Genomic DNA, 72,089 nt, shown 5'->3' on the forward strand with positions numbered 1-72,089 from the left:
ATGGTTATTGTGCAAGTGTTAGTGAAGTGAAGATAATCAACACAAATTCTTGATCTACTTAGACAAAACAACTTTGCAACACTCTATTCTATTTACTCTAGACAACACTTGCTTGCCGACAATGCACGGAAGAGTTTTCTTTGATTGAGCCATGAAAACATATGTTAGGGAGTCAAAGGCATGTAGAAAAACACGATGCTCTTGTACTCATAAGCACACCCACAAATATTTCATCCTCAAGGCTCTTAAGCACTTCATTTCAATCATTGTTTGCTGGAACTTCGGTTGTTACGTGAAGGGATTATGCCAAATAAGTGACCATGCATAGAGTTTTGTTGTGGCTTAATGTTTTGGAACTATGGACCTTTGACATATGTCTCGTTCGAGCTCTTTTTATCAATCCCCTTTATTTACCACATACAACCCATTCAAGAGAAAGCCAACTAATATGCGTTTTTAGTGTTTGCACTACGTATGATAACAAACTCATAGTCGATATCTGAGCTTCCGCTCTTGGTGGATCGTTCACTCGCTAGCAGAGTCCTCAACATAACATCAAGAAAGGTGACGAAGCCACATTTACACACGTACATTTACATAGATTAGCGGGGCCATAGCACGGGCGAGAAGTTGAAGCACCATGTAAGAGATACAACAAAGATTTTTGGCATAATCTCGTTCACCTTTCAACTAAGTTCTGCTAGACAATTTAATCAACAAATGTTATCAGGTCTATTAAAATTAACAACATGGGGCTGAGCATTTCAAACATCATTTCTTCTATAGGTTTTATCAACTCCCAAGTCTTTGAAGACTTTGTCTTGTGCATGGTTATTCTTAGTTAAGATCATTTCATCGAAAAACAGTCCCATGACAAGTCTTGGCTAGCTAAACTAAATAGAACAAAGGCTACAAAATTATTTCAGCTGTTAGAACAAAACTTTTGTCTTAATTATCAAGAGTTTATTCCTGTTTGCATATATCACACATACTACTACTACATCTACTCTAAGTATTTCAAGTGCAAAAGATGAGAGTCATAGGACATAACCTCACAGTTGCGAATTTACACACTTCTCTTCCTTGCTCTTGTATTCCTCATTGTCCGAATGTAGATCAAATCCTCTAAAACCTAAAATGTAAATGAACTCCAAGGGGCAAAAAGAGAGCAAGACAAAAGCAAAGCTTATTCTATTTATTTGGTTTTTGTGTTTTTGAAAACTAACTTGCAAACGAAAAAATTGCAAAGGCAAAAGCAAATAACAAGCAAAGTGTTGGAACAAACCAACACGAGTGTTTTGAAGCTCCTCGAGCTTAAGTACAACCTCATTACAATTTATTCAAATAATACCGCCACATCTTGATGTAGAAGTGGTGATTACCTCCCCCAAGATTAAGTTTTTGCAAGCTAAAACCAGCAGGATCATTGTGGGGGTTGGTCGGGAGCCCATCCTTGGCTCCAGTTGGAGAAGTTCATGTTCATGTAGACGGACGTGCTTCAAAGGGACTTGGCGAGGTTGCTCATATCTTGGACAGGGCCCTGGAGGCTGCAGAGGTCCGCATAGGTGGTGTAGTCTCCTTGTTGTGGCTGCTCTTGGGGTTGCTCCTCTTCCCCAATGGTGGCATGTTCTTCTTCATCTACATGCTTAGGTTATGTGCCTTATTGGTCAAAAGTTGCATCTCCTTCCTACGCAACATAATGCAATTTCCAATTTTCTATGAAAAAATGGTTAGGCATAGGAGTGGGCAACAAGTATGCCACTCCAGGAATTCTGGTGGAATTACAGCCATTACAAACTACTACCATTCCAGCGCTAATAAGAACATGAATATTAACAAGATTGTTACCGACAATGGGGTGAAGGTGATTGTAGTTGAGGCCAAGGGACTTGGCCAACATGGTGATCACTCCTCCACACACGATATCTCCTTGTGCATGATTTGATTGATGCACGAGGTGTAGCAAAAGTATTGCCCTTAGGTTGGGCGAATAACCAACGTCAATGTTTGTTGCCTTCCCGAGAACTAGCATGTTCATAACATTCACCTTAGGAACTTCTCCTCATTCCTACAATGAGTTAGTTATAACATAATAGAAATAATGTATAGCAGGACTTTTAATGGAACTGACTCTTGAGCCTCTGATGCTCATCTGGTTGAAGGTTTGCCTTGGGTGCAGGTCAGTGTAATCATAAATATAGGGGATGTCATCATCACTGTTGGTCAAGCCAAAGTAATTACACCACTCTTGAAAAGTGATGTTGAAATCTTGGTCCAAGAGATGGAAAGTGATCCGCTCCTCCTCATATGCATTGGGCATCAAACCAACATTATGCAAGAGATTAATAAGAAACTCAAGCGTCATGTGTTCATATGTCTCACATCCCTGATAAACAAAATGGTGCAGCCCTGCATTATTGTAAAGCAAATTGAAATAATTGGTAATACCTAGCTTGGCGAGTGTCGACGTGCAAGCCTATTTGGATTCTTTGATCTTCCTTCTACTGAGTTTCCTAAACTTCCTTGTTGCTTCATGGTCGGTGAGGATGATCCCCTGAGTGAAAACTTGTTGTGGCGGTGCAGTGGATGAACTCAAAGCACCGCGTACGCGGTTGGACCTCCTTGTAAACATCTACAAAACAATTTTCCAGTCCAATACTGTTGGGGAACGCAGTATTTCAAAAAAATTCCTACGATCACGCAAGATCTATCTACGAGATGCATAGCAACGAGACGGGAGAGTGTGTCCACATACCCTTGTAGACCGAAAGCGGAAGCGTTTAGTAACGTGGTTGATGTAGTCCAACCGATCCAAGTACCGAACGTACGACACCTCCGTGTTCAGCACGCGTTCAACACGATGACGTTCCTCGAGCTCTTGATCTAGTTGAGGACAAGGGAGAGTTCCATCGGCACGATGGCGTGGCGACGGTGATGATGAAGTTACCGGCGCAGGGCTTCACCTAAGCACTATGACGATATGACCGAGGTGTTGAACTGTGGAGGGGGCATCGCACATGGCTAAGAGATTGTCTGTTGTGCTATTGGGGTGCCGCCTGGCCACGTATATAAAGGAGGGAGGGAGAGAGGAGGCCGGCCAGGAGGGGCGCGCCATGGGGGAGTCCTACTTGGAGTCCTAGTCCAAGTAGGATTCGCCCCCCCCCTTTTACTTTCTTCCACCGGAGGGAAATGAAGGAGGGGAGAAGGAGAAGGAAGGAGGGGGCCGCGCCCCCACCCCTTATCCAATTCGGTTTGGGCAGGGGGAGGTGCGTGCCACCTCGTGGCCCTTCTTCCCTCTCTCCACTAAAGCCCACTAAGGCCCATTAACTTCCCCCGGGGTTCCGGTAACCTCCTAGTACTCCGGAAAAATGCCCGAACTACTCGGAACCATTCCGATGTCAAAATACAACCTTCCAATATATGAATCTTTACCTCTCGACCATTTCGAGACTCCTCGTCATGTCCGTGATCTCATTTGGGACTCTGAACAAACTTCGGTCATCAAATCACATAATTCATAATACAAATCATCATCGAACGTTAAGCATGCGGACCCTACGTGTCGGGGATATACCCTGTGGTATGACCCCGCCGGAAGTATGACCTGGCCAGACTTGGTGACTCACTAGTAACCCGCCATAACTTGGCGACTCATGAAGTAACCCACCCGGATCTCTCCACTCACTGATGACCCGGCTGAGGCAGGCGACTCATTGGTGACACGGCAAGCGGGTCAGAGGAGCGACAAGACCCGGTGGCCCAGAAGGCGGTTCATGGCGAGTCCGGCTCAAGCTATGGTGGGCCGGCTTAAGAGGAAAGCATAAGGAATATTCCCTTACAAAGAATCAAGACTATGACTCCACTTGTAATAGAGTAATCCTAATCCTAATAGGACTAGTCATGTAAACCGCCCCTTCAACATATATAAGGAGGGGCAGGGCACCCCAAGAGGGGAGACAGGTAACCACAAGTTAGGTTTAGACAGACAAATCAATAGCTCTCGAGATAAAGCACCCTTGTAACCGTGATCATGATCAATATCAATGAAGAAGGACGTAGGCTTTTACCTCCACCGTGAGGGGCTGAACCTGGGTAAAACCTCGCGTCTCTCGATCCCGACCAACCCCGTTCAAGCTACCACATAGATGCGTTGGCCTCACGACTAAGTCCTCACACTAGGACATCTGCCATGACGAATCCACGACAGTTGGCACCCACCATGGGGCACGCGCACGGTGGTGTTGAGTTCTTGGAGGGATCTCTCACAGGGATCGAGAAGTTCACAATTTCTAGATGAAGAAGATCTGACAAGGAGAAATCACACTGGATAACCCGACAACCTTGGAAAAAGATGGTGAAATTCATACTTTTGTGATCTAGATTGTGGTCAACTTTGGAGCTGGCAGTATGAGGTTTAAATTCAAGTGAAATTAGGGTTACATCTGTGCATCACCGCACACGACCTTGCGATCTGAATCAGACGCTGCTCCACGCGTCCATGTTTGCTACAAATCCCAAAGTGATATACTAATCACCACAAGGACCATCCAGAAACCGGCAACAGACGGCGCACGTGCGTCACAACAACGGATCGATCAATCAAAGGAATAGGCAGCATCACGGGACCAAGAATATGTCTGTGTATTGGTGATGCTTGTCGTTTTCCTATTGAAACTACCATCAAATTCGAATCAGACAAGGAGCAGCAAGCCCGAGGTGCAGACGTTGACTTGTAGCGCAGAACCGAAAGCAATCCACTCCTGGATTCCAATCCGAGAAGAGGTCAATTTTTACTACTGATGTTGCGCCTCGCCGAGACCGACAGAAGTTCCAATGAGTCTTGAAGTCAACCGTTTCCATCAAGTCACAGAGTTGTTGTTGATAGTACTATTCATGAGTTTGATTGCTACTGGACAACTAGAGGAAAAGCCACTAATGTGCATCAGGACGGATTAATGTACATGCGAGATTTTTTTGAATAAAAAGGTGGAGCATTTTCTACCTTATGCATTCAAAACGGGTAAAATACCCGAATGACCGGAGTAATTTACATGAAGGTGATGTTAACGCCGCACACTGTGTGCAGCAGGCCATCACCAGACCTGAAAAAGGATACAAAGTAGAAGGTTGGAAAAGGAGAGGCAAAATCTCGAAAGGCTAAATTGGAGCAAGGGCATTTGCCCAGGGAGAAATGTTATATCAATCATGCGGTTTAGCGCATAGGCTCCATAGTCTGATTAGCTCGGCAACCTTGCTGTATAGTTGCCTCTCATTCCAAAAGAGCCTCTCATGACCCATGAAACACCTCATCATTCCTGGCGTTCCAAAGGGCGACTACACATACTGTGAATAGAATATGCCACTTAGTGCCGTGTCGAGCCCGCGTTTGCTGTGAACACAAGAGGTCTCCTGCTTCAATAGACGATGCGGCCAGGTCTTGTAGCCCTAGCTTGGACCATAGGGCTTGATCTAGCTTGCAACGTAGAAAGATGTGGTTCATTGTCTCCGCGGCCAGTCATAGATCACACCCGTTATGTGATACAAGTCTGTCCCAATGCTTTTTTAGCATATTGTCTCGAGTGTTGTGCCTGTCCTGAAGGGCAATCCACAGGAAAACATGGTGTTTGTGTGGTATGATCCTGTCCCAAATATACTTGGCTGACGGACAAAGCTTCCCTCTAAAAGTGAACAGCCTGTAGAAGTATGTGGTGGTAACAGATTTGTCTCCCAAAAGAGGCTCTCTGGTGTCTGACGTACCTTCGTGTAGCTGAACATTATTCAGTAACGCAGACATGTCCTGAAGCTCCAGTGTTGCTATGGAAGAAAGGTTTGGGTGTAGTTGAATGTTTCAATGTCCGTCTCTGAATTAGGAAGCCACTGTGCAGAACTTGGACGTGGAGAAGGAGAAAAGAGCCGGGAAGCATGTAATGAGTCGACCACATTCGAGCCAGTGGTCATGCCAGAAAGCAGTGCCCTGTCCATCCCCAACCTTGCGTTTGGTAGCCTCCATAATCATACACAAGGTGGACATGAAACCTCTCCAGATAGTCGTGTCCCGATTTTGTGGAGACCAGGAGATTTCCTTGTGACAGTATGCGTGTGCAAACCAATTGTAGCATGGCACGTCGCGTTGTTGCAAGATCTTTGCCATGAATTTGCAGACGAGGACCCTGCTGTGTGCTACAGTGTCTCTTACCCCCAACCCTCCATGCTCTTTTGGCAACGTGACCATCTCCCAAGCGACAAGGCATTGCCCTCCCTTGGCCTGGTTTTTTCCTTACCATAAGAAGCCCCTCGGGATTAGTTCAACCTTGTCTAGCGATTGTTGTGGCCATAGAAAAAAGCTCATGAAGTAGCTGGGGATTGCTCCCGGGACTGCGTTGACCAAGGTGAGGCAGCCCCCCCAAGACAGAAAAGTTGCAAGCCAGCTAGACAGTCGCTTGTTGATGTCTACTACACAACCTTCTTCTTGTAGACGTTGTTGGGCCTCTAAGTGCATAGGTTTGTAGGACAGTAGCAAATTTCCCTCAAGTGGATGACCTAAGGTTTATCAATCCGTGGGAGGCGTAGGATGAAGATGGTCTCTCTAAAACAACCCTGCAACCAAATAACAAAGAGTCTCTTGTGTCCCCAACACACCCAATACAATGGTAAATTGTATAGGTGCACTAGTTCGGCGAAGAGATGGTGATACAAGTGCAATATGGATGGTAGATAATGGCTTCTGTAATCTGAAAATATAAAAACAGCAAGGTAACTAATGATAAAAGTGAGCACAAACGGTATTGCAATGCTAGGAAACAAGGCCTAGGGTTCATACTTTCACTAGTGCAATTTCTCTCAACAATAATAACATAATTGGATCATATAACTATCCCTCAACATGCAACAAAGAGTCACTCCAAAGTAACTAATAGCGGAGAACAAACGAAGAGATTATGGTAGGGTACGAAACCACCTCAAAGTTATTCTTTCGGATCGATCTATTCAAGATTTCGTACTAGAATAACACCTTAAGACACAAACCAACCAAAACCCTAATGTCACCTACATACTCCAATGTCACCTCAAGTATCCGTGGGTATGATTATATGATATGCATCAAACAATCTCATATTCATCTATTCAACCAACACAAAGAACTTCAAAGAGTGCCCCAAAGTTTCTACCGGAGAGTCAAGACGAAAACGTGTGCCAACCCCTATGCATAAGTTCACGAGGTCACGGAACTCGCAAGTTGATCACCAAAACATACATCAAGTGGATCATGTAATATCCCATTGTCACCATAGATAAGCACATGCAAGACATACATCAAGTGTTCTCAAATCCTTAAAGACTCAATCCGATAAGATAACTTCAAAGGGAAAACTCAATTCATCACAAGAGAGTAGAGGGGGAGAAACATCATAAGATCCAACTATAATAGCAAAGCTCGCGATACATCAAGATCGTACCATCTCAACAACACGAGAGAGAGATCAAACACATAGCTACTAGTACATACCCTCAGCCCCGAGGATGAACTACTCCCTCCTCATCATGGAGAGCATCGGGATGATGAAGATGGCCACCGGAGAGGGATTCCCCCCTCCAACAGGGTGCCGGAACGGGTCTAGATTGGTTTTAGATGGCTACGGAGGCTTCTGGCGGCGGAACTCCCGATCTATTCTGCTCCCCGATGTTTTTAGGGTATATGGACATATATAGGCGAAAGAAGTCAATCAGGGGAGCCACAAGGGTGGGGGCGCGCCCAGGGGGTAGGGCGCGCCTCCCTGCCTCGTGGATTCCTCGAAACTTCCTTGACGTATACTCCAAGTCTCTTGGATTGCTTCCATTCCAAAAATAAGTTCTGTGAAGTTTTAGGTCAATTGGACTCCGTTTGATTTTCCTTTTCTGCGATACTCTAAAACAAGGAAAAAATAGAAACTGGCACTGGGCTCTAGGTTAATAAGTTAGTTCCAAAAATCATATAAAATAGCATATAAATGCATATAAAACATCCAAGGTTGATAATATAATAGCATGGAACAATAAAAAGTTATAGATACGTTGGAGACGTATCAAGCATCCCCAAGCTCAATTCCTACTCGTCCTCGAGTAGGTAAATGATAAAAACAAAATTTTTGATGTGGAATGCTACCTAACATATTTATCCATGTAATCTTATTTATTGTGGCAAGAATATTCAGATCCATAAGATTCAAGACAAAAGTTTAATATTGACATAAAAACAATAATACTTCAAGCATACTAACGAAGTAATCATGTCTTCTCAAAATAACATGGCCAAAGAAAGCTATCCCTACAAAATCTTATAGTCTGGCTATGCTCTATCTTCATCACACAAAATATTTAAATCATGCACAACCCCAATGACAAGCCAAGCAATTGTTTCATACTTTTGATGTCCTTGAACTTTTTCAATCTTCAAGCAATACATGAGCATGAGCCATGGACATAGCACTATAGGTGGAATAGAATGGTGGTTGTGGAGAAGACAAAAAGGAGAAGATAGTCTCACATCAACTAGGCGTGTCAACGGGCTATGGAGATGCGCATCAATATATATCAATGTGAGTGAGTAGGGATTGCCATGCAACAGATGTACTAGAGCTATAAGTGTATGAAAGCTCAAAAAGAAACTAAGTGGGTGTGCATCCAACTCGCTTGCTCACGAAGACCTAGGGCATTTTGAGGATGTCAGGACCCTGATTCTAAATCACACCGATCTAGCATGTAACACATCATATCACTTTGTGGCCTCACGCACGATATTCCCACGGGTGCCACCTTACCTGGCCCGGGACCGTTTGCGCATTTTGGCTCACGTATATGATTGTGTCACTAGTATCCATATGACAGAGAACCCGGGCCGACATGACTAGTCGTGAACCCAAAGTGGCGCTAACTTACGGGGACAGGCATACATGAACGAGCATCGAACGTGTCGGTCATCAGCGTGTGAATCCGGGCTGTAGCAATTGGGCTAACAGGACTCTGGGAACCCGGGATGTAGCAGGCTAGCAGGACTCCCTATGACACCGCGTGACATTTCCCCGAAGGGACAGACACAAGAATGAAGTGGATCACATGCCGACCAGTCTAAGTGTTCCGGGGCAGTAGTAACCAGGCTAGCAAGACTCCGGTAAACTGGGCTGTAGCAGACTACCATGGCTTAGTGGAAGCACTAGACTACATTTCCCCACAAGAGAGGCTACTAAGGATAAGCAACTAGGTTGTCGGATCCCACACATACTAAGCATTTCAATCATACACACAATATGCCCGATATGTGTAAATACAACATGGCATCACAACAAACCTCTACAACTCAAAGTATTTATCAATAGGCTCCGAGGTGCCAAGTATTACAAACATGGGTCTCATGACCCAACATACAGAGCATACAAGCAACAAGCACAAGCGGAAGCTTAACTTGTCTGAGTACAGACAACTATAAAAGAAAAAGGCTGAGAAGCCTGACTATCTACAAGACCCTGCCAAGGGCACAAGATCATAGCTGAGGTAACAAGCTAAACGTCGAAGTCCACGCGGAACTACTAGCGAGACTGAAGTCTCTCTGCAAAAACATAAATTAAGCAAATCTGAGTACAAATGTACCTAGCAAGACTTACATCAGAACTAGCTACATATGCATCGGCATCAACAAAGGGGGGGGGGTGGAGTGTAACTGCAGCAAGCCAGCTTTGACTCGGTGGCTATCCTGAACTACGACTGCAAGTAACTCTTTTGAGGTGGCGCACACAAGTCCACATATTCACTATATCAATACACCACTATGGATCCGCTCCCGTCTTCCTACGAGAACGCCATCCATAGCACTCACGCTTATGTTGCGCATTTTAGAGTATCCACTTTCACTTGTCTATGAACTGTACAGGCAACCCAGAAGTCCTTTACCGCGTACATGGCTATTCAAATAGATGATGTTAACCCTACAGGGGTGTACTTCTTCACACACGCTCTCACCACTTACCACCATGTACACGTCGTGTATCTCGACAACCTTCAAGCGGAAGCCTGGCGAGGGTGTCGGCCACGACCTGACTAACCATGCAAGTCTCTAGTCCAGGTTTATCGCCTATTTCGGGTTCCATCCACAAGGAGATCCGGCCGGGGTGTCGCTCACGGCCCCAAACGATGTGTACAGGGTTCCAAGCCCACCAACCGGGCGACACTTGGTATACTCGGCCACGGTGCCTAGTCTGTCCCAAGCCCACCTGTACCGGGTGCCACTTGGTAGACTACTAACACTACCTACAAACACCAGAAACTAGTTGCAACTCCTGGACAGAGATCAAGTTGATTAATAAGTCGAGAGAGCTTGGAGTGCCCGGAGCCCAATATGTGGTAGTAACTGTTCATGGATCACAAACACAGAACTCAGTTCCCGAGGACGGCTGCAATGAGACAACCCACCATGTACTCCTACACGGCCTCTCACTGCTACCTTTACCAAATCGTGTTCATACACTTAGCTCTCAACAGTAGGACATGTTCACCACATTCCAATTCATCCCCGATGAATCAGACCTGACTCAACTCTAAGCAGTAGCAGGCATGACAAACAAGCATGAGTGAGTAGGCACATCAGGGCTCAAACAACTCCTACTCATGCTAGTGGGTTTCATCTATTTACTGTGGCAATGACAGGTCATGCAGAGGAAAGGGGTTCAACTACCGCAGCATTTAACAGTTGAAACATTATTGTCCTAATGCAGTAAAAGAGAGCAGGAGCGAGAGAGTGGGATTGTATCAGAATGAACAAGGGGGTTTTGCTTGCCTGGCACTTCTAAAGATAGTATAGCTCTTCATCGGTGTCATCAATCACATCGTTGGAACAACGTCTACTGAGAGGGGACAAACACCGGCAACAGAGAAAGAACACAATCAATGCAACAATTATGATGCATGATTATGACATGGCAATATGATGTGATTTGGCCTAATGCAACTAGCAACACAATTAAGTGTAGTTGGTTTGAACCCAAGGTTCAAATTCAAACTCCACATATGGTTATTTAAATGACATTCATTTGATTTGTCCTAAACATTAGCAAAAAGTTGTTATAACATGCATGAAACCAGTACCAATGGATAGATTGGATTTTTCTAATAATTTTTCATATATAAATTATTTCATTTGGAGTTACGGTTGATTTTATATGAATTTTAGAAGGTTTAGCTATTTCCTGAATTATTTTAAACCCAGAAAACCATTATTGCGGCAACATAACGTCATAGGGTCAATTGAGGCTGACCAGGGTCAAACCTGATGGCTGGGACCCACATGCCAGTGACATAGTGCTAACAGTGGGTTATTTTAACTAGCTAATTATTTTGCTCGCTAATTAAACAAGCAGGGGCCACCCGTCAGTGTCACTAAGGGGGGTGATTAGCCTTAACTAATCTCCTGACTGGCGGAGCTACCGATTAGTGGCTCAGGCGACGGCTCGTCGCCGGCGACCACTGGTCACGGAGGAGTCCGCGTTTGAGGCCTCGGGAGCGGCAGCTAAGGGCACCAGGAGGTAGCTCGAGCACGCGCGCATCCAGGGAAGCAGGCGGCTGGGTGCGGGGGCGCCGAAGCTCGCCGGAAATGAGTCCGTGGAGGTGGTGGTTCTCGCCCAGGATGGGAACGATGGCTTCGGCGGCCAAACGAGCACGGGAACTAGGGGAGAGGCATAGGAGCTCACAGAGAGGTCAGCGGAGGTCTCAGCGGGCTCAGGGACGGCTCGAGCGAAGCAAACCGACGACGGCGATCTCGGGCGCCCGAGGAAGGAGACGATGATGGCGACAAGGATGCAGGGCTCCGCGCTCTTGATCTTCGGCGGTGAGACGTGGATCATCACAACATATCTCTGGGGCAGGACTGTGGTGCTTGGTGACGACGACGGCCACGCGAGCAAAGCACGGTGGTGACGGCTGGCTCTCGGGTGGCTGCGGGAACGCGAGGGGAAGGAGGGAGAACAACCAGAGAGAGGGGAGAGGTACAGGGGGGTCACGGGACGTTTCCAGGTGCGGAAAAGGGAGAGGGATGAGCCTCCAGCGCGAAGTTGGAGGTGGAGACCTCCCAGCGCGCGTGTGCGTGACTTCGCCTCTGCCTACTGGCAGAGGTTGAAGAAGACCACAATGCCCCTGGTGGGCTGGGCTGGCCAACTGGGCCGCCAGGTAAGTCGGCTCCTAGGTTAGCTCATGTTTCCCTTTTTTGTTTCTGTTTTTTTGCTATTTTCTATAATTTGTTTTCAATTTAGGTTTCAAACTAAATCAAATTTACTGCTTCTGATAAATATTGTGTGGGCTAGTTGAGCTATTCCAGAGCCCCACACAAATTTACAGAATTATTGGACTTATATTAAGTATATAGCAAATATAAATCCAATACAAATAGTTATTGCATTAACTCCAAATGCCCAAAATAAATATTTATGAGCTCCTAAAAATATTGGCTTGAATTTTACCTCTGGCCAATATTTTCAGAGAGAAACATGAACATTTTTTGGACCTATTTGAAGCAATTTTTATGTTGGTCATTTTCAGAAATAATTTCTGAGGCTTTCACATGTCCCCATTTCAAATTCATTGAAAATTTAACATGATGCACACATGGCATAGCTAGTCTAGGCCATACCAGAACTAGGGATGTGACAACTCACCCCCACTAAACAAGAATCTCGTCCCAAGATTCAAGACATGAGGTAAGAAGACAGAGGGGGCACTAAATCTCGCAAACTTCATGAACCAAGTTGCACCTCATAAGAACATTGATTCGATCATCATTTTTGTCTCGACGTCTTGCTTTGAGAACTCCATCCAACATGACAACGAGAAGAAAGGGAAAACTCTATAAAAATGGATCTTTGTGAAGAACGAGCAACTCGGGATCAACTCATGGAGTGAGACGTAAGAACACCTCTTGAGCTGAGACACAAAACACACATCAGAGGGATGGAAAGGAATAGATGACGAAGGTTCAATTTGGTAGGCAAGAATTCCGTGATTGGAAAGATGGTGCACTAGTTTCAGAGTAGCGAGGAGTTAATTGTCCTTCATACCATAATGGGGCACCTTAGAGGAGGTGATTCGTAGAGTTATTCCCTTAAGTGGCAAAAAGAATTACTTTTGATATAGAGATCATTGAGACTCTTTATACCAGCCTAAGGCAATCACACACGATCGTGTGAAGGAGCTTGAAGAAATGGCATACTCGTACTAGAATCACTACAAAAAAGACACATCCGTGACATTTTGGGCCGAACGAATTTTTTTTGTCATACATATGACACTTCTATGACGATAATTCTGACAAAACCCGGTATCATCATAGATGTGGTGGGCTCCTACTTCTATGACAAAAAATCATGACAGAAAATGGGCTTATCGTCCTGGGCGGGCCGGAGACGCAACTGCATGACATTCTTTGGGCCGTCCATGACGGAAAAAACCATGGTATAAGCGAGGGGGAGGAAAATTTTGGGGAGTTCCCGGTTACGGTGGGAGGTCGGGGGCCGAGCGATGCGCGCTTCTCTCGTACACGTACGCGCGTGTGTGCGAGGCGTTGGCTCTAACTGAACCCGAGCGAGGCGTTGGGCTCTAATTGAACCCGAGCGATTGCACTGCAGGCTACGCGTTACTGAACCCGAGCGATCGATCGATGGCCGTTAAATGAACCCGATCGAGCGATTCCTTCGCTACTGCTGCTAACTGAAGCCGATTGATGCTGCCTCTGGATGAACAGTGAGCGTTGCGGGGGGGGGGGGGTGGATGAACAGTTCCCGGTAGGGGTGGATGAACAGGACTCCGTGGTGTTGCCTCTGGATGAACAGGACCCCGATCGATCGAGTCGATTGGGGCTGGAAGAACAGGACCCCGTGGAGGGCTGGATGAACAGGACCACCCCGTGAAGGGCATGATGAACAGTAGACGGTGGAGGGCAGGATGAACAGTAGCCCGTGGAGGGGTGGTTGAATAGGAGCCCGTGGAGAGGGCTGGTTGAACAATAGCTGGTGGAGTAGCGCGCGGTGGAGGCTGGATGAACAGGAGCCCGAGGATGAACAGTCACAGGTGGAGGCTGGAGGAGGTCGATGGTGGATGAACAGTAGCTCGTGGAGGCTGGAGGGGGTCGACGGTGGAGATGAACAATATCCTGTGGAGTCCCATTTTGCGGTACGCCACACCTCTCCCGATGAAGAGGACCCCCGTTTCGACCGTAGTGCTCCAACACAAGTTCGTTTCGTCCGTTTTGCGGTACGCCACACCCCTCCCGATCAACAGGACCCCGTTTCGATCGTAGGAGGTCCGTTTCCTCCATTTTGTGGTACGCCATACCCCTCCCGATGAACAGGATCCCGTTTCGAACATGGCCGGTCGAACACAAGGCCGTTTCCTCCGTTCTGTGGTATGCCAGACCTCGTTTCCATCGCCTGTTCCGTCCAAGCCCTCCCGATGAACACGACGCATTCCGTTGCCTCCCCATGAACACGACGCATTCCATTGCCTCCCCATGAACACGATGACGACGCTGTTTCTCCATTTTGACCGAGCCATGTACACGAGCCCTAGCCGTACGTATGCGCGAGTAGGCGTTCGAGACCCCGCCCGTATGTACACATACATGGCCGTATTTTCTTTCTTGCACCCTAGCCGTTGTATGTACGTGTACATGCTACGTGCGCGCCTCTACTACGACACGTGCGCGCCTCTACATCGACCAGTATATATGTACGTACACGTTCGCGACTAGAATGACAATGCTACGTACGCTTCGACCAGGTGGGTCCCGACTGTCAGGCACTTCCTTGCGTGCGAAGATGTAGCTGGTGGGTCCCAGCAGTCAAGGGGGCCGTCCGGTGGGTCCCCACTGTCAGGTGGAGGAATAATTATTTTGCACATAATAAGGAGGCGCTTCCTTGCTGCGGCCGTGGACCCAGCTGTCAGCCTCTCCACGTACAGTCCACGTCCAATGGAAGCCGTTCCTTGACCACGTTGACCATGCCACGCCAAGAGCACCAGGGCGGTGGACGACGGCGAGGCCTAGGAAGGGGACGACGCGGATCCCGGGAAGACGCAGCAGTGGATGCCCACGCGTAGAGGAGTACGAGGGTTCACTGGTTCGCTGCGGTGTGAGGCTGCCGTCGCCGCAGAATAACAGGGGGTGTGGGTGAGTAGAGGGATGGCCTGGCCAGCAGTGGAAGTAGTAGGGAGCGGTGAGGCCTCCGCCGCATCGCATCCGGCCACGGGAGACAAGACCACGAGGCAGGACCGACGCTGGTTTGGGCGACTGGAGCAAGAAGACCAGAGGTTGAAGAAGCACTACGGCCGTTGGATGGACATCGTACGGTCACTGGAGCTAGAATCGTGCATATTGACTAAGTTGACAAAGCCCTCCGTCCCCGTCAACTTAGTAGGCCCACAAGTCAGCCTCCCACCAAGGTGGGTCCCAGCTAGCAGGGGGTATTCAAATTTTGAGCGTAATAAGGAGGCACTTCCTTGCGTGCGAAGATTTAGCTGGTGGGTCCGAGCTGTCAGCGGAGGTAACGTTTTTTCGCGAAATACAGAGGCCCTTTCGGTGGGTCCCTAATGGCAGGTGGAGGAACCATTATTTTGCGCGTAATAAGGAGGCATTTCCTTGCGTGCGGCCGTGGACCCAGCTGTCGGCCTCTCCACGTACAGTCCACTTCAGATGTATGTCAGTCGTTGACCATGTTGACCAGGCCGCGCCGAGAGCACCAGGGGGGTGGACGACGGCGAGGCCTAGGAAGGGAACGACACGGAGGCAGGGAAGACTTGGCAGTTGTTTCCCACGCGGAGGGGAGTACGACTGTACGAGGGTTTACTGGTTCGTCTGCCGTCGCCAGAGAATAACAGCAGGTGTGGGTGAGTAGAGGGATGGCTAGGCCAGTGATGGGAGTATGGTGGGGCGGTGAGGCCTGCGCGGCAGCACAGCCGGCCGCGGGGAGGAGGGAGCAGGCAGTCCCGCCGGCGCTTGTTTGAGCAGCTGGAGCAGGAAGAGCAGAGATTGAAGAAGCACGACGGCCGTTCGATGGACATCCAACAGTCACTGCTTGTGCGTCAACCTTTTTTTAGGAAAGCCTCAAATCTGTGGAAAACAGCATACAACCCATCTGCCATTATTTCTAATAATTTATAGCGCATTTGCTAATTCTTAAGGTTTTTTTGGAGCCCATATTCTTTTTGTTAGCATTACAACCCATATTATGGCCACGGTTAAAAAATTAACGAAATTTTGCATATTTCGGTGCGGTCCAAACTGTCTTTAATCCCGAAATTTCGACTCACATTCAAACTGATTGTAAAAACAAATGTATATCAATATAAAATCCAACAAATTCTCCACGTATAAAAATTAATGTAATTTAAAATCTCGAAATGAAAAAAGACATTTTAAACTAATTGCCGGTTTGATGTGTTTTAAAAATGTACAACCCATTTCTCATTACTGATGGGCCATTTTCTCGGCCATCCGAATGAAGCTCTCCTCATCTTGAAAGATTTGCAGCCCAACAGGCCTGATAGAGCGACTTACTTGGCAAATCACAAAAAAACTAGGCTGTGGCCGTGGACCCAGCTGCCAGCCTCTCCATGTACAGTACTCTTCCGATGGAAGTCGGTCGTTGACCACATTGACCACGCCGCGCCGAGAGCACCAAGGCGGTGGGCAACGGCGAGGCCTAGGTAGGGGATGACGCGGAGTCGGGGAAGACGCGGCAGTGGATGCCCACGTGGAGAGCAGTACGAGGGTTCACTGGTTCGGCTGCGGCGTGAGGCTGCCGTCGCCGCAGAATAACAGGGGGTGTGGGTGAGTAAAGGGATAGCATGGGCCAGCGGTGGGAGTAGTAGGGGCGGTGAGGCCTCCGCGGCATCACAGCCGGCCACGAGAGGCAGGAGCACGCGGCACGACTGACGCAGCTTTGGGCGGCTGGAGCAAGAAGACCAGAGGTTGAAGAAGCACTATGGCCGTTGGATGGACATCGTACGGTCACTGGAGCTAGAATCATTCATATTGACTAAGTTGACAAAACCCTCCATCCTCATCAACTTAGTAGGCCCACAAGTCAGCCTCCCACTAGGTTGGGTCCCAGCTAGCAGGGGGAGTATTCATTTTTCTGTGCATAATAAGTAGGCACTTCCGGTGGGTCCGAGCTGACAGCGGAGGGGGGGGGGGACAATTTTTTGCGAAATACGGTGGTCCGTCCAGTGGGTCCCTGCAGTCAGGGGCAAACGTTTTTTTCTCGAAATACGGTGGCCCGTTCGGTGGGTCCCAACAATCAGGGGGGAAACGTTTTTTCCGCGAAATACTGGTGGCCCGTCCGGTGGGTCCCTGCTGTCAGGTGGAGGAATAATTATTTTGCGCGTAATAAGGAGGCACTTCCTTGCGGCTGCCGTGGACCCAGCTGTCAGCCTCTCCACGGACAGTACTCTTCCGATGGAAGTCGGTCGTTGACCACATTGACCACGCCGCGCCGAGAGCACCACGGCGGTGGACGACGGTGAGGCCTAGGAAGGGGACGACACGGAGCCAGGGAAGACGCGGCAGTGGATGCCCACGCGGAGAGGAGTACGAGGGTTCACTGGTTCGGCTGCGGTGTGAGGCTGGAGTCGCCGTAGAATAACAGGGGGAGTGGGTGAGTGGAGGGATGGCCTGGCCAGCGGTGGGAGTAGTATGGGGACGGTGAGGCCTCCACGATAGCACAGCCGGCCACGGGAGGCAGGAGCATGCGGCACGACCGACACTGCTTTGGGCGGCTGGGGCAAGAAGACCAGAGGTTGAAGAAGCACTACGGCCGTTGGATGGACATCGTTGACCACACCACGCCGAGAGCACCAGGGCGGTGGACGACGGTGAGGCCTACAAAGGGAACGACACGGAGCCGGGGAAGACACGACAGTGGCTGCCCACGCGGTGGAGAGTACGAGGGTTGACTGGTTCGGCTGCCATCGCTGGAAAATAACAGGAGGTGTGGGTGAGTAGAGGGATAGACATGCCAGGGATGCGAGTATGATGGGGCCGTGAGGCCTTCCCGGCAGCACTGCCGGCCACGGGAGGCGGGAGCAGGCGGTTCCGATGGCGCTGGTTTGGGCGGCTGGGGCAGGAAGATCAGAGACCGAAGAAGCACGATTGCCGTTAGATTGACATCTAACGGTTTAACGTTGGTAGAGTCGATTGTTGACTAAGTTTCTTTTTTGAGAAACCTTGTGTACGCATGAACTTAGTAGGCTCACAAGTCAGCCTCCAAATCTGTGGCAGACAACATAAAGCCCATTTGCTAATTCTTAAGTAATTTATTACATCCCATTTTCTGCCCAGGACCACGGTCAAAAAGTCCAACCTTATTTTGCATATTTTGGTGGAGTCTGTACTGTTGTAATCCCGAAATGATAAACATTTTTTAAGAACTTATTGATTTGCCAAAAAATCGTTTTGTTTTTGTAAGCAAATAAGACGTGGGACAATTTAGTTGGTTTAAGGGAAAACCAGTGGTACGAAAATCAGCGCTGGGTGGGAAAAAACAACAAAAATAAGGATGTAAATCTGAAAAGGGAATTTTATGTGTTTTCAATATAATGATACGTGTATATGAACTAGTAAAACTATAGGTAGAGATTAGAAAACGGATGTAGGACATGCATTTCAAGAGGAAAATAGAACTGGGTTGTGTGTTTGATTCAGTAAAAAAAACTTCCTGCGGATGTTGTAAAACAAAATATAACTAACGCTGGCGGGCCAGAGGCCAGTAGATACCTGCTGGATATTTGTGCCCCGTTGTCGTCATGGGCTGGGCCTATTATAAACAAAACAACCCTGGGCAATCTACAGCCCAGTTGAAACTTGCTCGACCTGAAAAAACAATATACGTGCTCAATAAACGAGAGAATTCTGCAAGTACAGACTGATAACTGGGATGCAACACGAATATTGTTTTTTTATCGTGATAATAAGTGCATGCGCTTGTTTCAAAAAAATTGGAGAACTGGGAATTCGAACGGCGGGTGCTTATGCTACCCATCAAATAAAAATCAGGTGCCTAAAAATTCGTTTCGAAACAAATGATTCAGCTTTATATCCACGTCGACCCTCGGCATGATGGTTGGAAGCAAATGCAAGTTCATACCAAAAGATCGTTAACAACAATACCAACTTGCGGACGACAAGGTAGTACAACTACCAATACCAAACTAACTTATAATCTTTTTAATCCTGGCCCTAGTGTTCGTCTGGTAGAAAATCTTGCAGAGGACCTGCTCCCGCTCCTTCTCTTGCTCCAGGTCCCCGAGGTGGTACTGGTGCATCATCCAGTTGGTCCTCTGCTGGTCGAAGTTCTTGTTGGTGTGCAGCACCAGAACCTTTTTTGCTGCCCGTCTGCCGGTCGTTGACCATCACCGGCAAGGTATTGCCGGTCTTGTGCCACATCGCATGCATGCCGCACTCCGAATGTATCTTGCGACACGTCCATGCGCCCCTTTTGAACGCCCTGGAATTGCGCTGGAAGAAATGCTTCCTTAGGCCACTCAGTGTGATACCTGCAGTATTATGGAATACAGGTTTTAGTGTACCTAGTTGGCATTTTCATAGCATCTTTGGCATGTTGCAGTCACTTGTTTCACTTTTTATTAACTGTCAAATTGTAATTGCTTCACCAGGTCTGCGTCTAAAAAGAAAAATAGAGCTATAAACAAAGGAATATGTTTGTGCAAGTAGACGGCCGATCGGTGTCTTACCTGGAAGTTTCTCAGGTTGGGTGTAACATATGTCGTGCTCGCTGTCGATGGTTGGTATGAACAAATCGATGAGAGACTGAAATCTCGCGCTGTCAGCACTCACTTTGGCCTCAAGGTGCTCGATCAGCTCCTGACCCGTGGGATCGAACTTGACGCCAGCCGGCAGCACGGGCCAATCCTTCTTCGACTTGCATCGGTAATTCCAGTTATATGGTACTCAATGTATGATCAATCGACTATTTTAAGTGAATGATGAAAGATTTCGACAGATAAGTGGTACTCCAAATCTGAAGTCCAGAATACCCGAACACGCCGCCTGGATTCTTGTGTCACCTCACGGGCAGCGTGTTGTCACGTCAATTCAATGTGTGGACATGATGAATAATTTGACCGACGTATACTAGTACTGCTACTGTACTACTTACTAGTCGTATTTAGTGTCATAATTTATACATAGGTTTAACTAACAAGTACGCACTTGAAGCCTAACTGATATATATATGGCTTCTGCACAGCATCTCCATCATCATTATCAGTACATCCTACTCAGGTGAGTTAGGATGCACTTGATCCCAGGAAGTTATCTATCCTTCAAACCAGAGAGTGCTTCAAACTAACAACAATACATAATATCCAACAAAAGAGGGTCGTGCTACAACAGCAGAATACATGGCTCAGTCTAGATATCAGCACGAATCAAGTTGTGCATATTTGCTGTTGGCATGAACCACATTGCCGCATGTCGGGTTTGCAAAAGCCATCCATCGCATGGAAGCTTGATGCCTTTCACACACTGAAGATTATCTGGAAACAAGCTGTGTCGACGAATCTCTGGATATGGTGATTCATGAAACCCATGGTATGATGTGTAAACACAGCCCCCCCTTGTGAATGGAAGTTGCATAGCACAGTAATAATCGCCGGTGATATGATCGATGATTGGTTGGATGATCGGATAATTGAGCCCGAGGAACAAGGAGTGGTTGCCGAGGCTGTAAACCCGCCTCCAGTTGAATACGCCTGGCCCAACGGAGCTGGGATCTTTCTCGAACACGAAGTAGCCATAGCCATCAATGTCACGAACGCCCCACGCATTGTACTGCATGTGGTTTGATGTAATGGTTTGGTCAATTTGGTACGTGTGAATGAGCATCAACTGACCGCCGTCAGCTGAACGAGCGATAAACCACCACCCATCGGCTGGTATGATTCCAGGTCCTGGAATCATGAAGGCCAACGCATTTGCGTCTGCTGCAACAATTCAAATTGGAGACCAAAAGGACAAAAATAAACAATCATGTTCAGAGTATGTGTGGAATTAAGATTATTATAACAGTGACACATATCATAGACAGAGAATTGCAATGCCATGGTCATAATCATACCCCAAGTTAAAAAAATAACCCAATGGCTTTCATATTCTAGCAATATGTCATGGTTCAAACATCATGTAACAATGAGAGGAAAACAACTATGACAGCGCCTACTCATATTCTACCATAGCACTTACTACTACTGTTCTCATATCAACTCTAAGCAATAACATGCGTTGTTATAAAAATCTTGTGAACGAGAGTAACATATAGCAATCATGATGTTATGCTCATAATATGTATTCTAACAATCATTAGATGCCAATTGTTCTCATATCAACTCTAACAATAACATGTGTGGTCATAAAAATCTAGGAAATGAGAGAAACATATAGCAATGATGTGGTTATAGACATGCTATGCATTCTAAATTTGTAACAAATGAACAGGCAGTCGTATTCATAAGGTAAAGATGAGATGAGATAGAACAATTACATGATGATAGATTCCACCAATATAGGTAGCCAATCTGTGCGTCGACCGCGTAAACGATGCCATCGTGCACTATAGCATCAGACAGAAATGTTTCCTCAACAGGATTGATGATGAGCCATAACCATGTATGGCGACCGGATTCCAGATAGACTAATCCCTTGTTGAACAAGGCAATGAGCTTGTAATCCATGTAGTCTTCTGATGGTGTGGGCACTTCGCAGATTAGAACTTTCTGCAAACAGAGGTCGAGCCAAAAGCTTGACGTGTCTCGTGCGTAGTAGGCAGGGGTGTCCGGCGGGCCGCGAGGCTCGATGGCGGTGGTATCCAACGATGGAAGGGTGATCTCTCGCTGGGTGTAGATATCCACGAGACGCCACAGACTACCGGTGTGGTGGATGAGGATGATCCAGTTGGCCTTCATGCCCGCCCAGTAGTGGCCACGCATGAAGGACATGTGGATGGGTAGTGGTAGCATGTCGAGGGGCACCACGACAACCTCTGTAGGATCGTCAAGTCGGTGTCTGGGCCACCTGCGAGGATCGGGCATCAGCAAGCAGGGTGTCTTGAAAAGAGTCGACCGATTGCAGACGAGTAGACGGTACAAAGACACCGAGCATGCGGCCAGACGGACGGTGCCGAGTAGGTCCATACGACTACAGATCTGCTCCAAGGGAACATCGGGGAGGGAATTCCAATCGCGGCTCTGCGTGTCAGTCGGTTCTGCCATTGGGGTTTTCGGTGCCTGCTAGCCAGCGGGAAGTGGGTTCGGGCGGGCGAGCGAAGAATATTCTCCTCGTGTGGCCGAGTAGTGAGCGGGGGGATATGGTACGCGCGAGCTACCAAGGAAGATGGCGCGGGCGGGCGAGCAGTGAGCGGTGGTAAATGGTGTGCGGCCGACGATGGGGAAGAGAGGAGGAAGAAGAAGAGACTAGTTGAATAGTTCTCTCTGACCGAGATGGGGAATAAATGGATCACGAGGACTTCCTTTCTACAATATCCCTATGCCTCTACGCTCACTTCACTCATTTTGCTCCGTACCTAGTCACTTGTTGAAATCTGTAGAAAGACAAATACTCTGTATTTGGGAACAGAGGGAGGCTTTTACTCCATACTATTTGGGAATAGAGGGAGTATCACCATATGGAGGGAACAGAGGAAGCTTGAAATATGAACATGTCAATGGGAGGGAGTAAGCCCCATGCATGCATGCAACATGCAACACTCACGCGTACACATGGACGCACGCAACACTCACGCACCCATGCGGGACACATCACACGATGCAACACACACACTCACGCTCAAGTGCTCAACCTGCTCCCTACGTCCGTGAAAGACTGTACATTTAGAGATTTACACATTGACCAGGGCATAATTAACGCCCAAAAGTAGCAGACTTATGTGTGCATGCGACCATTGAGATAAGAAGATTAAATGAAGGCCGTTGCATGCTGTAATTAAGGATAGACATGTAGCCTATACCTACATCACAAGTTGGTGCATTCGTCAATCAATATCAATTTAGATTAATGGCTAAATGCATTGGAAGTGTAGATGTACAGCATGTAGTACACTCTTTGTTGGAAGACCGAGGGAGGACACGTGCATGCACTCACATACACAGCCAGGGCGGTTCGCGTGCAAGGGTTGGACTCGTGTCGCGCCTGCGTAAAGTTTTGTTTAACTGATTTCTTTACTCTGCCGACTGACAGGTGGGACCCAGAAACCAGGTGACAATTTAACCAGTCAACAAAGTGCCACGTCGACTATGTGGCCGGTCAGTAGGGTACAATACGGTGCTCTATGATGAGCTAGTGATCGCATAATCGCCGCAAAACTATATATAGTGACCGTAAAGAGCGTACTGTTACATACGTTGACCGCCAGTGTATTTTTCTCGTTTCAAATTAAGCCATATTAATCGGAAAGGACGCAGTATGGACTAATACTACTAGTACTAGTACTGCTTTGATGTGTCCCGTCAACTCGCCGAACGAGGAGAAGCTTTATTACTACGCATGTCCCTCGCCCATGCGCGCGGTGGTTCGCAGGACGAGGAGAGAGTTTTGACTATAGCGCCCTCTCCCTCTCCCTCGCCCTCGCCCTCGCGATGGATGTGCAGCAGTTCAATCGGTGTCAGATTGCTAGAAGCATATTGTACTGTAGTATCATCATTGTTGGACCTTCCGAAGAGGCGAAGAGCCAAGTGCAAGGTTCACACGAGTATGAACTGTTGAACCTCCCGAAGAGGCAAAGAGCCAAGCGCAAGGTTTTATAGGAGTTGTCGTCCTAGTAGGAGTGTACTAGTACAACTATAGCGAATGATGCTACTGTATGATGCCGCCACGTCACGTATATCCAAAGCTGTGCCACCTTTTTTTTTCTCAAAGAGCGTGTTGGAGCCCGTGCTACAACCACACAAGTTGCACGTACACATAACACATTTACTAGTAATAAATTCTAAAGGACAAATGCCAGTATGCCACACAAGTTCATCTCCAACTCATGTGATAAATTTGTGCACGACTAGTCTACATATATTCACAGCGCTACCGTTCACAATTACCGTACTCCACTTACACGTTATAGATGGGCTACATGTCCTCCTCCAGGTTCCAGTCCCAGGTGTTCTTCATGGATGGCACGATCCATAGCGGTGGGCAACGGGAATCATTGTCGCAGCTTTCTAGTCCGGTTCCACATGATGGAGACTCATCCAAGCTGAAGCGGCATAAATCAGGGATAACGTGTCCCAGCATGTCGTTCATCCGGCGGTGCGCACTGAAGACACAACCATGCTTCATGAACGGCAGGCCTTCCGTGTCGTGCACGGAAGGTGGCATCCGCTTCACAATGGGGTAGCTGTCCCCGATGAAAAGCGAGTACTCTCCAAGAGTGTTCCTCGGCACCCACGTAGCATCATGGGGGTTGAACTCGGCATCGTTCATCTGGTACACGCGGCATCCCAGATCTGGACACATGGTGACATGTGCTCAAATGTGGCGGTCAGTAATACTGTGCAGCAAATAGTATTACTCCGGTATAGAGGAAGTAAAATAACTGGCTTATTATATATAGCCACTCTTGGCTACATGGATGAGATAGTAAGACATGGAAAAACAAAAATGGTGGCAGCTAGTGGGTTCAAGTCTTCAAGGACCTAGCTAGCTATACGCGTCCTCCAAGGTAAAAAGTACTCCTACTAGTACTACAAAGTATACTACTACTACAACAATTAAAGAGAAGGCGGAGGGTTAAAAATGGAATACCTGGGTAGATGGTGACGGTCCGATCGTGGTAGATTATGCGACCATGTTGCACATCAGTGGTACCATGGGTAACGACTGCTAAGATAGTTGATCCCAATATGCCAAAGTCAGCTACAAGGTTCCATGTTAGACCGAATCGCGGGTGCAAATGAACATCCAGGATCAGCGGTCTTATTTTGATTGGGGGATGACTGGTCCCTGCAAAATAATGGAGTACCGTTAGGGATGCAAATGATGGTTTGTGCATTCCGTTTGTAATCTCCCGTACCGTAGGATGTCAACCAGATGAAACAAGTCCACTGGCTTGTCACTGCGAAGATGCGGCCTAGATGGCGCACGGCGTCTTCGAACGTGTAGGGGTACAAATCTGCCGCCGCCAACATGCGCCAGCCTCTGCCGTTACTGCCTCCTGCATTGATGGCAATCCTTATGTCGAACACCGCGATGAGATAATAATCGTCGGAGCCGCGTCGCTTTGTCGGCGGGTCCGCAATTGCTATCTTCTTCAATCTCATGTAGGCATCATCATATGTATTCTTGCCCAGCCAGTCCGGAAGGCCGATCCCAATGGTGGAGAAGGGGTATCCGACCGGAGGTATGCAAGCCAATATTCATTGGCACCGACCCAGACCTATATATATAAGACGATGGGCAACGGAGAAATTACGGGATGGAAATGGAATAACTAAGTACTACATGATCAAACTCCATTACTGACCTGCTCATCGGACAAAATCCGACTACCTCTCAACGTCGGCAACTCTAGCGGAGTCAACGTGCAACCATGGCCAAGGAGCGGTGGACTGTTCGAAGGATTGTACCATAGAAGAACCTTCTCCTCGAGGATGCATGGAAGACCAACAAGCATGGCCTGTTTAAGCAGCGTCTTGAAAAAGTTGGTGCAGGAAGCACCGAGTCTTGCGGCGGTGAGGACGTCGGAGCGGCGTGCAATTTCTCCCACAGGATCGTCGTCCAAGGTCTCCCAGCCTCGACGAGGAGGAGAACCGCCTGGCGAATCCATGGGAGCAGCGACGAACTGCCTTCTCTTTGGGGGGAGGGGAACTGGCGAGGAGGAGATAAGAGCGTAGTAGCCGCAGGGCCTCGTCCCTTCCAACTGTAGATCGTTCCTCAGCGAAGGGGTGAGGCTATTATTTACTACTAGTACTTCCGCCGATTCTTTTTACTCTGCACATAAGAGCATACCCAGATACCAAGGCAGGGGCTCGCTGCATGCTTTGTGGACGAAAATACCCCTAGCGCATGGATGGGAGGAGTTAGCAGCTATAAATGCCCCATGCAGCCCATTGGCTGTCTGCCCGTGTTCTCCTCTCTCTGCAAGCTGCATGGATGTCTCCCTCTCTCTCGCATGACTGCATGCGGTGGCGCTGGCCTATGAGAAGCTCGCGTGGAGATAGCAATCTTCTCTCCAGAAGAGATTTTTTTTGAAGGAAAGGGATTATGGAACGTTATGGGATTACATTATACTGTAAATAGCACCACTAGTAAGAAAATTTTGGCACTAGGTAGTAGTTTTTGGCGTGGATTAAGAAATTTTGGGTATGTTTTTGCCATTTTTTGTACACGCCAACTAGTGTCAAAAAACGTCTTACATTATGTGACGGAGGAGTACGTACTCGTACTGTAGCAGTACTAGTACTACTTTTCTCAACTAGTAGTGCGATGTACTGTACTTCTAGTCTAGTCTAGTATAGTGCACCAGTTTTGAACTCTTGAATCTCAGGGCCAAGGAGCTATAGTTGGAAGTGGAGGGTACTACTGTTCTCTAGAACCATCGATGTACTATCAATGCAGGGGAAGTACACTTGCGTAGTGGTCTAGTGGGTACTCTCGGTGCTCTATTCAGCCGCTCGTCTCACGTAGCTGGCCTACTCAGCCGCTCCTCTCACGCACACACTAGCAGCCTGTTTATCAACGACGGTTACTGCGAGGGCAGAACATTTGAGTTATTTGATATAGCGAGACTAGGCTTTTCACTTACATTTGTGGAGGTGTAATGGATATCATCGAACTTTGTTAGTAGTTCCTTCTTTATGAATGAGATGAAGCAAAGCTTTTGCCTCCGTTTCAAAAAAAACATGGCAATATGAATTTCTTTTATAGTAGAGCCGATAATGGAGTGAAGTCCATGCATGCAACGCCACAAGCTACAGAGTAGTAGTAGAGCACTTTACGTACAGAGCCATATTGCACAGTTCCCAATGCCCCACCAGGCTTTTCCGGCTCCTCGGGCTTAATTGGGAGGCGCTAGTTTAAATATGCTACTAGCTGGAAGCTGCAAGCGAGGTGCGGCTAGGGCGAGCACGCAAGTCACGGGATGCTGGGAAGGAAAACCCGTTCACGTGGCTAGGCTGTCTAGTGCACCCAGATTGTGGGGCCGCACGTCCGTTTGACTTCAAAACTCAAACTACCCGTGTAAAATATTGGCTCGCAGCATAGTGTAGTAGTACTATTTTTAAAAAAAGGTCGTCGTGTGTTCGGCCGGGATTGAACCCACAAAACGAGGTATACACTCCCGCGACCACTAATAGTACTTGTTGGAGTACAACGCAACCTAGAATCGCCTTTTGTCGCTAGTAGTATGTACATTGTTCCTTACAAGAAACCCCTAAGAGCATGGTTAATAGTATAGCCAGCTGCTGGCTATAAGCCAGTGCCATGTCATCTACAACCCATCTTATAGCCAACATGTAGTAGTAGTTTATTTCTTATAGCCCGCTGACTCAGCTCTATTGTACTTGCTCTAATAATGAAAGAAACCACTAAAATGCCAAGAAACTACTACCGCTTGCATACGTGGCGGACTTAAGATAAGACTACCTTATCAACCATTGTACATGCTCTTACCAACAAAAATCCTCGAGTGACCTCCTACCTCCGGCCCATCCACCTAGTCATCCTCGGCCATGGGACGCAGCTACCGCTGCCGGCAGAAGGCGAGGTCAAAACCGCCGGCGGTGCAGAGCCCATGTTGTGGCAACCCGGATGCTAGCTCCGTCCGGTGCTCGCGGCCGCTAGCTAGCCAAGATAGCTCCGTCCAACTGCTTGTCTGCAAGGTTTGCTAGCTAGATTGGCAAGGCAGTGCGGCGGCTTGCTCGCGTGCGCCGCGCTAAGGCCAGCCATCTAGCTCGAGCGAAGGCCAGCGCGGCGGCTTGCTCGCTCGTGAGTCACGCTCGGGCCAGCCTGCCAACCCGTGCGGAGGCCAGCGCGGCATCCGGCCCATCCGGCGGAGCGGCGGCCAACTCGCTCATCACCGGTGCCACCGACGAACACGCATCAGTACTGTTTGAAGTAATGTGCAGGAAAAATAATGATTTGAGGGGGAATAACAGGATAGAAGGTCAGATGTGGGTCCCTCGTGTCAATGGTCAAACAAAATGTGTTGGTTTAATCTGCCTCGTCAGCACGGACATGTGGGCCAACCCTGTCATAAATGGGTTTAAACGAACCTAATCGGTAGGAGTACTAGGTTGTTTTTGGCGTGGATTAAGAAATTTTGGGTATGTTTTTGCTATTTTTTGTACAATAGATTCCTCCTAGGGCTGGTTGGAAGTGGTAGTTTTTTGTTAAATACTCTACATATTGTAAGTAGGAGTGAAAGTTAAGCTTTGGAAGCCAATAAGCAAGGCTAGTTACATAGTGCATATGTGTACATGATTGAAAGTAAATATCAACCATGAGTGACTAATATCTTGATGGAAAACTCGAAACTATGGAATACTAGGAAAAGAAATGCATGGTTGGAAATACTAGCAATGTTCATGTCCGTTGCAACGAATCATAATTAGAATAATACTTATTCACAAACTTGGTACAAAACACTCTAATTTTCATATACATATGTCACTAGAGATATATTATGTTTCAATTAGAATATATTCCTTGGGCTGTTTTGGTGAGGCCAGGGAGGGATGTGGTTGGTTTTAAGATACTAATTATGGTTTTTTCTACAAATTGGTAGACAAGTGGGATGTTGGTGAGAAAAGGCAACAACTTACCTCACAATCGTTAGATGTAGATCTAATGGTCAGAAACGACGGATGGCAGACACACCAGCATCACCAACTTAGTCTTGTGTAGGAGTACTAGCAAGATCCGTGCATTGCACGGAACATCAAGATGCATTTTTTTATAAAACACTTGTTGTGATTGACCCTTGCGGGAGTAATCCCATGTGTAAAAACTAATGATATCTCGAGAAATATGAGATAAGGTGAAGAGGAGTGGGGTGTGGTGGTGGTTGGTGGTCGAACTAAGCGGAGGCATGGGGATTGACGATGCCGGCAGCGGCCACCAGGCCAGTTTGTTCCAGAGGCTTCCTTTCTTAATTGCTCAACAATGAGGTTTGTTGGAGATAAGGATGAACGAGGGAAGGCCTTGTCTGCAAATGTAGAGAGGGGTGCCGGTATCTTTTAGTTTAATTTCCATCCGTCAGATATAGATCAGACGGTCTATATTGCAAGATGGCACACGTACCATCATCACCAACTCGGTTTTTTATAAGAGAAGAAATATAAGTATGGAGATACAAACGTATTATCGATACTTGCTTCCGTAAACTAGCATCTACATTCTATTCAACGCCTCGGCATGTGGGGCCTTAGCACAATGACTTCTCGACTGTGTAAAATGAAGATTTTCCCGTCGCCGACAAGGAGGGGGTGACGGCGGTGCGCTTTTTGGCTTGCTCTAGTCCTAGTAGTCATACTAGGTGGTCTAAGCACGTGTAGATTTATTCTTTTTCACATCTCGTGTTCGCCGTACTGCCATGACTGTTCATGAATAGACGGTAAGTTATTCACGGGGAAACCCTTGTTGAGCGTGTTTGCGAGAGAGAGAGAGAGAGTGCGTGTGTGATATGTTAGAGACTGAGGCAATGATAACAGATTCTTTGTGTCTATGTGTGTGGAGGATGGAGAGAGACATGTACACGGGGCTTTGTGTTGTGTAACGTGGAGACACATATACATAATTAGAGAGTGAGTGTGTGAGATACACATGCAGACATGAGGAGAGACGAGGATCCAGGCAAATGGGTGTTTGTGCATGTCTGTGTGTGTTTGTGCACGCGTTTGTGTGTGAGAGGGAGAGAGTGTATGTGGAGTAGAGAGACCACTGATGATGTAAACCTAGTATAAGGGAAGGGCGAATGGTGTGACATGAGTAGTAGCGAGATAGCACGGGTGCGGGCGGGGGGAGCAGACTATTTGGAAGAGACATCGAGTGTGTGTGGGGGAGAGGGGTGTGAGAGCGAGAGAAAGAGAGAGCTAGCGACAGAGAGAGAGAGAGATGAAGAGAGGGGGCGAGAGGGGTCGTTTGTGTCCATAAATGGCGTATAGATAGCGAGACAATGTTGATGTTGTCCAAAATTGGCCTATGAACGGAGATGCAAGGGAAGCGAGTCATCGTGTGTGTGATAGGGACTTCATGAGAGAGCTAGAATAGATGGTGTAGAGAACAATGTGCGAAATCGAGAACGATTATACATTAGGGAGCTATGCAAAGAGTCACGACATATATGTATACAGGGAAGGAGCTGGGGTGGGTCCGCATGTGGGAGAGATAGAAAGAGGAGAGTGGTGCACAAGGAGACAAAGTGTGCTTGTTTGAACTGGGGGTGGTGTGTGAGGTGAGTGTGCGAGAACCACATAACTAGGGAGATAGACGTTTGGGGCGACGTTTTGTGTGTATGGGAAATATACACTCTACATAGTGCGTGTGCTTGGGTAAGAGAGATAGCGAGAGACCTAGAGAGTGAGGGAAGAGATGTGTGCATGCCCGAGAGACAAAGTGATAGAGACCTATGTTGGGGTCCGGACTTTACAAGAGAGAGGGGTGTTAATGTGCTCGTGTGTTGGTGTTTGGGGGAGAGAATGACTTCTCTCTCTCTCTGTGTGTGTGTGTGGTGGGGGGGGGGGTTGACTTCAGATAAAGAGTGAGGTGTCTATATTTGTGGGACTTTAGCGTAATTGAGATATTGTGCACTCATGGTTGATCAATTTGTTTCACAGTTTGTACTACGAGATAACGTTACTTTTGAACATGCGTGATATACCTTGATGTACCAGAATTACAAACCTAAGATTGGAATTTTGGAATTTGACTCCATCATTAGCTTTTGTAATTCATTTAAACGGAGGTACATTTTTTAAGCCGGGATTTCGTGATTTCAAATTCATATATCAAACCTCGAGATATACACATATGGGCATGTTCAAATTTTATAATCATCCACTTTATTCATAAACATATACATTTTTGCTTTTGTCATCATATTTAGGATAAACACATTTGGAATTTCATTTGAATTGGACCGTATGATGGTATTTGCTTGTAGTAGCTCAATGATCCATATTTGAATTGAATGGACAATCTAAGTTTCAAGTTGGAGACATTGATTTTCAAAACTTGCACATTTTTTTGCGTGCAAAACAAACAAATTGTCGGCCATGATATCATAGTCGGCCGTACGAGAGCAGAATACTTATAATTTTAGGCGCCAAAAGCTTTCAAACTTCCCGCTCACATCGAAATATCACGTGCCCGAAAGTTTAGCCCTGCGATATTCCTGTTTTACCCCTGCCACATGAACGGAAAAGGGCTGCTTTGGTAACTCCATTGTTTTCCCCTCTTTGCCCCCAACATTCTTCCCCAGAGCCCCTCCCCTTCCCCTCCCCGCCCCCCAACCACGGCAAGCCACCGAATCTAGTCCTCCGCCGCAGCGGTGGACCTCACACCCCGCCGGATCTACCTTCCGCACCTTGGAACCCCCAACTGCCAACTCACCACTTCACCGGAGCCGCTTCAGCGACTGGCTTGTCCACTGCTCCAGATCTCCTTGACCGCCATCATGGTCCACCGCACCGGATCTGCTTAACCGGCGCCCTCGTCCACCACAGTGTAGGCCTTCACTGACTCCCTCGTCCGCCCCTTCGCTGGCCCTTCATACAAGCCCTCGTCCCCCGCAACAGATCTGCCTCACCGAAAGCACCATACAAAGCGCCCGCCGAAGCCTTCGTCCACTGCACTGGACCCGCTCCATGGACGCCATATTCAACTCCACCGACCCTGCTTCACCGACGCCGCAGCCTCATCAGGTTATTTCGATTTGTACTCCTTCAGTTTTTCTCTTTATTGTGCAACTGTTCACTTACCACAGATGAGCTTTCTTGTATGTCAACAGGCACCGCAACCGTAGCACCGGAGCCGCTTCAGCGACGGCGACAACCGTCCCAAACTCAACCGCAACACGAGCACCATCGACGATCCTTAGCTATCAAGTATGACAACGATACCCATATGCCGCCGAGAATCAGGTACTATTATCCAACGCCGGCGCCTACGTTCACTTTCCTAGCATAAGCACCACACTTTGAATTTCTTCAGGGCATCATTCAGTTTTTCATGAGACGCGTTATTCTGCTTGCACCTGTAGGGCCATACTTCTGGCAGTGAACATGTTACATGTGCCAAATTACATACCAGTGCACATATAGTTAATATGCTTTAGTTTTGTTCTGATGCCACCTGTTGGTTCCATCAGACTACTTAATGTTCTCTAGGCTTAATTACACATCAGCAAACTAGCATGTGGTTCCGCTGCTTTTTGTTCGTTTTACCCTACATTTTCTGATGCTAGCTATTACATCACTGCTCCGAGCCTCTGTTCATTACTTGTTTGTGTGTTCTTGATCTTCCCAAGTTGCATGACTAATTTGATGCTTCTATTAATTATGGAGCTGCCAACCCCATCAAGAAAAATATTTGTTCTTTTGGGGCTGGCACCTCGAACAAGCATAAAAATAGAGGGAAGCAGATATACTCCCTCCGATTCTATTTACTCTGCGCATAACTCTTGACCCGCATACCAAGGAGGGCACTGGTTTAATTTTTCTGGACTAATTTGCCAATTAATTAGGGCAGAGGCAGATGGGGCGGGGCACAAAAGGAAACCAACGCTAGGAATCGGCAACGCGCAGACTAATACGAGAAAATTGAGAAAAAGTTATACGCAGAGTAAAAAGAATCGGAGGGAGTATTGCAGTGTATGCACACACCCTTCCTTCATTAGTTTAGATGAACCATTGATGATCAATTCGGACCAGTGCATGCGATTAAAATTAATTTTACCTAAATAGATGGTGTAGAATAAACTACAACAACTAGATTTGCAACCACGGGATGCTGACGATATCTTCAAAGAACATTGCAACAGCAGCTAGGCTTCACAGCAACATATGGTAAGCCAGTGTGTTTTAGTACATGTGAAATGTAATGCGAGTGGGCTGCTTTCTTGGCTTGTGCCCTCAACGTGTAATCCTACCAAATTACAAATAGTTCAGTTGTCTGCTTTGCTGTATTGCTTGAATCGAATGCTTATTTGTTGTTACGCTATACCTGAGTTGGCCAATATGTCAGCAGTGCCTGCTGTACTATCGTAAAGAAATGCATGCCTATTTCATTTGAGTCCTTAACTTTTCCCCTCAACTTCATCACAAGACTGTCTTTGTAGTTTATATGAGGCCACACTGTTAAGTGCTTTCTCAGATTATTTCAACTGCTTAGATGCCTTGGCAACTTAAATATAGCGGTTGTACACTCCCTTTCAACTAGGGATGTCAATTGGGTCCGGTTTAATCCCGATTAAAGTCCACTAGTGGTATGATAGTTCAAAAGAGTTTTTGTTTTTTTGAGGAAAATGAACTAGGGAGGTAGAAAAAACTAACTAGATGGGACTGGCGGATTTCATTTATTTGCCACTTACACCCCTAGTTTCATCTTACCATTTTAATTTCTTTTCGGCTGATGCTGCTTCGAACCATTTAAATATAGTTTGCCATGCTCGGCAATAATTCGTCCGTCGTTTACCATGTAAGCTAACTGCCTGGATCATACGATAACTATCTCTTATTGATGTCCAGCGGAAACCTTTCAGGATGCCGTTCACACTAGGACACAATGTACAACCCCAGAATCTATTTGTGGAAGCAGTGCGCCATCCATGTTACCAGATGGTAGCAGTTCAGAGGCAACACCGCTGGAGAGCAGTCTGAGCACAGATATTATAGTGCTTGAGGCTCTACTAGAGGCAGAAAGAGATGGTGTGGCTGCCATGAATGAGGTAATATTTATCTTGGGGCTGGAAATTACGGAATTAGCGGCACACATTATGCAAGCAACCCAAGAATTGGAGGAAGTAAGAATGTTGCATTTGAAGACGGAGGAGGTCCTGCTGTTTCTGCTATCTGAAGACCAAGATAATCCCGGTTCTTCTTTAGATACCAGTTGAAATTTTCATTAGATTATTGTACTTGCATGTTGTGTCATGTCTCTGAATGGATTATGTTGCAAGACCCCCTATGTTGTCCATGTGTTGTAATGATCCGAATTTTTTAGGCGAGGTAATCCTCAGAACTTGTATGATTGACATAAGGTGAACTGTTTGTCGTGTGAGCATATTGTATTGGATGAAATAACTGTTTGACTCAGAGTGTATCCAACCTACTGAATTCGAAGATCACGACATTTCTAAATCATAATCATATATAAAGGTGGAATAAATCTTTGTTGTGGTTTTGAAGAAATAAATAACAAAACGTATAATTATCTGTGGATATTCGTAATCGAATACAAATTGGATTTGAATTTAGTTTGCCAGGTCCCAGGGAAAACGTGAATGCTAATTCTCCCAAGTTTTGAATGAAGCGGCTAAACACCCACTATAATTTGTGGGCTGCTCGAAGCAACTGTTTGCGAGATGGAAATTACTGTCTACCCCTGACACTTGACATCCTTATCGACATGATTTACACTACTGTCGATAGGGGTAGACTAGTAACTTCAATCAGACATGACACGACAGCCTCTGAGCCCATTCAGACACGGTGGGCACCAAACGTGGGCGGCAAAACACATTTGATTCAAGCTTGTCCGAAAGACATGTGTCTCTTCCTCCATTTCCCCATTCATACACGGTGGGCGGCAAAACAAACTCTCCTCGTCCGAAATCGATGTAGGCTTATATTTTAAATAGGGGTAGATGTGTAACTTCCATCAGACGTGACGCAACTGCCCTACCTGTCAGCCTCGTTCATACACCGTGGGCGGCAAAACACCCTCTCCTCGCCCGAAATTGATGTAGGCTAATATTTTAAATAGGGGCAGATGTGTAACTTCCATCAGACGTGACACAACCGCCCTACCTGTCAGCCCTGTTCATACACCGTGGGCACCAACCGTGGGCGGCAAAACACCCTCTCCTCGCCCGAAATAGTTACCGGCAAATATTTGGGAGATGCGAGATTACTGTCCTATCCCCGACGCGATGTCCGAAATTTTAAACGGGGGATAAGTTCGTAACTTTCCCCCATTTCAGAGAAGCACGTCCCAAAGTTTGAGATCCCCCCTCCCCTCCATTTCCCCATTCATACACCGTCGGCAGCACGACAACCTCTGCACTGCTGCCAGCCTCCTCCGTCCGCCACCCCATCCTCCACCTTGCTAGAGCCGCTACCCCTACCCCGGTGTCCACTGCAAGAGATAGACGTCTCTCATCCATGGCGCTGGACCAGGATCCTTTCATCGCCTCCTCTCGCTTCATCGGCGCCGTCGTCCACCTTGCCGTTGCCGCTCCTACGACCGCCTCGTCCACGGCAACAGGATATATCCCCTGACCCGGCCGTCTGCCGTCTAAAGTCTTCTTCCCCGCCGCCGACAGCCATCGCACCCGCAGCACCCTCAACGTATCAGCATAGGCCTACACGGCGTCGCAAGAGAGGTGGTACTCTTCCATATGTGCTTAAGTTATTGATCTCACCCGGAAAATAGATTGTAATTTGTTTACTGTACTTTTCTTGTACGTACCATATCGTAGTGGCAAGTTGAAAGCAAACATTGGTTGTGAAGTAGCTTTGTCCGGTTTGCACCTTCAGATCCGCCATGGCACGGGCACTATACTCGTAAAGCTTATGGTTTCCCCCCTTTATATTCACTACCATCATTGTAGGTGCTTCGTGTCGTGCTAGCACTGCTCCTCAAGACCTCAACCCAAAGCTTACGTGTTGAAATACGAATCTGATATGATGCTCATATCACTAAAACAGAGAAGGTTTAGTTGGTCACCTAATGTTCCTATATTCGTTTCGAAAATCATGTGTGCCACCCACTGGTCCAGCTAGTTCCACTTTCCTGATTTTTCTCTTGATGCTTAGGGTTTTCCCCTTTTATCTACTCTACTATGATCTGCGTAGGTGCTTTCTGTTGTACTAGCATTACTCCACCCTTCAAGCTAAACAACACAACACTCAGAATTTGAAAGCTTAGTTGTTCAAATATGATTGTGATATGATACTGATATTAGTTAACCGACACATTTAGTTGGTTAGCTAAGGGTCCCACCTGAGTTTCCAAATGCATGTCGCGACATATAGAGAGACAACATAATTGCATTTCTTTGTCACTTGTTGACCGTACTTTCTTGTCCATGCCAAATCTTAGTTGTTATTTCAAAGCAAACATCGGTTGCTAACTACCCTTTGCGCGGTTTGCAGCTTAAGATCTCCCATCCCACTACCACGGTCAACATTGTACTCATCATGCTTATGTTTTCCCCATTTTATGATGACCACAATCAGCCTAGGTGGTTCGTGTCGTAATAACACTGCTCCACCCATCGAGCTAAACAAGCTTAGTTGTACAAATTCATATATGATATTATTGCTGATATTCGTAAATCTGAGAGATGTTTAATTGGTTAGCTAAATGTTCCTACTTTAGTTTCGAAATGCATGTGAGCCACATATGGAGAGACCGGAAAGAATAGTATTTCTCTATGCACTCTGGTTCATCATGGGTGGCCAACCGACATTGTATTAAAAGACTTGTAATATCTTAAATCTGCTTTCTCTTCTGCTCTTCTTTAAGATGATACTCTTCTCTTGCGGTCGACTGGTTAGGTCGAGTTGTTCTCCCTTAGTATATTTTGAATCTGTCAGGTCAGGTCGACTTGTTCTTCTTTACTATATGTTGAAGCTATCATCTATGAAGTGTCATCACTTCTGGAGCTCTCATATTTTGAGTAGTAGGCCAAATTATATTAATGAACACAACAAATTACAGCATGCATGGCATCTTTTAAAAGAATTGCAAAGATGGCACAAAGGGGTTTACACGGAGGCAGTATTGGATTAGAATCACTTCCGCATTACAAAGAAAATCTCACTTGTTTTTATGTTTTCATGCATGTCAGATATTGAACATTATCAAAATGAATATGAGAATGGGCGCACGAGAGGAATATTGCGGAATGATCCACTGCCTAACAAACTTGGCATGGTGGAGGATGGCCTATCTTATTCACCCATCAAGGTGCTTGCTATAACTTTGCAAAGTTGTATTGGTCGCACATATTTTGCTTCTGACCTCTTGCATTACTTCTACTTTGTTACACCATCTGCTTAGTTTAAGCATCATATATGAGTATATGCCATACCTATCCATTTTCTGTAGCTATTCCATGTGTCGTCACACTATGTTTTTCCAGTCAAATGTTGTTCTTTCGTAATAGGTGTCCAAAAGGAAAAGGGTGAGTGCAGGTCATCAAGGAGTACAAACTAGGTATTTGGAAAAGGTAGTGATACCTATTAAATCAGATAGATCAGCAGCCACAGAAAACACAGGCCCAACTGCACCACACTTTACCCCTACTCAAGTGGCCAAACCCCTATTAGAACTATTGGGAGCCCGGCGTCAGGTACTGTCTATGCTATCAATTCAAAATTTGAACTCCTAAATTTCTGCTTGTGCCTCACCTTCTCTCTTGTATGAAAACTAATTTCAGATGAATCTCCTTGCTCAAAGGATCATACGATCTCAAAACAATAATGGGCTCTGCATCGCTCTTGTCAGTACCTCTCTCCCTTTGCCTTGTAACGCTGTACTTAATTGATTGCTATTTGATTATGTATCATCAGTCTGCACCTGAGCTTCATTATCCTCTGTTTCTTCCAATATTATTTGATCTATATTTACTCTTTGCAAAATGTAGAATAATGGCAACGCTTATAAAGAATTTTCTTTGGGGAATTTATTGAATTATCCTTCCATCAACATGGAAAAGGGCTTTGTCCAGCGCGTGTTAACATGTAATGTAAGTTCATCCTTCTCAAGCCTTCAAACTTTGTTCTAGTATAGATTTGGATAGGCATCATTTCCTCCACTGTTGTTTGCTTTGCTGTTAACATCTGATTGGATGTTTGCAACAACTACCAGTTTCAAATTGTAGTTGTAAAAACATGTTCCTTATGCAGAACAGATCCATTTATTTGCTTATATAATTGTGAAACTTGTTACGTGTCTCCTTGTTTCTCTTTCAGACTCGTATCTCTTACGCCAGGCAGAACTTTAGGGAAGATAGTGAGCCAAACCATCTTGAGGACAGTGAGATGACCCCAAGGTCCTATCTTGATGAAGACAGTGAGTTGAAGCTACTCACTAGCAGGTGTGAGACAACCTCTGTGCAGTCGCTGCCTCAATCAGTTCGACTTCTTTAGTCTCAACTTAAAGCGGAAAGGCTTGCTTCAGCTCAGCTCCGACTTGAAGTCACAGATGCAATGAAGATGTCAGAGGACTGCCGTGCGCACCATCATGCCTTAAATCTAGTGTTGATGCATCTATCGTTGACACAACTGAGGTCTACTCAGCTTCTTCAGCTGTTTGGGGGGGCGACCTGGCCAGGCCTAGTGCCTTTTGAAGTGCTCAAAGTTTTGTATATTCTTTTGTCGGTGCGTTTATTTGCACTGGTGGCGAACTTTGATGCCCAGTGGATGTAATATGTGTGATAGTCGTGATAGCCTAGCGTAAGTTGCTTGCTTATTTATTTCCTTGTTGTCTTGTTTATTTGTTTGCTTCTAGTCATTGCAGTTCTTTTTCCGCGGTTTGCAAGTGGCTGCAATAACCTATTTTTTAAAACTAGGCCACAATAACCATGGGCTAATATTTACTGTAATGACACTGGGCCTCCTACGGGCCGTAGAAACAGTGGGCCTTCTACGGGCCGTAGAAACAATGGCCTTCTACGGGTCGTAGAAACAATGGGCCTTCTACGGGCGTATCATCAATGGGCCTTATACGAGCAGTATGATAGATGGCCAAACATGGGCCAATAACAGGCCGCATTATGGCCGTAAACGGGCTAGACTTGGAATCGTCCGTTCATGGGCCGACCATAATGGGCCATCGTTAATAGGCCGTATTTGATGACGCTATGAAAATGGTCCAACGTATTAATGGACCACAAACAGGTCGACTGTAACCATGGGCTGAATTTGGCCCACAAGCAGAAAATGACAGTAACGGGCCGTAAGTAAATGAATACTGGAAATGAGCCCAAGAATAAATGGGCTCTGAGAAGGCCGAAAGATAACATGGGCTGGAAACGGCCCAACAGAATAACGGGCCGTTAATGGGTATAAAGTGATACACTGTTCATTACGGGCCAGTTTCACCACGGGCCGTTAATGGGTGTAAAGTGATACACTGTTCATTACGGGCCAGTTTCACCACGGGCCGTTAATAGGCCAAGAGTTACATAGGGCCTCATATGGGCCGAAAGACGTCATGGGCCATACATGGACCAGAAGTGAAAACGGGCTAGAATCATATTGGGTGGCCCAGATGACGCTACTAGGCCTAATTCGGATAGGGCATAATGGGCCTTGGTTTAGCGAGTTGTAAATGGGCTATATGCGAACAGGCCGTTAACAGGCTTTACATGGGTCGGCCCGCCACCTTTTGACCAAGTCAAATGGGCCGGCCTTTTCATAGGAATGGGCCTCTGTTGGGCCGTGCCACGTGTCGACGTATCATAGGCGCCTATCTGACCCATTGACGAGCTGACATGTGTTTCGTCCAGCCAATAAGAATTTTACACGTGGAAATTTCCCATTGGTCGGGGCTGTTAACGGGTTATCGGATCCAAAACCCGACCCGATAGCTTAACGGTGTTCCGTTACGATGGATGCCACGTGTCGGTCACCCTTGACGAAAGCACTTCTGTGACGCACGATTTATCATCATGGAAGTGGACACTCCCGTGATGATAATCTTGGTAATGTCATGGAACACTTCTACGACAGCACAGGTATGGCTATCTTGATTCTGTCATAAATTTGTCATGTATGTACATGCATGACAAAAAACGCAACCTACTGTGACAAACACGTATCATCACGGAAGTGTATTTTTTGTAGTGAATGGATGATGTGGACTACCTTGTTGAAGACAACGCAATGGATGATTTTGGCTTATCATCGGAAATGGATCGGACCCATGGTAGGACCACTTTTGAAGATGATCCTGAATAAGAATTACTAAGAAGGCATCCCATAGTAAAATGGCACACAGACGAGTGCAAGCTGGGAACAAAATGAAAATGCTGGGAATATTCCAACCATCATATCTGCCCGAGATTCAGATCTGGTTGGCAACGGGATATTCAGACGTCATTTCTGGAAAAGAAAGTTTGCAACAAAAACCGACAAGATGTAGTTGTGAGATTCTCGGGAAATGAACTATGATAGCAAGCTCCAAAACATGAGCTGGTTCTGCTACATACCTGTGAACATGCTGTCTAAGACAAGCATGACCACATAGTAGTCTTACAACAAAACACTACCGGGTTCAGGTGGGGAACCATCCTCGAGGATATTGGAATCTTGGGCATGAACTAGTATTCGCACAACAACTCCTTTTCCTCGAACAAATTAATTAGTGGCTTGGTGTGCTAGGAACACATATGGAGTGGAGGCGGCCAACCTATCAAACCATAGAGCACTTTGCACGTGCATGCCTAACTTGGGATGATTCCAGAGGAGGCAAAAATAAACTTTCTCGAATTCATGGCGGCAACTTCCATCGAATGCACATGATTTAGAGGAAGTCACTTCTTTCATCCAAACATATGCTTCATGAGCTAGCATGAAGAAATGCTTTCAAAAGTTTCTAACACTAGCTTAATGTTCAACATGAATCATGGAGGAGATAAAGACGTTGTCGATGGGCCCAACAAAAATTCATCTAGGTTTCCATATAAGTGGAGTTCCACAATTATGTGAACAAGGTGATAGCATTGGTCAGACCCAAAAGATATAATGGTGTATGCCCGAGGGACAACTGCGAGTAAGACAACATTGCGAACATCGTTGGTTCTGATTTTATTTGACGATAGCCCATACGCAAATCAAAGATTTTGATAAGACAATAGGTCCAACAATTGACCACGAGGACCAATCAATGAAGATATCATATTTCTTCAACACATACACAAAAGATATCCCTTTGGAACGAACTAAGTTAGACAAAGCTTTTATCATCCAACTCTCCAAGTTGTTGTTTAGCTTAATCAACTAGCTCAGGGGTACCCAACACAGATTCTTAGAGAAGGGGTGGTTTATAAGAAAACCAACTTGATCATGAGCTCAACATAACGGCCAGGGAATAACCTGGTGATACTTCCGAGAAGATAATTGGAAAATCATGAACCACCGATGTGTTACTAAGCTCGAGAACAATCTTGCCTTTCAAGGCAAGATGATATGATCAAAAGAGCAATGGTTTGGAAAAATCCTAACTCATCGATCGAAGAGTGCACTAGAACTAAGGACTAGGTTGCACGATCAATCTTAGAGTGGTGATTCAATAGTCAACACACTAAGAATGAAATCATTGTCCATTTACTACCAAGCAATGAGGTTTCTAGGAGTATTGATTTCACACATCATGATTCATCAGTCGACATTCCAGTTACAATAACACGGTGCCCGAGGAATGAATAGTTATGGCGAGAAGTGTCACAACGTCAAGAACTCATAAGAGGTTGTGCAATTCCTTTGATATTCCTGACATAGAGGGTAGCACTCCAAGGTAGAATAGAACAAAAGCTGGATTGGCATTTTGATCTGTGGAATACAACTACTTTGACCCAATCCCAGAGATGGATGAGGTACTGGAGTTTGTTTCTCCTAGTCATTCCGGAATAGAATGGCTTGATGGACCACATGAATAATAGGCATCGATGAACGAATGTGCGCACACTCTTTACTATCAAATGATAGACGGAGGTCGGAAAACAACTAAAGAGGGACAACTCAAGGAACATATGATTTTCTGAGTTGTGGATGCATAGATTAGCGTGTCGAACAAAGTTCAACATATTTCTTCTGGATAAACCATGCATAAGGTAGATTTGGCAGAGTCACAATAAGAATGGAGAACTCATCAGGAGCACTTTTGTTGTGATCTTTTGGTTCAGAGAACTTTTTCCATAAGCAGTTCATGATATTTGGAAGAAGGAAATACCACGGACCTCAAGGACTATCACAAATGTTACTAATATCCTAAAGGAACTAGCAACACTATCAACATGAAGTAAGTAGGGTGAATCTCAGGTTCAGAAACCCAGGAGTGGAATACCTACTACTAAGTAGCATCACGGGATTCTCTCGAGAATGGTGGCCAGAATCATCACACTGGGAATATAAAGCATGGCTAGATTATGGGTGGTTCTCTAAGATGCCTAGGGTCATAATAATGGCTCCAACATATATGTCGAGGCAATAAAGTACCTCAACTCACCGATTAGTGTGGTTGAACTGGCCCAAAGGGACATCAGGAACGGAAACAAGGGATTTGCAAATGCATCAGACTATTTAGAAACCTGGGATGACTCGGGCAGCATAACGACTGTAAATGCTCAGAAAGATTTGAGACATCCTGCAAAATAGTGGCATGACCACTCAACATCACAATATCAAGGTTTTGAGATCAACTGTCAACACATGGAAGTAGTAGGAACTGAATTGGGCTTGAATCCATAAATCCTATAAGTCTACGGATTAGTAACACGTGATCCTGATAGAAAGAAGAGAAATCCTAGTTCCTTAAACCCGTAGAAAGATAAGATGACTCAGATCAGAAGGGCATAAGGTATAAGAAGTAAAAGAGCCTTACGTTCCCATCCACAATCAACTCCCTTAGATAACTAAAGCATTTCTAGACACAACTTCGACTAGTTTGGCTTGGTAATCCTACAGGCAGTCAGGCTCTGATACCAAAGCTGTCAGGACCCCGATTCTAAGTCACACCGATCTAGCATGTAACACATCATATCACTTTGTGGCCTCACGCACGGTATTCCCACGGGTGCCGCCTTACCTGGCCCGGGACCATTTGCGCCTTTTGGCTCACATATATGATAGTGTCGCTAGTATCCATATGACAGAGAACCCGGGCCGACATGACTAGTCATGAACCCAAAGTGGTGCTAGCTTACGGGGACATGCATACATGAACCATCATCGAACGTGTCGGTCATCAGCGTGTGAATCCGGGCTGTAGCAACTGGGCTAACAGGACTCCGGGAACCCAGGCTGTAGCAGGCTAGCAGGACTCCGGAAGACACGCGTGACATTTCCCCGAAGGGGCAGACACATGAACGAAGTGGATCACATGCCGGCCAGTCTAAGTATTCTGGAGTAGTAGTAACTGGGCTAGCGGGACTCCGGTAAACCGGCTGTAGCAGACTACCATGGCTCAGTGGAAGCACTAGACTACATTTCCCCATAATAGAGGCTACTAAGGATAAGCAACTAGGTTGTCGGATCCCACACATACCAAGCATTTCAATCATACACACAATATGCCCGATATGTGTAAATACAACATGGCATCACAACAAAACTCTACAACTCAAAGTATTTATCAATAGGCTCCGAGGAGCCAAGTATTACAAACATGGGTCTCATGACCCAACATACAGAGCATACAAGCAACAAGCACAAGCGGAAGCTTAACTTGTCTGAGTACAGACAACTATAAAAGAAAAAGGTTGAGAAGCCTGACTATCTACAAGACCCTGCCGAGGGCACAAGATCATAGCTGAGGTAACAAGCTAAACGTCAAAGTCCATGCAGAATTACTAGCGACACTATCATATACGTGAGCCAAAAGGCGCAAACGGTCCTGGGCCAGGTAAGGTGGCACCTGCGGGTATAATGTGCGTGAGGCCACAAAGTGATATGATGTGTTACATGCTAGATCGGTGTGACTTAGAATCAGGGTCCTGACAGAGAAAGCCCATCATTGGAATATACAAGCCAAGTTCTATATTGAAAAATTCCCACTAGTATATGAAAGTGACAACATAGGAGACTCTCTATCATGAAGATCATGGTGCTACTTTGAAGCACAAGTGTGGTAAAAGGATAGTAGCATTGCCCCTTCTCTCTTTTTCTCTCTTTATTTATTTATTTTTATTTTTTTATTTGGGCCTTTTATCTTTTTTATGGCCTCTTTTTTTATTTTTTATTTTTTGTCCGGAGTCTCATCCCAACTTGTGGGGGAATCATAGTCTCCATCATCCTTTCCTCACTCGGACAATGCTCTAATAATGATGATCATCACACTTTTATTTACTTACAACTCAAGAATTACAACTCGATGCTTAGAACAAAGTATGACTCTATATGAATGCCTCCGGCGGTGTATCGGGATGAGCAATGACTCATGAGTGACATGTATGAAAGAATTATGATCGGTGGCTTTCCCACAAATATGATGTCAACTACATGATCATGCAAAGCAATATGATAGTGATGGAGCGTGTCATAATAAACGAAACGGTGGAAAGTTGCATGGCAATATATCTCGGAATGGCTATGTAAATGCCATAATAGGTAGGTATGGTGGCTGTTTTGAGGAAGGTAAATGGTGGGTGATATGGTACCGGCAAAAGTTGCACGGCACAAGAGAGGCTAGCAATGGTGGAAGGGTGAGAGTGCGTATAATCCATGGACTCAACATTAGTCATAAAGAACTCACATACTTATTGCAAAAATCTATTAGTTATCGAAACAAAGTACTACGCTGTGACACTCCAAAAATTTTAATTGGTTTTCATCAAAAACTTTGTTGGATTTCTTTTTAAAGAGAGGGCATTTAAAATTTCTTTTCCAGAAATCCTTCCTCTTAAAAAAAACTTCCTTTTCTTTGGCAAGGATTTTATTTTTCTTCAAACTATGGTATTTGATCTTTTGAAACTTCTTCTCTGTTGGTTCCCTCTCAAAATTATTTTGGGAGTTTAATCTTTTTCTTTTAAAAAGAAACTCTATGAAAATTTGGGATTTTCATATCTTGGAAACCACCTATGACTTTGTATTTTTGCCCATCTGGTAAAACCCCTCCAAAAACCTCCCCTTCTCCTTGTAATCAACCTAAGTTCTCTGTCCCAACTCATTCAAGCAAGTTTTGGATTTTATTCTAATTATTTTTCCCCTCAAATCATTTCTGCAAATTATTTGGAGCCTGGGAGATTTTCAAAGCAAGTACCCCATTGCATTTGAGTTTTGACCTCAAACCAACTCCTCTGGATTGTCCTTAGCATCCACAACCCAGAACCATCTTGATCCACTCCTCCTCTTTTCAAATTTTTCAAAATTCAGTCTCTGCAAGTTTGGACCAGATTTGCCAAATTTGGTGAAATTCATATCTACACTTCTCCAAAAATTCCACCAAAATTCAGGCAGCCTACTGGAGCAATGAGAAGCCACTCCACCAAAAATCAGATCAAGGAAAAATCCCCAGAGACCAGAATCATTCTGTCGAACACTTGGCGTGCACTGTTGCTGTTCATATTCAGAAAAATTCAGTTTTCAGTGTCGTTTTCGTCCGTCAGTTTCAATCACGCGTAGACAGTGCGCTTGGCGCGTTGCACGCGGCTTCTTCTCCTTGGCCGGCACTCCCGCACGCGCGCTTTGCGTCTTCCCGGTGTCGGTGGCGCCCTTGGTCGCCCGCGCCGGCGTGTCTTGCGGCGGCCGAACCCCCGTAGCAGCCGACAGGGGACGGAACGGCGGCTCAACGCCGTTCGGCGCCGCCCAACGCCCCTCTGCTCTCCGCGTGGCCTCATGCATGCCAGCGCACGGCCGTGGCACCGTCGCCGTGGCCCAGCAAGCACGGGACGTGCTCCCTGCCGCCGACGGGCCCGCGCCGCCCCGTTCTGTCGAACTCGCCCATAGCACCAAATCCCAGCCCGATTAGCACCTAAATGGAACCGGTGGACCTCAACGACAACGCCCAACTCCCTAATCACCCCCGACCAAGCCCTGCGCCGCCGTAACCTTCACCGGAGATCCCCGTTCACGGCCACCGCCTCGGATCGCCTATATAAAGGACCCCGAGCTCGCTCACGAGCCCCACACCTTCACTGCACCTCCCCAAGACTCTGCCAAGCCACCAGGAGGACCTCGAGGAGGTCTCCTCCCCCAACTCCGGCCGCCCCGATCCGCCTCGGCCTCCACCTCGATTTGCTCCGGTGAGGCCGCCCCGGCGCCCAAATCTTGTCTATAGCCTCCTCTAGCACCCAGTAAGCTAATGCCAGCATCAATTTGTCCTTCACAGCTCTCTCCGACAGTCCCTCGACCACCCGAGCCGCCGTCCGCCGGAGCAAGGCTCGCCGCCGACGTGGTACTCGCCGATGACCCCCACCACCACCAACCGACGCGGAAAGGTGCCCTGAACACGGAGGTACCCTCCGATCCCCCTGCCTCGCCGTGGATCACCGCCGGCAACCACCGCGGCTCTCGGGCACCAGCGAACTCTGCCGCCCCGTTTGAACATTCAAACCTGACGGGCGGGACCCGCCTGTCAGCCTCTCTATCCTGTCTGAGCGAAGCGTTTTCTGAAAACGTCTTCTGCCGTATGTGCTTTCCCTCTGGGCTGGCGTAGTCGCTACCGAAGCACTTTCTGTTTTTATGAGCTAGCCCCTGGAAACCTTCTGTTTCATTACAGATGAGTCCCTGGACTAAAACCCTTATAACTTTTAAACAGAAAAGTATTTTTGATTGATTCTTTTTCTGTCCTCTTTAAAATTTTGTCTAGTTTTTTATCAGATTTATTTGAAAATTATTTGGAATACTTTTTGTGCACCTCTTGGTATTTACGATAGCGCATATATTTTCTTTATACCGTAGATACCGAAGGAGGTGACGGAGCCGCGAACTTCACCGAGCTAGGCTCCGACTACTCCGAACCAGGCAAGCATGTTTGAACTTTTGATATGATGAGTGTCTTGGCATGTTATGCATTTAGTTAGTCTCATGGCATGTTGTTGAGCATACCGATGAACGTTATTTCCATACATTGTTGAGGTAAGTGAGTTCGATGATCCATAAGAGGATGCATGTGAGTATGAATGGCCATGTGTTGGCATGAGGATGGGTAAGATGGCAGTGTTGTAGCATGCCAGTCTTATGCCAGACTATATGACTTCAGTGTCGACCCGTATCATTCCAGTTCCTTCTATTCTTCCTTCCCTGTACTACCACATGTTTTCCGCAAGGAATATGGCGTAGTAAGTTGTAAACCGCTTACCTGGTACACACCAAAAAGGAGAGGCCGTGATGATGGTTCCATGGCCCTGGATTAAAGCCAGTCATCCGGTCAGGGGGCATGGGTGTTTCCGGTTGGGATCGAGAGGGGGGCACCCCTTAGAGCGCGTGTATATAAATTTGATCCCATGCTATTCGAGATTGTGATCTCCCCGTCTCAAAAGTTTTTCTTGGACGATGTCTAGGGTGATTCCTAGCATCGAGAGGTAGGATGGGTGTGTACTGGTTAGCTGTGTTTTCTTCCGAAATACCGTAAACGGAACTAGTCCTTCGTGACTACGGAAATCCGTTGGCTGTGGGAAATTTTTGTACAAACTCTGCAGAGTCATATATTCCTTGAATCATCTATTCCATGTCCAATATCGGCATTATCTTATCCTGACAAGTGCCAGTTTTGATGACAGAGACTCCGGTGAATCACATGAGTGCTAAGTCCGGTTAAATGATTATTCCTGTGGATGGACTAACCCGTTTTTTTTCATGAATTGAATGTTTATTACGAGTATTATTTACTTGTGAATAAAAGCCCTTTCTGCGATGTCGCTCAGACGTCCGACTGTGGCATTGTTATATGTTACTTTCAATAAAAGCCCTTTATGTGGTGTCGCTCAGACGCCCGACTGTGGCATTTCTTTAAAGCCCTTTTTGTAGCGTCGCTCAGACGCCCGACTGTGGCATTTCTTTTAAAGCCCTTTATGTGGCGTCGCTCAGACGCCCGACTGTGGCATTTCTTTTAAAGCCCTTTATGTGGCGTCGCTCAGACGCCCGACTGTGGCATTTCGTTTAAAGCCGTTTCTGTGATGTCGCCCCGACGTCCGACTGTGGCATTTCTTTTAAAGCCCTTTATGTGGTGTCGCTAAGACGCCCGACTGTGGCATCATTTCCTTATATTTATTTGTTCACCTTTCGAGGCGTCGCTTCAGACACCCGATCGGTTTTCATTTATGTTTTGTTGGGATTTCAGGCGGACTACCGCCGTTTCCCTTTTATTTGCTTCGTTATGCTAATTCTTTTGAATTTACATTGGTGAATTAATCATGACGCATTCATGCATGCATTTGTTATATCTTACGTCCGAACTGTCTTGCGAGTACTTTCAAAGTACTCACTGGCTTGTTGATTTGGCCAGATGCTGACGAAGGCGATCTCATGGATGAAGAATTTGATAGCGAGTCCGACGCCTAGAGGAATCCCAGTCAGTCTCGTGCGACCCTGGATTTGGTCACTGTATTATATCCGCTTCCGCTACCAAATAAATTCATTGAGCCTCACCTCGACGCTCGATGAGATGCCAGTTTTAGAGTCATGTATCTCACTCCCCGCTGTGTTTTTCCACCACCGCCCTATCCTCGAGTCAGTAGTATGCCTCCACACCACTGTGTCATGTCCGCCACTATGTATAATTATTGGCGTGCTTGTGATAATTTGGTTGAGCTACCGTAGCTCGACCCTGTAATATATTTTATGCTACTGGCTTATTGTATCAAGAATTTGTCTACCGGTAAGGAGGATTTTCCTCATACTGGACCCAAAAGATTGGTTTTTCAATAAACATTTTTATTGGAAAACCGGTCGTGACATACGCGCATGCTCCTAGGGGTATAGATTGGTAGGAAAAGACCATCGCTCGTCCCCGACCACCACTCATAAGGAAGACAATCAATAAATAAATCATGCTCCAACTTCATCACATAATGGTTCAGCATACGTGCATGCTACGGGAATTACAAACTTTAACACAAGTATCTCTCAAATTCACAACTACTCACTAGCATGACTCTAATATTACCATCCTCATATCTCAAAACAATCATCAAGTATCAAACTTCTCATAGTATTCAATGCACTTTATATGGAAGTTTTTATTATATCCCTCTTGGATGCCCATCATATTAGGACTAAATTCATAAGCAAAGCAAATTACCATGTTGTTTAGGACTCTCAAAATAATATAAGTGAAGCATGAGAGTTCATCTATTTCTATAAAATAAAACCACCACAGTGCTCTAAAAAGATATAAGTGAAGCACTAGAGCAACAACAAACTACTCCGAAAGATATAAGTGAAGATGAATGATATAAGTGAAGCACTGGTGCATACTTTCTGTTTTTTACAGCAAGATCAAATAACAATCACCCACGAAGATCCTAAGGCTTTACTTGGCACAAACACTAATTAAAACATAAAAAAAACAATCATAACAGAGGCTAGATAAATTATTTATTACTAAACAGGAACAAAAAGCAAGGAACAAAAATAAAATTGGGTTACCTCCCAACAAGCGATATCGTTTAACGCCCCTAGCTAGGCATGATGATAAAAGATAAGAATTGAAACATAAAGAGAGCATCATGAAGAATCTAACCCACTTCCTATGCATAGGGATTTTGTGAGTAAAGAATTTATGGGAACAATAATCAACTAGCATGGGAAGGCAAAACAAGCATAACTTTAAAACTTTAAGCACATAGAGAGGAAACTTGATATTATTGCAATTCCTACAAGCATATATTCCTCCCTCATAATAATTTTCAGTAGCATCATGAATGAATTCAACAATATAATCATCACATAAAGCATTGCTTTCATGATCTACAAGCATAGAAAATTTACTACTCTCCACATAAGCAAAATTCTTCTCATTCGGAATAGTGGGAGTATCATAAGAAACTCGAATACTACAAATTGTTTCCACATTAAAAGACTAATATTCAAGAAAAGGGTAATCATAATCATGACAAGTTTTATAAATATAATCATCACTACTTTTTATAGCATAAGTATCATCACAATAATCATCATAGGTAGCAACTTTGTTCTCATCACAATCGATTGAAACCTCTTCCAAGATAGTGGAATCATTACTAAATAAAGTCATGACCTCTCCAAATCCACTTCATAATTGTCATAATAAGATTCAACATCCTCCAATGTAGTGGGATCATTACTTCCTAAAGTTGACACTCTTCCAAACCCACTTTCATCAATATAATCATCATAATAAATTTGCATATCAAAACTTGGGAGACTACAAATATCATCTTCATCAAACGTACCATCCCAAAGCTTGGGACAAACATTAATTGCAGCAAATATATTTTCAAACTTGTCATTCTCATCAAACATAGCATCCCTAAGCTTGGGCCTTTTCATATCATAAGCATAATCACTCTCATCATTAATAGTATGGATAGCACCAATAGTATAGCAATTATCATCGTCACAATGAGTAATAGGAGAAACATCATTTGCGAGGGATACATTTTTACCTTTGCTTCTCGGTCTTTTCTTTTTATTCTTCACATCATGTGTGGGTTTAACCCTCTTTTTTGAGCTCCTTATTAATCAGATTGGTTGAATAGAAAGCTCCTCCTCGTTACCTGATTCATCATAAGAAATAATAGGAGGATATTGGGAAGTCTCTTCCCTTTCATTAGTATTCTCTTCATCCTCTATTTTTTTTATTTTCTTTATGTAATTGGCAATATAAGGATTTTCAATGCAATTTACTGCACAATACATAAAAATTTCTTCTAGATCAATATCGAGGAATTTCTCAAGGTTATATTCTAGGATATGCTTAGTTATACATTTCATTTCTTCATAACCCAAAAGCAAACTAAGTTCATTATGATGTGCAAGGGAAATAAAATCATCACAATTTTTGGACACGATTCGATCATGAAACAATTTGCATTGGAGATTTAAATGACCATGTTCATTGCAAAGTTCACAAGTATGGTGAAGAAATTTTAAATTTTCAGCACAAACATTTAGCCTCTCTTGCAACCATTTAGTTTCCAAATACTTATGCCTCTTGTAAAATCTATTTTCCCTAATTGATGTGTACTTGCAGGCTCTATATATTCCACAAAAATTGACATGCTTATAAGAGAAATTTTCATTATGACTAGTGCAATCATCATTAGTACTATGGATATTCAAGGAGTTCATACTAACAACATTGCAATCATGCTCATCATTCAAAGATTTAGTGCCAAACATTCTAATGCATTCTTCTTCTAGCACTTGAGAACAATTATCGGAATCCTTATTTTCATGATAGATATTAGGCATCAAATAAGCATGTCAATTCCATTTTTTCCCTCAATTCCATTTTTTTGTAGTTTTCTTTTATAGACTGAACTAGTGATAAAACAAGAAACAAAAAGATTCGATTGCAAGATCTAAAGATATACCTTCAAGCACTAACCTCCCCGACAACGGCGCCAGAAAAGAGCTTGATGTCTACTACACAACCTTCTTCTTGTAGACGTTGTTGGGCCTCCAAGTGTAGAGGTTTGTAGGACAGTAGCAAATTTCCCTCAAGTGGATGACCTAAGGTTTATCAATCCGTCGGAGGCGTAGGATGAAGATGGCCTCTCTCAAACAACACTGCAACCAAATAACAAAGAGTCTCTTGTGTCCCCAACACACCCAATACAATGGTAAATTGTATAGGGGCACTAGTTCGGCGAAGAGATGGTGATACAAGTGCAATATGGATGGTAGATAATGGTTTTTGTAATCTGAAAATATAAAAACAGCAAGGTAACTAATGATAAAAGTGAGCACAAACGGTATTGCAATGCTAGGAAAAAGGCCTAGGGTTCATACTTTCACTAGTGCAAGTTCTCTCAACAATAATAACACAATTGGATCATATAACTATCCCTCAACATGCATCGAAGAGTCACTCCAAAGTAACTAATAGCGGAGAAAAAACGAATAGATTATGGTAGGGTACGAAACCACCTCAAAGTTATTCTTTCGGATCGATTTATTCAAGAGTTCGTACTAGAATAACACCTTAAGACACAAATCAACCAAAACCCTAATGTCACCTAGATACTCCAATGTCACCTCAAGTATCTGTGGGTATGATTATACGATATGCATCACACACTCTCATATCCATCCATTCAACCAACACAAAGAACTTCAAAGAGTGCCCCAAAGTTTCTACTGGAGAGTCAAGACGAAAACATGTGCCAACCCCTATGCATAAGTTCATGAGGTCACGAAACTCGCAAGTTGATAACCAAAACATACATCAAGTGGATCATGTGATATCCCATTGTCACCAAAGATAAGGACATGCAAGACATACATCAAGTGTTCTCAAATACTTAAAGACTCAATCCGATAAGATAACTTCAAAGGGAAAACTCAATTCATCACAAGAGAGTAGAGGGTGAGAAACATCATAAGATCCAACTATAATAGCAAAGCTCGGGATACATCAAGATCGTACCATCTCAAGAACACAAGCGAGAGAGAGATCAAACACATAGCTACTGGTACATACCCTCAGCCCCGAGGGTGAACTACTCCCTACTTGTCATGGAGAGCGCTGGGATGATGAAGATGGCCACCGGAGAGGGATTCCCCCCTCCGGCAGGGTGCCGGAACAGGTCTAGATTGGTTTTCGGTGGCTACAGATGCTTCTGGCGGTGGAACTCCCGATCTATTCTTCTCCCCGATGTTTTTAGGGTATATGGACATATATGGGCGAAAGAAGTAGGTCAGGGGAGCCACGAGGGGCCCACGAGGATGGGGGCGCGCCTAGGGGGGTAGGGAGCGCATCCCTGCCTCGTGGCCACCTCGAAGCTTCCCAGACGTCTACTCCAAGTCTCCTAGATTGCTTCCGTTGCAAAAATAAGTTCTGTGAAGTTTTAGGTCAATTGGACTCCGTTTGATTTTCCTTTTCTGTGATACTCCAAAACAAGGAAAAAATAGAAACTGGCACTGGGCTCTAGGTTAATAGGTTAGTCCCAAAATCATATAAAATAACATATAAATGCACATAAAACATCCAAGGTTGATAATATAATAGCATGGAACAATCAAAGATTATAGATACGTTGGAGACGTATCACTTGTCCACTTTGTGAATCACCGGCATCAACAGTCCATGTGTGATCTTGTTGAGAGAGAGGGGTAATCCAAAGTACGTGCATGGAAAGCCAAAACCCGACATTGTAGAATATCCGCAATACTCTGACAAGTCTGTTCTTCAAGGCTTACTGGCATGATAGTGCTCTTGTGATAATTGATCTTAAGTCCCGTGAAAACACTAAAGGCCTGTGGAATCCGTTTGATAACCCGTGTTTTCTTGATGTCCTCTTGCATTAAGATAAACGTGTCGTCCGCATACTGTAGGATCAGGAAGGCGCCACCACCCCCAAGTGGATGCTTAAGGTTCCCCGCTTGGTGTTCCCTTTTGCAGAGCTGTTGCAAAACATCGGCTGCCGGGATGAAGAGGTAGGGAGAGAGGGCATCCCCTTGCTTTAGACCACTTCCTAAAATGATTTAGGGAGATAGGGCATCCCCTTGCTTTAGACCACTTCTTAAAATGATTTTCTCCCCGGCATATCCATTGATTACTATCCTGGACGAACTAGTTGATAGGATGTCGTGTATCCATCTGACCCATTTGCTTCCAAAACCTCTGGCTATAAGGATGAGCTTCAGAGCATCCCAACTGACACTGTTGAAGGCTTTCTGGAAATCTAACTTGAGCACTAGCATTGGCCTTTTCCTCTTCTTTTCCTGCTGAACCAGTTCGGCCGCCAAAGCAAAATTTTCGGCTATGCATCTTCCAGGCAGAAAACCAGATTGTAGAGGGTGTATGAGGCTCGGGATGAGATTTTGAAGTCGGACTGCTAGAACCTTTGTTGTAAGCTTGGGTATACTGTGGACCAAAGCAATGTGCCTAAAATCCCGAATATCCGTTGGGTTCTCTTTCTTTGGGAGTAGCACAATATTGCAGTGTTGATGCCGCTCAGATCACTGCTATGGTCATAGAAAGCTTGAAAAAACCTCATTAAGTCCTCCTTTAGAAGCCCAGTAAAGCTCTTGTAGAACTCATTAGTGAAGCCGTCAGGCCCCGGGCTCTTATTACTCGAAGCTTTCTGTATTACTGTTGCAATTTCATCCCAGGTGAAAGGCACTTCCAACGCGCTTAGATCAGCCTAGTCGTATAAGTTTCTGGGGTCCAAAGATGGCATTGACACAGATTGCTTGCCGAAGATATCAGTAAAGAACTCAGTGGCAATTTGAAGCTTGTCCTGATCTCTGTAAAACTCTGTGTCATCCTTAACCAACAGTTTAATATTGTTTTTTTTCTGCTGACAGTTGGCGACCGCATGCAAAAACTTAGTGTTCTCATCTCCCAGAGTGCAGCCTCTTATTTTGACTCTTCTCCTCCAAAAGCTGGTCTGCCACAGAATTATTTGCTGGTCTTCTGAGTTGGCATGGTTTCTGAGAGAGGCCTCCAGCTTGGATAAATGTCTTCTCTCCTCCACGGAGTCAAGGTACTGAACAACGTGATTGCAGTTGGCTAGGGTCTCCTGCATGGGTGATTTCTTGTGTTCCCAGACCCTGATAGCAATTCTTGTCCTTCTTAGCTTGAAACTGATCAAAGTGGTGACTGACGCGAGCTGTCTGGTTCCTCTTTCCCAATTATATGTTATTAGATTTAGGACCTCTGGAATGTGCAGCCGTGCAGCCAGTGGTTTTCAAAACGGAAGAAATAGCTTTTGGGTGCCTTCCTTGAGAAATCCACACCAATGAGCACATGGTCTGAGGTTGTAGCAGAAAGGGCAGCAACGGAGGTATTGAGGAATCCTAGGTTCCAGTCTGCGTTGACAAGCACCATGTTGAGCTTTACCAGGGTTGGCTCTGATCTCTTGTTGAACCAGGTAAAGCTTCTGTTGGCAACTTCAATATCGTCAAGAGCATGGTGTCTAATCCATGTGTTGAACATGTCCATCAAAGCCCAATTCTTCCTTCCTTGTGACTTTTCGTGCTTAAACCTGTACATGTTGAAGTCCCCGATGATGATCCAGGGCCCCATCACTTTCTATGCTGTGTGGTTCATTACTGCAAAGAACTCATCCCTCTCAACGTCGCACGGGGCATACACCATGGAGATGACGAAGCTATCGTTGTTGCTCCTGGACTGGAAACTGACAGTTATAGTGAACCTGTGCTTCAAAATCTCCGATCCTGAGACGACATTGTCATCCCAGGCCAAGAGCAAGCCTCCAGCTGTTCCATTGGCTGGCATGTGTAGGAAGGATCTCTGAGTTGTGGGGAGGAAGGAGGTTGTCAGTGTCAAAATCAGCGGATCTCGGGTAGGGGCTCCCGAACTGTGTGTCTGATGTTGATGGTAACAGGAGACAGGGAACACAATGTTTACCCAGGTTCGGGCCCTCTCGATGGAGGCAAAACCCTACGTCCTGCTAGATTAATATTGATGAGTATGGGGGTTACAACAGTTGATCTACCACGAGATCACAATGGCTAAAACCCTAGAACTCTAGCCTATCTGATTATGATTGTCTTGTCCTCTACGGACTAAGCCCTCCAGTTTATATAGACATCGGGGGGAAACTAGGCTTTACAAAGTTGGTTACAGAGAAAGGAATCTTCATATTGAGATGCCAAGCTTGCTTTCCACGCCAAGGAGAGTCCCATCCAGACACGGGCGAGAGTCTTCGGTCTTGCATCTTCACAGTCCATCAGTCTGGACCACGTACCACAGTCCGGATGCCCGAGGACCCCCTAATCCAGGACTCCCTCGGTAGCCCCTGAACCAGGCTTCAATGACGAGGTGTCCGGCGCGTAATTGTCTTTGGCATTGCAAGGCGGGTTCCCTCTCCGAACATTCCAACACAGTCTTTGGGATGCAACGAGCGTATCCGGCTCTACAAAACAAATACCACCCGCCACCACAGAGGAAATAATATTTTGCGAGTTCAATCCGCTGACAATTTTTATGTGACGTGATACCACATCACCACCTGGTTATTATATCGAACCATTTTGTTTTTCGCTTGCCGTTCCACGTTCCAAGACGTGATTTTATTGGCACATCTGGTCGAAGCAGAGATCGTGTCCCCTTATTGCGGGATCCTCATCAACGCGGGCGTGGGTATTCCAATCGTCCGGTTGGCATGATTCCTTAAGGATAGGCGGGTTTGAAGGTCGAGGAGGAGGCGTTCGATATTTATTATCTTTATAAAGGGACTAAGGCCCGTCTGGCTTCTTTACGCCAACTCTTTCCTTATCCTCTGCAACCTCGAGCTCCAGCGCCCAAGGTTTCCATTGTTTCGAGCTTCCCTGTCATGGACGGCCCCAGTCCTCAAGGTTGGTGGGTGCCTTCCTCCGTCACAGAGGAGGACATTGCGAAGCTCTGGGCGGCTAGATACCTGACCGCGGAAATCCCCCATAGGTTTCCTGCTCAAGGGTAGGTTATTCCTACTCCCAGATCCAGCGAGAGGGTCATATTCATCTCCCACTTCCTCCGAGGGTTGGGGTTCGCCCTCCACCCCTTTGTTTTAGGGCTTATGTTCTATTACGGGCTAGATTTTCACGATCTAACTCCGGACTCCTTCCTTCATATCTCGGCATTCATTATTACGTGCGAGGCTTTCCTCCGTATCCTCCCACACTTCGGCTTGTGGCTTAAGACCTTTAATGTAAAGCCAACGGTAGTCGACGGGGGACGGGAAGAGTGCGGTGGTGCTACAGTGGGAAAACTTATCAACTCTCCCTGGCTAAAAGGATCCTTCACAGAATCTTCTGACTTATGGCAGCGGGAGTGGTTTTATATCACTGAACCCCGTGGCACCAAGTGGGCGGCTATACCTGCGTTCCGATCTGGCCCTCCAATTCAGCTCGCATCATGGGTCAATAAGGGGTTGGACTGGGTATCAACCGATGAAGTGCAGACTCTTTAGAGCCGCATCCAGAATCTCCTTGAGAAGAACACTGAACTCATCGACGTGATTCAAGTAATTTTAGTCCACTGGGTCCTCCCATGACAAAGATGGCCCCTCCGCATGTGGGAGTTTAATCCAGAAGGACCACGAACCCTTCAGCACTTGTTTGGTACGACGCACTGAGGAATGTGGAAGTTATTTTCTGGGAAACGAAAACAATGGCCGGATACGACAGAGGATGTCGGACTTGACAGCAACCATCCGGATACCTCGATAAGCACCCGACTCTCGAATACAGCTTAGACACACACGTTATAATAAAATGATGAGGAAATCATCTTCTTCTAGGGCTGGATAAAGAAAGCGGAGCGAATCAGGTGTTCGGCTCCTCTTCCCGAAGACTCAGCTAATCTCGTACTAACTAGGATGCTGGTCCCAGCGCCATACCAAGCGTCGGCGGAAGAGGAGAATGAGGAGAGCGGGGGAGCCAAAGGTGGCTTCCATCCTCTAGGCAAACCACACACTCTGTCCGGGGAGACTAGGGCTCCCTCTTCCAAAGACAAAAGAAAAGGAGAAGCTGGCATCCCTCCTTCCTATGATAAGAAAAGGGCCGCCTCTGAGAGTTGGTAGGTGAGGGCTCCTAAGCGAGGCAAAGCGCCCCTGTCGGGTGGTTCAGGCTCGGAAGGTGTCGTTGTCGCACAATCCCTTCATAAGGACAAGCCTCCAGCCGAATCGTAAGTGAACAAAGATATTTTAAACATACCCCGTTCCTTTTTTCTTTGCAAAGATAACATCTAGAATATGTGTTTTGTAGTCTGACACACAGTCTTCCTCAACAAGCTTCCTCCTCGGGGACCTTTTACCCAAGATGATGGAAAGCGAAATGCTTCTACAAGTTTCCTCGCCCAACAAGGCGGACGGCATCGAGGTGTCGTCTCGGAGGGTCTCTCCCGATCTTGGGATAATAGAGCCAGCGCCCCAAGGGGAAACTTTGGTCGCCCAAAGTCCGAAGTGTGCAGACCCTACAATAATTAACAATAAAGGCTCCGGACTATCCGGTTTACAGCTGGATGATACGTCTCCAACGTATCTATAATTTTTGATTGCTCCATGCTATATTATCTTCTGTTTTGGATGTTTATGGGCTTTATTATACACTTTTATATCATTTTTTGGGACTAACCTATTAACCCAGAGCCCAGTGCCAGTTTCTGTTTTTACCCTGTTTTAGGGTTTCGAAGAAAAGGAAAATCAAATGGAGTCCAATTGACCTGAAACTTCACGGAACTCATTTTTGGAAGGAAAGAAGCCCAGAAGACTTGGAGTGCACGTCAGGGGACCTTCGAGGAGGCCACGAGGTAGGGGGGCGCGCCCACCCCCTAGGGCGCGCCCTCCACCCTCGTGGGCCCCTCGTGACCCCCCTGATGTACTTCTTCCGCCTATACATCTCCATATGCCCTAAAAACATCCGGGAGCACAATAGATCGGGAGTTCCGCTGCCAGAAGCCTCCATAGCCACCGAAAGCCAATCTAGACCTGTTCCGGCACCCTGCCGGAGGGGGCAATCCCTATCCAGTGGCCATCCTCATCATCCCGGCGCTGTCCATGACGAGGAGGGAGTAGTTCTCCCTCGGGGCTGAGGGTATGCACCAGTAGCTATGTGTTTGATCTCTCTCTCTCCCGTGTTCTTGATTTGGCACGATCTTGATGTATCGCGAGCTTTGCTATTATAGTTGGGTCTTATGTTTCTCCTCCCCCTCTACTCTCTTGTAATGAATTGAGTTTTCCCTTTTGAAGTTATCTTATCGGATTGAGTCTTTAAAGATTTGAGAACACTTGATGTATGTCTTGTCGTGCGTATCTGTGGTGACAATGGGATACCACGTGATTCACTTGATGTATGTTTTGGTGATCAACTTGAGGGTTCCGCCCATGAACCTATGCATAGGGGTTGGCACACGTTTTCGTCGTAATTCTACGATAGAAACTTTGGGGCACTCTTTGAGGTCCTATGTGTTGGTTGAATAGATGAATCTGAGATTGTGTGATGCATATCGTATAATCATACCCACGGATATTTGAGGTCACATTGGAGTATCTAGGTGACATTAGGGTTTTGGTTGATTTGTGTCTTAAGGTGTTATTCTAGTACGAACTCTAGGGCTGTTTGTGACACTTATAGGAATAGCCCAACAGATTGATTGGAAAGAATAACTTTGAGGTGGTTTCGTACCCTACCATAATCTCTTCGTTCGTTCTCCGCTATTAGTGACTTTGGAGTGACTCTTTGTTGCATGTTGAGGGATAGTTATGTGATCCAATAATGTTATCATTCTTGAGGGAACTTGCACTAGCGAAAGTATGAACCCTAGGCCTTTTCAACACATTGCAATACCGTTTATACTTACTTTTATCATTAGTTACCATGCTGTTTTTATAATTTCAGATTACAAATACCTTTATCTACTATCCATATACCACTTGTATCACCATCTCTTCGCTGAACTAGTGCACCTATACAATTTACCATTGTATTGGGTGTGTTGGGGACACAAGAGACTCTTTGTTATTTGGTTGCAGGGTTGCTTGAGAGAGACCATCTTCATCCTACGCCTCCTACGGATTGATAAACCTTAGGTCATCCACTTGAGGGAAATTTGCTACTGTCCTACAAACCTCTGCACTTGGAGGCCCAACAACGTCTACAAGAAGAAGGTTGTGTAGCACACATCAAGCTCTTTTCTGGTGCCGTTGCAGGGGAGGTGAGTGCTTGAAGGTATATCTTTAGATCTTGCAATCGAGTCTTTTAGTTTCTTGTTTTAGCACTAGTTTAGTTTATAAAAGAAAACTATAAAAAATGGAATTGAGTTTACCTCATACGCTTCATGTTTTTAATATCTTTCGTGAGTATGATGGAAAGGAAAATTGTGCTCAAATACTAGAAGAAGAATTACATAGAATGCTTGGCATAAAATATGTGAATGATGAGCATGATCGCAATGTTGTTAGTATGAATTCCTTGAATATCCATGATGCTAATGATATGCAAAGCCACAAGCTTGGGGAAGCTATGTTTGATGAAGATGATATTTTTTGTCCCCCAAGTTTTGATGAGCAAATTTATTATGATGAAAGCATGCCTCCTATTTATAATGATTATTGTGATGACACGTATGCTTTAAAGAATAATTATAACCATGAAACTTGTCATCTTGATCTTAATTTTCAATCACATGATAGTTATTTTGTTGAGTTTGCTCCCACTATTATTCATGAGAAGAATTTTGCTTGTGTGGAGAGTAGTAAATTTTCTATGCTTGTAGATCATGAAAAGAATTCTTTAGGTGCTGGTTATATTGTTGAATTCATTCATGATGCTACTGAAAATTATTATGAGGGAGGAATATATGCTTGTAGGAATTGCAATAATATCAAGTTTCCTCTCTATGTGCTTAAAGTTTTGAAGTTATGCATGTTTTCCTTTCCTATGCAAGTTGTTTCTTGTTCCCATAAGTTGTTTGCTCATAAAATACCTATGCATAGGAAGTGGGTTAGACTTAATGTGCTAGTCATATTCTTCATGATGCTCTCTTTATGTTACAGTTCTTATCTTTTATGTGAGCATCATTGAAATCATCGTGCCTAGCTAGGGGCATTAAACGATAGCGCTTGTTGGGAGGCAACCCAACTTTATTTTTATTCCTTGCTTATTGTCCCTGTTTAGTAATACATAATTCATATAGACTCTGTTTAGATGTGGTTTTATGCTTTTAATTAGTGTTTGTGCCAAGTAGAACCTTTGGGAAGACTTGGGGAAAGTCTTTGCGATCTTGCTGTAAAAAACAGAAACTTTAGCGCTCATGAGAATTGCTGCCAGTTTTTATTGGAGAGTGATATTGAGTTAATTCTTTTTTCATATGATTAATATACAAATTACTCAGGTCCACCAATTTATTTGAGAATTTTATAAGTTCCATAAGTATACGTTTGATACAGATTACTACAGACTGTTCTGTTTTTGACAGATTCTGTTTTCATTGTGTTGTTTGCTTATTTTGTTGAATCTATGAGTAGTATCGGAGGGTATGAACCATAGAGAAGTTGGAATACAGTAGATATTACACCAATATAAATAAATAATGTGTTCATTACAGTACCTTATGATGGTGATTTGCTTTCTTATACTAACGGGGCTTACGAGTTTTCTGTTAAGTTTTGTGTTGTGAAGTTTTCAAGTTTTGGGTAAAGATTCGATGGACTATGGAATAAGGAGTGGCAAGAGCCTAAGCTTGGGGATGCCCAAGGCACCCCAAGGTAATATTCAAGGATATCCAAGAGCCTAATCTTGGGGATGCCCCGGAAGGCATCCCCTCTTTCGTCTTCGTTCATCGGTAACTTTACTTGGAGCTATATTTTTATTCGCCACATGATATGTGTTTTGCTTGGAGCGTCAATTTATGTTTAATTTTGTTTTGCTTGCTGTTTGAATAAAATACCAAGATCTTAAATTATTAAATGTTAGAGATTCTTCACATAGTTGCATAATTATTCGACTACTCATTGTTCTTCACTTAAATCTTTCGGAGTAGTTTGCCATTTGCTCTAGTGCTTCACTTATATCTTTTAGAGCATGGTGGTAGTTTTATTTTGAAGAAATAGATGAAATCTCATGATTCACTTATATTATTTTGAGATTCTTAAATAGCATGGTAATTTTCTTAAAATCCTAAATATGCTAGGTATTCAAGAATAATAAAATTCTCTTATGAGTGTGTTGAATACTATGAGAAGTTTGATACTTGATGATTGTTTTGAGATATGAAGATGGTGATATTAGAGTAATGATAGTTGAGTAGTTGTGAATTTGATAAATACTTGTGTTAAAGCTTGTGATTCCCGTAGCATGCATGTATGGTGAACCGTTATGTGATGAAGTCGGAGCATGATTTATTTATTTATAGATTGTCTTCCTTATGAGTGGCGGTCGGGGACGAGCGATGGTATTTTCCTACCAATCTATCCCCCTAGGAGCATGCACGTAATACTTTGCTTTGATAACTTGTAGATTTTTGCAATAAGTATATGAGTTCTTTATGACTAATGTTGAGTCCATGGATTATACGCACTCTCACCCTTCCACCTTTGCTAGCCTCTCTAATACCGCGCACCTTTCGCTGGTATCATACACCCACCATATACCTTCCTCAAAACAGCCACCATACCTACCTATTATGGCATTTCCATAGCCATTCCGAGATATATTGTCATGCAACTTTCCACTGTTCCGTTATTATGACACTCTTCATCATTGTCATATTGCTTTGCATGATCATGTAGTTGACATCGTATTTGTGGCAAAGCCACCGTTCATAATTCTTTCATACATGTCACTCTTGAGTCATTGCACATCCCGATACACTGCCAGAGGCATTCATATAGAGTCATATTTTGTTCTAAGTATTGAGTTGTAATTCTTGAGTTGTAAGTAAATAAAAGTGTGATGATCATCATTATTAGAGCATTGTCCCAGTGAGGAAAGGATGATGGAGACTATAATTCCCCCACAAGTCGGGATGAGACTCCGGACAAAAAATAAATAAAAGAGGCCAAAGAAGCCCAAACAAAAAAAAGAGAAAGAAAAGAGGCCATAAAAAAGGCCCCAAAAATATAAAAAAATGAGAGAAAAAGATAGAAGGGGCAATGCTACTATCCTTCTACCACACTTGTGCTTCAAAGTAGCACCATGATCTTCATGATAGAGAGTCTCCTATGTTGTCACTTTCATATACTAGTGGGAATCTTTCATTATAGAACTTGGCTTGTATATTCCAATGATGGGCTTCCTCAAAGTGCCCTAGGTCTTCGTGAGCAAGCAAGTTGGATGCACACCCACTAGTTTCTTTTGTTGAGCTTTCATACACTTATAGCTCTAGTGCATCCATTGCATGGCAATCCCTACTCACTCACATTGATATCTATTGATGGGCATCTCCATAGCCCGTTGATACGCCTAGTTGATGTGAGACTATCTTCTCCTTTTTGTCTTCTCCATAATCACCATTCTATTCCACCTATAGTGCTATATCCATGGCTCACGCTCATGTATTGCGTGAAGATTGAAAAAGTTTGAGAACATCAAAAGTATGAAACAATTGCTTGGCTTGTCATCGGGGTTGTGCATGATTTAAATATTTTGTGTGGTGAAGATGGAGCATAGCCAGACTATATGATTTTGTAGGGATAGCTTTCTTTGGCCATGTTATTTTGAGAAGACATGATTGCTTTGTTAGTATGCTTGAAGTATTATTATTTTTATGTCAATATGAACTTTTGTCTTGAATCTTTCAGATCTGAATATTCATGCCACAATTAAGAAGAATTACATTGAAATTATGCCAAGTAGCATTCCACATCAAAAATTCTGTTTTTATCATTTACCTACTCGAGGACGAGCAGGAATTAAGCTTGGGGATGCTGATACGTCTCCAACGTATCTATAATTTTTGATTGCTCCATGCTATATTATCTTCTGTTTTGGATGTTTATGGGCTTTATTATACACTTTTATATCATTTTTCGGGACTAACCTATTAACCCAGAGCCCAGTGCCAGTTTTTGTTTTTACCCCGTTTTAGGGTTTCGAAGAAAAGGAAAATCAAACGGAGTCCAATTGACCTGAAACTTCACGGAACTCATTTTTGGAAGGAAAGAAGCCCAGAAGACTTGGAGTGCGCGTAAGGGGACCTTCGAGGAGGCCACGAGGTAGGGGCGCGCGCCCTCCATCCTCGTGGGCCCCTCATGGCCCCCCTGACGTACTTCTTCCGCCTATATATCTCCATATACCCTAAAAACATTCGGGAGCACAATAGATCGGGAGTTCCCTTGCCAGAAGCCTCCGTAGCCACCGAAAGCCAATCTAGACCCGTTCTGGCACCCTGCCGGAGGGGGCAATCCCTCTCCGGTGGCCATCTTCATCATCCCGGTGCTCTCCATGACGAGGAGGGAGTAGTTCTCCCTCGGGGCTGAGGGTATGTACTAGTAGCTATGTGTTTGATCTCTCTCTCTCGTGTTCTTGATTTGGCACGATCTTGATGTATCGCGAGCTTTGCTATTATAGTTGGATCTTATGTTTCTCCTCCCCCTCTACTCTCTTCTAATGAATTGAGTTTTCCCTTTTGAAGTTATCTTATCGGATTGAGTCTTTAAAGATTTGAGAACACTTGATGTATGTCTTGTCGTGCGTATCTGTGGTGACAATGGGATACCATTGATTCACTTAATGTATGTCTTGGTGATCAACTTGTGGGTTCCTCCCATGAACCTATGCATAGGGGTTGGCACATGTTTTCATCGTGATTCTCCGGTTGAAACTTTGGGGCACTCTTTGAGGTCCTATGTGTTGGTTGAATAGATGAATCTGAGATTGTGTGATGCATATCGTATAATCATACCCACGGATACTTGAGGTGACATTGGAGTATCTAGGTGACATTAGGGTTTTGGTTGATTTGTGTCTTAAGGTGTTATTCTAGTACGAACTCTAGGGCTGTTTGTGACACTTATAGGAATAGCCCAACGGATTGATTTGGAAAGAATAACTTTGAGGTGGTTTCGTACCCTACCATAATCTCTTCGTTCGTTCTCTGCTATTAGTGACTTTGGAGTGACTCTTTGTTGCATGTTGAGGGATAGTTATGTGATCCAATTATATTATCATTGTTGAGGGAACTTGCACTAGCGAAAGTATGAACCCTAGGCCTTGTTTCAACACATTGCAATACCATTTACGCTTACTTTTATCATTAGTTACCTTGCTGTTTTATAATTTCAGATTACAAATACCTTTATCTACTATCCATATACCACTTCTATCACCATCTCTTTGCCGAACTAGTGCACCTATACAATTTACCATTGTATTGGCTGTGTTAGGGACACAAGAGACTCTTTGTTATTTGGTTGCAGGGTTGCTTGAGAGAGACCATCTTCATCCTACGCCTCCTACGGATTGATAAACCTTAGGTCATCCACTTGAGGGAAATTTGCTACTGTCCTACAAACCTTTGCACTTGGAGGCCCAATAATGTCTACAAGAAGAAGGTTGTGTAGTAGACATCACCGGAGACGACTCTAGGGTCAAGTAAACATACCCTGTCGAAGGGAGTCTATGCTGCCATAGCCGCTTCCAGGAATCCGGATGCGCCGGATACACTGACGGACATGTTACGGTGTTCATCAATCTCAGATGATCATCATACCCTTATGGGTACAGTGGTTGAGAGGACTATGTCCGTGAAAAGCAGATTGAATGAAGCCTTCATGAGCCTACTAAGAGGCCTTGAGGTATGTGATGTTTAAATTTTTTATTGTGCTTTATACGCAAAAATGCACCTGTGTATAGATAGTAGCCCCTGAGACTCTGGTTGGCGCCCAAAGGTAGGCGATCAGAGGATCGAAAAAGATGTCCTCAGGTAATAATCTAATGATTGGAAACACAGGCTGTTACTTCCATGACGGCTGCCCACACTACATAGGTTGCAGGTCTGGAGCATAAGATTGATGTGGCAGATAACGACATCACGCTTATTAACAGGCGACTCGACAAGGCGCAAGGTATGTGTTAGAGTATGTATAGTGACATGAGCCCAAAGCTAGAATTGTGTTCTAAGACATGCAATTCTACAGATGGTGCTGTCGCGGTTGAGACCCTTCGGGCTGAACTTGCCCGAGCCAAGGAGCAAGCCTGGATGAGTAATGTGGCTGCCAAGAAGGCAGCTGATGAGTTAGAGGCTGGACAGGTTGCTCAGCGCCAGTGTGAGGAGAGAATGGCCACTATGGCGCGTGAGCTGAAGTAAGCCTTTGTCCGGTGCGAATTCCTTGAGAAGGATAACAAGGCCAAAGCAACCGATCTTGACAAGGCATTACAAGAGGCAAGAGAAGCACGATCTGAGTCCAGAGCGGCTCGAGAAGAGATCTGGCAAGTTGGGGAGATAGCGGCCGATAAGCCTTTCTGATTACACACTAAGTTTGGCGATCCAAAGTATGCCCCTCTTAATCAAATGTGGAGCTCCCCAGACGCCTTTTTGGACTTGCCGAAGAGTGCCTCCGATGCGGCGTAGTTTTACGAAGCGCGGGAAGGGCATGCAACGGAGAAGCTTTTTTGGTCACAATTCAGCACGCCAACGCGCCCACTGTTGTTGAACGAACAGATGGCCCAATGGGCCGAGCTTCACAAGATATCTGGTTCTGCCATGAAGGACGTCGTAGTCCGGCTGTGGCCGACTGAACCAGTTCCGAAGAGTTATTTCAGTTTAGTACGGCGACTAGGTGATGTGGTGCCGCGTATCGACGCTGTTAAGCGGTCCACGTGCATTGAAGGTGCACGGATGGCCCTTGCCCGTGTGAAGACGTAATGGGCGAAGATGAAGGCCACCGATGTTGCAGCGAAAAGTCCACCCGAGGGCAAGGAGCACCACCCGCCAGAGTATTATTTTGAAGATGTCTTAGAGGGTGCCCGATTGATAGAGGGTCAGTGCTCGGAAGAGATGATGTTCGAGTAAAATGTATTGAAATTGTAAAAACAATATTATCATATTTTAAGATTATGCCTAAATGTTGTGGCTCCTCCTGTGCGGCTGTTTTTGTATAATCTGAAAGTTTCCAGTCATCGGCTTCAGCCCCCTCCCATAAAATACGGGGGTGTTCGGAAAAGCACTTTGAGGGAGTCCTGGATTAGGGGGTGTCCGGATGGCCAGACTATACCTTCGGTCGGACTCCTGGACTATGAAGATACAAGATTGAAGACTTCGTCCCATGTCCGGAAGGGACTTTCCTGAGCGTGGAAGGCAAGCTTGGCGATACGGATATGTAGATCTCCTACCATTGTAACCGACTCTGTGTAACCCTAGCCCTCTCCGGTGTCTATATAAACCGGAGGGTTTTAGTCCATAGGACGAACAACAATCATACCATAGGCTAGCTTCTAGGGTTTAGCCTCTCTGATCTCGTGGTAGATCTACTCTTGTACTACCCATATCATCAATATTAATCAAGCAGGACGTTGGGTTTTACCTCCATCGAGAGGGCCCGAACCTGGGTAAAACATCGTGTCGCCTGCCTCCTGTTACCATCCGACCTCGACGCACAGTTCGGGACCCCCTACCCGAGATCCACCGGTTTTGACACCGACATTGGTGCTTTCATTGAGAGTTCCTCTGTGTCGTCACTTTTAGGCCCGATGGCTTCTCCGATCATCAATAGCGATGCGATCCAGGGTGAGATTTTTCTCCCCGGACATATCTTCGTATTCGGCGGCTTTGCACTGTAGGCCAATTCGCTTGGTCATCTCGAGCAGATCGAAAGCTACGCCCCTGGCCATCAGGTCAGATTTGGAAGTTTGAACTACTAGTTTCATTAGCTCCTGAAGTATTATAAATACTAGTAGGAGAAATTGAGACCAAAGAATTAATTTAGTAGATTGTGTTTTACGGCCAACATCCGCGGAGACTTGATCTTCGACGGATTCGAGCCACAGCCGAGCGCGCCGCACTGTCACGATGGGCATGATTTAGCTCTGCTGCCAAACAGTGCCCTGGAGGCCGCACCCGTGTCCGCTCCGACCCCTAGCTCGGAGCCGATCACACCAACCGAGGATGGGTGGTTAGACACCGCCTCAGGGGCTGCAATCTCTACGGCGATCGAGCCAAAGACCAGCCCTATTCTCTGCGAAGACCGTGACTCCATGGAGCCGGACTCCTCTCCGGACTCCGAGCCCTCTGCGCCCCGAACGATCGAACCCGATTGGGCGCCGATCATGGAGTTCACCGCCACGGACATCTTTCAGCACTCGCCCTTCGGTGATATTCTGAATTCACTAAAGTCTCTCTCTTTGTCAGGAGAGCCCTGGCCGAACTATGGTCGGCAAGGTTGGGATGCGGATGATGAAGAAATTCAAAGCCCACCCACCACCGACTTCGTAGCCACTGTCGATGATTTAACCGACATGCTCGACTTCGACTCCGAAGACATCGACGGTATGGACGCCGACGCATGAGATGATCAAGAACCAGCGCCTATAGGGCACTGGAAAGCCACCTCGTCGTATGATATATACATGGTGGACACCCCAAAAGAAGGCAATGGCGATGGAACAGCGGAGGATGACCCCTCCAAGAAGCAGCCTAAGCGTCGGCGTCAGCGGCGCCGCTCTAAATCCCGCCAAAACAAAAACGGTGATTCCGGCACGGGGGATAATAACACCTCGGACAGTGCCGAAGACAACCACCTCCAGCAAGATTCAGCACAGGAGGATAGAGAAGCCAGCCCTCATGAGAGAGCGGCAGACTGAGAGGTCGAGGACGATAATTATATGCCTCCCTCCGAAGACTAGGCAAGCCTCGACGACGATGAATTTGTCGTGCCGGAGGATCCCGTCGAATAAGAGCATTTCAAACGCAGGCTTATGGCCACGGCGAGCAGCCTCAAGAAAAAACAGCAACAACTTAGAGCTGATCAAGATTTGCTAGCCAACAGATGGACTGAAGTCCTTGCGGCCGAAGAGTATGAACTCGAACGCCCCTCCAAGAGCTACCCAAAGCGCAGGTTGCTTCCCCAATTAGAGGAGTAAGCACCTAAATCACCAGCGCATGATGCGGCCGACCGGCCACCCCGTGGCCGTGACAAAGAGGCCTCTCGGCCCTCCACTCAAGCCACACCCCGGTGCCGCTCAAAAAATACCAAGGCATGGGAAAATGCGCCAGACCTGCGAGACATATTGGAGGACAAGGCAAGGCAAACAAGATCAATCTACGGATCACGTGGGCGCCCCACGGCACGAGACAATACTCGTCACGCCGGATATAGTAAATCCGGCCGAGCCGAACACAGTAGACAAAGCTCGTTTGAGTTGCGTCGTGATATAGCCCAGTACAGAGGCGCCGCACACCCACTATGCTTCACAGATGAAGTAATGGATCATCAAATCCCCGAGGGTTTCAAACCCATGAACATCGAATCATATGATGGCGCAACAGATCCTGCGGTATGGATAGAGGACTATCTCCTTCATATCCACATGGTCCGCGGTGATGACCTACACGCCATCAAATACCTCCCACTCAAGCTTAAAGGACCAGCTCGGCATTGGCTTAAGAGCTTGCCAGCAGAATCAATTGGTTGTTGGGAGGACCTGGAAGCCGAATTCCTCGACAATTTCCAGGGCACTTATGTGCGACCACCAGACGCCGATGACCTAAGCCACATAATTCAGCAGCCAGAGGAATCGGCCAGACAATTCTGGACACAGTTCCTAACCAAGAAAAATCAAATCATCGACTGTCTGGACGCAGAGGCCCTAGCAGTCTTCAAGCATAACATCCGTAACGAGTGGCTTGCACGGCACCTAGGACAGGAAAAGCCGAAATCTATGGCAGCCCTCACGACACTTATGACCCTCTTTTGCGCGGGAGAAGACAGCTGGCTAGCTCGCAGCAATAACATGACCAAGAGCCCTGGTAATTCGGATACCAAGGACAGCAGTGGCAGGTCGCGTCGCAACAAGCAAAAGCGCCGCATTAACAGCGACAATGCTGAGGATACGACAGTTAATGCCGGATTCAGAGGCTCTAAGCCCGGTCAGTGGAAAAAGGCATTCAAAAGAAATACTCCGGGCCCGTCCAGTTTGGACCGAATACTCGACCGCTCATGCCAGATACATGTCACCCTCGAAAAACCAGCCAATCACACCAATAGGGATTGTTGGGAGTTCAAGTAGGCAGGCAAGTTAAATGTCGAAAGAAGAGACAATGGGCTGCATAGCGATGACGAGGAGGAGCCCCGGCCGCTGAACAACAGTGGACAGAAAGGTTTTCCCCCACAAGTGCGGACGGTGAACATGATATACGCAATCCACGTCCCCAAGAGGGAGCAGAAGCGTGTGCTAAGGGACGTATACGCGGTGGAGCCAGTCGCCCCAAAGTTCAACTCATGGTCTTCCTTCCCGATCAATTTTGATCGAAGGGACCACCCCACTAGCATCCGTCATGGCGGATTCGTCGCATTGGTTCTAGACCCAATTATTGACGGATTTCACCTCACTAGAGTCCTTATGGAAGCGGCAGTAGCCTGAACCTACTTTATCAGGATACAGTGCGGAAAATGAGCATCGATCCCTCAAGGATTAAACCCACCAGAACGACCTTTAAAGGCGCCATACCAGGTGTAGAAGCCAATTGTACAGGATCAGTTACACTTGAAGTGGTCTTCGGATCTCCGGATAATTTCCGAAGCGAGAAGTTAATCTTCGACATAGTCCCGTTCCGCATTGTCTATCACGCACTGCTCGGGCGAACTGCATTTGCCAAGTTCAATGCGGTGCCGCACTACGCATACCTCAAGCTCAAGATGTCAGGCCCTCGAGGCGTCATCACGGTCAATGGAAACACCGAACGCTCTCTCCGAACGGAGGAGCATATGGCGCCTATCGCAGCGGAAGTACAAAGCAGCCTCTCAAGGCAATTCTCCAGTCCGGCCATTAAACGTCCGGACACCGTCAAGCGCGCCCGGAGTAACCTACAACAAGACCGCCTGGCACGTTCCGAGCAAGTGTAGCAATGCGACCCAACCCCAGCCCTCGCGAACTTGTGAAACCAGTATTGCACGTACATAACTACGCTCTAGAAATATCATGGGCACAGGGGGAGGGGCACCATCATGGCACGCCCGAAACGCGGCTTAAAGCGCACTAGGGGCTGCCGATTTCTTAATTTTCTCTTATTTTCAGGACTCCATTCTTCGGAAGGCTTGTCCGGCAGTACAATTGCCGCACAAACGATACAACTAGGGAAGCAGAAAGCCACGCCGCACTACGGAACTCTAAGGTGGTCTCTATAACATTTCGCAGCTCGCCCCTGGAAAGGACATATTTGATAGTCCCATCTTTTGCTTATCGCACTATTTGTATCGTTCTGCTTTGATTGCAGCTTTTTAAAATAAACAATGCATAGCTTCCGTCTATTATTGCATTACCTCTTTTTTACGAATATATGTTCATTAATGACATGTTGCAGCCGTACACTTTGGTACGGCCAATACGCCAAGGGCTTAAGTACCCCACAACATGGTGTGAGAAGTCCGAACACTTCCACAAGTGCGTCACCCCGAACTTATAGCACTATATGCATCGGCTCCGAATCATGTCTTGGGTCAAATGTTGGGTTTGCCCGGCTCCTATGTTTTGGTACCTTACGTTCCGTTATATCGGCTAAGGTAGCACTAGGAGAACTACTGCGATTGTGCCCCAGTCGAGCTGGGCTAAGCACCTTAGTAGAGAAAGCTAAAACTGACCGTCATGATGAGGCGAGAGCTGGTCGCTGTTTGAGAGGTTTTCGAGTCCCTAAAGACTTATGCCGCTTAGACCGAGGAGTCGGCTTTGTCCAGCCTAGGCGTGGATAGCACCCCGAACTCGGTCTTCCGAACACTAGGGGCTTCGCCGAAATTTAAAATTATAGAATTCTATGGCTAAGTGAGAGTGTTCAAGCATTATAGTCCGATTGCCTTGTTCGTTGTGTTGAGCGCCTCCCTCGAAGGACCCAAGAATGGGAAAAAGTGCGCTCATGTTTATCCCGAATACCCTAGCACTCGTGGCATGGGGGCAAAAGCCGATGACTCGCCATCTCTCAAATTTGATAAACGGCCGCACAGAAGGTAATATTTTAAATTCAAAAGCGTTGCTTAGCGCATATGAACAAGTTTTCAGCGCACAGGATCACAAATGGGAGTTTACTCAAAATTACATCTTTGGAGAATTCATCCGCTATAAGGCGGGCACCCTTCAGGACGCCCTCATAATACATCTCGGGCTTGCGATGCTCCTTGCCCGGCGGTGGCCCGTCCTTCACAATCTTCTCAGCATCCAGCTTGCCCCACTGCACCTCCGCACGGGCAAGCGCCCTATGGGCACCCTCGATGCATACGGAGCGCTTGATGACTTTGAACCTTGGACAGGCCTCCACCAGCCGCCTCACCAGCCCGAAGTAGCTCCCAGGCATGGCCTCTCCAGGCCACAGC

Source organism: Triticum urartu, chromosome 3A (assembly GCF_056163025.1).
Source record: "Triticum urartu cultivar PI428250 chromosome 3A, HENAU_Tu73, whole genome shotgun sequence".
NCBI lineage: Eukaryota > Viridiplantae > Streptophyta > Magnoliopsida > Poales > Poaceae > Triticum > Triticum urartu.